Genomic DNA, 61,114 nt, shown 5'->3' on the forward strand with positions numbered 1-61,114 from the left:
GGACAGTTTGACATGGACGCCACCACGCAGGCCAGTGCCCAGGTTGGAGGGGCAGGTCAGGATGTACCCGAGATGCTCATTCCACATGAAGCCACGGTCGTGCTTCTTGAAGATCTCCTCAATCTGGCAGGTTTGAAAGAAGAAGAGTCGTGGAAACATCCTGAACAATTGTTTTCATTTCATCCTGGCTTTCCGAGGCCTGTTATATCTGCATACCTTCTGCAGGCCAACGCAGAAACGCCTGAACACTTCCCTCATGTTGCCACCCTTCTGCATGGAGATGACACGAAGGTGATCCTCCTCATTCACCCAGACCAAGAAGGTCTTGTTTTCGTTGTGCCTGAGCAGATATAGTTTCACATTTAGGGGAACACACATATAATGCAGACAAAAGATTTCTAAGGAAAATGTTTCACATTCAGCCTGTTAACACTTAATGACAGTGCTCACCAGATGCCTCTGCCATCAGGCCAGTCACGGGCCATACCAGCGCAGGTCAGCAGGGGAGACACGGGCTTGTCAAACAGGAAGTGATCAGCGATCAGCTGCTCCTGCTCAGCATCAGTCATGGTCTTCAGGGGGTAGTACTTTCCCTTGAACTCACCATCCAGGCTGTTCAGAGCTGCAGTTAGGAGCAAAGCAGGGATAATATTGTCCATGCTGACACTGGATGCTTAAATTCAAAGACGCAGTCCTTTTCCTTTGAATACTTACCCTCAATGGACAGCCTCTCAATAATTCTGCGCTCTCCACGGCTGTTGTGGGGGGGCAGGGTGAATCCCTTGATGCTGCGACCAGTACGAACACGGCTAGACAGAACGTAGTTTGGGTCCAAGTCGTCACCACCCTAAAGACAAATAAACTTTGAGTCCCAGGTGAAAAAAGATAAATAAATAACAGAGTTCCTGGAGCAATGCACAGATGTGCTAAACCATTAAATCAGTTCAACATCTGAAGACTTGTGCAGTAAGTCTTTTGTTAAAGTACTTCTCCTCCATGAAATCTGCGGTACCTTCAGGTTCTCATGGTTGAGGTCAGTCTTGTGCTTGTCAGTGGGCTTGTATCCACCATGACGGTCGGAGATGACAGGGTCAAGCAGATCCTTGAAGACCTCATAGGACTCCTCATCACCAGCAACACAGCCAACAGTCATGATGAAGGGGTGACCTGAAGAATGTAAGTAAGAAGCGTGTGTTCGGAGGGGGAACAGAAATGAAAGAATTAGTTTTTATGGCTAATGTTAATCAGGAATGAAACAGATTTCTTTATCTGATATGAAACATATCTCACCAGGGTTGTCTACACCAGTCTGGATGACATCATCCAGAGTGTAGCCACTGGGTGTCTGTTTGTCCCTCAGCTTGCCATATATCTCCTTGGTCAGAACCTTGGCCATATGGTTGTTGTGCTTGGACAGATCTGGGAACTCCTCCTCAACTTTGTAGTTGAGCTTGAAGTTGTTGTGGGTGTTTCCGAAAGGCATGATTGCTTTCTAACACTGCAAAATGAGGGAAAAGCCTTTGACTAAATCTTGGAACGATAATAAACTGTTTCATCTGGAGATTGTGGAGGTGATCGAAATAGTCACAAAATTTCTGCAGTATTTGGAGATACGGGATATTCAGTGTGACAGCTGCAAGTTTTAAGCGGTGTCGGCAGAGGAATCTTGGTAACAAGTGTCACTCAATTTCCAGCAGCTCAGATGTCACTTTGAAACAGAGTACAGGGAGGAGTGCCTGTTGGCTGGGTATTTTTAGCACAAGTACATCTGAATGTGTACCCTTTATGTCCTCAGTATCTACAAGCAAAGCTTTATACGTACAATCACAACTGTCCTGATTGCACATTGACACATAAATGCACATAAATGAAAACTTGACTGGTCAGTTCCAGCACAGGCGTGTTTTCACTGAAAGCACTACAAGGTCTTTGTGTCACTGTACAGGATTACTGCAACAGCATAATTGTCACAATGCTGAAAGAAGCCTGATTAGCAGCACACTTGTCCAGCTACTGCGATCCAACAATATATATGGACATACTCTTCTTACTCTCATTATCTGATAAGCTGTTCAACATGAGTACGTACATGATGCATGCAATGACGCACTCGTTACATCACATGAAATATGATCTGCACCTCAGTCCCAAACTGATTTACAAAATTAGCCGTTCTTTAAATCAGTAATCCCTTTCAATGTGACAATTTTCTGATTAGTTTACAGCCAAAAAGCTCCAAAAGTGTAACTTTGAAACAGCAAAAGTCGCAGATGACACATGGGGGACTTCAGTCTGTCTCTCCTACATGTATCAAACTGCGAAGCACCTGTCCACATAAATCACTGTCCAAAAGAAAATCATATGCAGAGGGCAAGAATAAAGAGTGGAGTGGCACAAGTTATCACTGGAACCACAGCCTGTCTGTTAAAGCATGATCTTTAAGCTTAATCTTAACGGAGAACAATTCAATGAAATTAGCTCTTTTTTTAATGCATCATATGGATGCAAATGTACCAGATTTGTTGCACAATTATCCTTTGATTTCATCATGGACTTCATTAAAAGAAAAAGTAGCCAGAACTAATTGTTTGTGCTATTTTAAATGCTTGGCTTGTTCTCCCAATCCATATCTCCACGTCTGCTCTTCTTTAACCCCACAAAACTAATCATTTCTTTACCTGCACACCAGACAAGTACAGAGGTAACAGTCCTTGGGATCAGATCCTGTTCACCACAGCCAAAATAGGGGTCACCCAACTCTGGAGGTCTCTGGCCCCTCTTTATATACCACACAGACACTAGCCATTGGCTTGGCCATTTTAGTGCCTACTGCAGCCTCATTGGCCAGAGCCTCTGCACTGATACTGCACAGTTTATGAAAGAGACACATTTACAGCTCAGTCATTCAAGACGGGTGCTGCAGCTGTAACCTCACCCCCGTCAGCCTCCGCACAGCCCCCCACCAACCCTTGGCCCATACATAGCTGTAGTTGGAGTGTGGGAGCATGTGAAAGGGGAGGAGGAGGTCACATGAGTGAGGCTGGGGTGGTAATGGGGAAAGGCCACTGAAATAAGCTGAGTTTCACTTTTGTCAAGCACACTTTGGAGGTCAGGGTTCCTTACTGTAGGTGTGAAGGTTAGAAAGAGTTGGTATTTTCTTCACTTATTAAATGGCTGTTATCTAGAAATGCTCCTCGCATCTTAATGGTGAGCATTGTCCCACCACCCACCGAAGCTGGTTTACGCTATGGAAGGCATAAACACACTGAATCAAACAGAGTGATTGGTCAGGTTTCGATCATTGCACTTCTTTGATCTACACCAGGGGTGTCAAACATAATGCCTGGGGGCCAGAACAGGCCCCCCAAAGACTGTAATTGGCCCGCAGTGTGGCTTTGGAAAATGTGAAGGAGAACACAATTGATAAACTTTTCACTGTATTTTAACAACTCCTGTATCTTTTCCTGCCAATGAAGATCCTCCTCCATGGCCATTCATACTAACCAAAGTAATTAAGTAATAGATTAAAAAAAATTAAATTACAGAATGTTCCCATTTTTTCCCTTTTCAATAACTACTGTAGAAATGTATGATTTCTACGGTGGGTTCGCAGTATAGGACTGTGTGCACAATGAGCCAACAGAACATTTTCTGTAATTCTACACTTTTATTTCGTGGAGTTTATGTGCAACACAGTATTTCTTCATCATGTAGAAAAAAATACAAAACTTTTCCCTGATTTGTGGATGGCATGATGAACTGTGTTCCAATGTATGGAACTGTTCCTGAGCCCATGCATTGATGTCCATGACAGAGTAACACCTGCTTTTATTGCAGTGTCGTGTTGGGCTGCAAAGATCACAACCATCTAATATTGATTTCCAGCTTTTACCCTTATGTACAGATATTTCTGTAGACAAATAATTTCAAATATTCATGTCAATACATTTTGCAGGTCTTTGTATCCTATTATAGATGTTTTCCACAAGTCTAATTTTCTCTTCTTGTCTTGGAGCCAGTGGTTTGCAGAGTCTGACAGTGATGCGCCTATCTCTTCCTAATGACTATTTTCTTAAGTCATCAGGTTGTTGATTGTTGATTTGGTCACTTCTAAACTTTTTTACTATCTTTATGATCTTGTTTTTGTTTTGCTCTTCAGCAAAACAATACAAATGCAAACTTAACACTTGGAATTAACTCTATATTCTTTATCGGCTTATTATTTCATGGAATAACAAGGGTACAGGTCTCACCTGGCCATGAAATGATGATGAAAATTTGCACTTCAGTCATATTTCAGGTAAAATGGTGTACAGAGGAAAACCTACAGCAACTGTGTCACTGTCTAAAAACTTAAAGACCCAAGAGTCCAAAAAATGAGGGTAGTTCAAATATGCTGTGCATGTATTTAAGGGAGTGTGTTAATATTTTCTGTGACAGCCCAAGCTTCATGATTTCTCTGAAGACCGAAGGGAGAAAGAGTCTCACGTATGTTTTGAGATGTTGATGGTACCAGTGCTGCCCCACACCACAGACATCTGAAACCCTTGACTCAAAACTGATATGATAATTATGAGATGCTGAATCTTTGATGGGAATACTGAGCGATGGAATGTTGAGGAAGAAAGTCGATGCCACCTGTGACTTGGAGAATCCATCATAGCTATAACACCGGCATCGTTCCAAGAGACAGGGGCATCCCAGAATGCAGCTCTTTCTGTGGGATGGCCCACCCATCTTTGACTGGCAACTGACAGTTCACAGCTGCTCTTTCAACGTCACCATGTCTGTGAACCACAGCACAGAAAGGACATATCCAGCTATCCAATTCAACCATCCCAGACTCCTTAGGCTTGCATGCATGCTTTCCTAGGTCCCCTCTCATTTTTGCACTCTAACTCGCCTGCTGTTGTATTGTAGAGGAGGGTCACCGTGCCCTTGCCCTGAATTGAAACCACTTCTCATGTTTCTCAGCTGTCCCCTGCCTGTCCTTCAACAAGTCAGATGTTACCAAATTAGTGCAGGTTTCTTCTATCTCTCCACATACCAATCTGTCCCTGTTAACTAGAGCAGCTACTTTTGTCTGTGCAGAATATTTAGGTACTTTGTAAGTGGCTGGGGTTGTTTTGTTGTTTGTTTTTTCTCTCAAGTAAACAAAATATATTTTTGGCATATATATAATATATATATGTGTGTGGGGGTGTGTGTGTGTGTTAGTAAAACTTAGAACAGGTTTTAGCATTTAATTTTCAGGAGGAAGCAGTATGAGCAGACCCTAGCTGCTTCTACACACAGCTACTGGATAATACTGGTCTACAGCAGTTATGCAACAGGGCGGTTACATCACATAAGCTGCCTTCTACAAACGGTGCTCATGGAGTTCCTCCAGCGTCACAACAAGTTGGAATCACCATCATATTACAGAAATAGTCACCTATCGTGTTTGGGCACATGCTAACCGAAGGGAAGTATGTTTCTAGTCCAAAATTATAGTTATGAGAATTTCAAGATGTTTTATGATTTGGGCTCACCGGTTATGGCTGCTTACATTTCTCTGGAATTTTGGTGTTTTGTTCTTTCAATACGTCCAAACAAGTGAGCATTAATCTGCAGGCTCGCACACACTTTTGAAACAGCGTGAGCCTTTGAAAGGAATCTGTGCTGGCTGCACTGACCCATGTCAGAACAGCACAGTGTCAAGCTGCAGCTGCGTGTAATGCTACACTCTCAGTATTGGTGAGGCAAATTGTGTCACTTGGTCTAGGAATGGGAAATGGGTCATTTTAATTCCAGTGTCGACGCTTATCGGCAGTTCATTCATAATAAAACAGCTTCAAGAAATCATGATTGGAAAAGTAACTTCTGATGCTTTGCAACCAAATACAATGATGGAGCAAGCAGCTAAAAATAGCACCTTTATGGCAGGCTATATTTAAAGCTTCTTTCACACATTAACCTCAGCACCTGTCTGGACAGAACCAGCAGGCTCATGCCCACAGTATGAGCTGCATGTAATATGTAATGTGTTTGTTCTTAATTACTTAAATTTCCAGATATCTACATTGTTACGAATGTGTTTTATACTATACTTTCCTGACTTCACAAAAGAAAACCCAAATTGCACCGTTTTTAAAAAATAATTATTTTGATTTGATATGCAAATTATCAACTGGAAAAATTAGATTTTATGGAAGCCAGGTTTGAGGTATCGCAGTTGTTGCAGCGCTTGGTTTCTGGTTGGCCTTTCTTCATTTAAATTCTAACCACTTGCGTCACGTGCACATAGCGTGGCATGGGTGAGGCTATAATTATACCAGATTTGCTGGGTCCATCCTGGTAGAGCAGCATGTGTACACCCAGAACCCTGATTCAATTTCATTGAGTCAGTTGTCTGTCCATCACAGACAGGACTCGAGGTCCCTTTGCTTTGGCTAAACACCCCAAACACTGACTGCAATAAGCAGTATGAATAAGTGTACCAAACGTCCATAGAAGTGGGCGAAGTGAGAGAGTTATTCCATTTGCTCACCAAAGCATTTACAACTGAGTCTTGCAGGTTCTGTTCTAAACAAATGAGCCTGTCAGTAGGATCCCAGAACCTTCCAGTACAATTTGTGACCATGGACCTTTGCATGTTTAATGATCCCAAATGAAAGAGTGTGCTGTCCAACATGAATCCACACCTAGTCCAGGACCATCGCTGAAGAGAAAATATTTATTTTTAGGTTATATGTCATGTCATCTTGAATTTTTGCTTCTCAAGTTTTCTTTTGTCTCTTCTTCCTCCACTGAAAGTCAGAAATCTTCCATAAATGTTAGTGTAAGATTATCTGCTGTATCCCATAAATTAAAAAAACAAACACAGGTTTGGTCAGTTCCACAAATCTGAGCCATCCAACAATCTGAGCTTATGTGGAGGAGGTATGTCCTTTCTACCTTTTGTTTTCACAAAAGAGAGGTAAGTAGGGAAGCCATGTGCTTTATTTCAAAGATGGGTCATAGGTTAGGTCTAGAGAATAAAACCTTAAATCTGCATTTGCTCTACTGACCACTAAGGTACTCGTGCCAAAAGAAGTCCACCTGTACTAAAATTCTTAAATGCAGTCATTAGTTTCAAGCCTTACTAAATACAGTGGCACAAAGGTGGTTCACTTCCTACCAGGGTATACACTCATGACGTGATGTATGTCATATGTATGGTATCTTACTTAATGACCTTGTAGTACCATATCACCCTATTAGAGCACTTCGCTCTCGCTCTGCAGGCCTACTTGTTGTTCCTAAAGTATTTAAAAGTAGAATGGGAGGCAGAGCCTTCAGTTTTCAGGCCCCTCTTCTGTGGAACCAGCTTCCAGTTTGGATTCAGGAGACAGACACTATCTCTACTTTTAAGGTTAGGCTTAAAACTAAAGCATATAGTTAGGGCTGGACCAGGTGACCCTGAATCCTCCCTTAGTTATGCTGCAATAGACGTAGGCTGCCGGGGATTCCCATGATGCATTGAGTTTTTCCTTTCCAGTCACCTTTGTCACTCACTATGTGTTAACAGACCTCTCTGCATTGAATCATATCTGTTATTAACCTCTGTGTCTCTTCCACAGCATGTCTTTTATCCTGTCTTCCTTCTCTCAGCCCAACCAATCACAGCAGATGGCCCCGCCCCTCCCTGAGCCTGGTTCTGCCGGAGGTTTCTTCTTGTTAAAAGGGAGTTTTTCCTTCCCACTGTCACCAAAGTGCTGCTCATAGGGGGTCATATGATTGTTGGGTTTTTCTCTGTATCTATGAAGCGCCTTGAGGCGACTTTTGTTGTGATTTGGCGCTATATAAATAAAATTGAATTGAATTGAATGTCCAGCTTAATGTCTCCTATTGTCATGTGTGGCTGCGTGCAGGCAGGCGTGGAGGACCCAAAGTGCAGACACACAGAGCAAAAAAGGTGAACTCAAATGCAACTTTAATGGTGGATGGCAAAGAAAAAACAGAAAACTGGCTGAACTGGGAATACAGAAACTTAAACTGGCAGGCAGATGGACAGAACCCACAGCGTGGGATGAGGGAGATCACAACACCGACAAAGGAAAACACAGCTTAAATACACAAAGGGAGCAATCAGGGAATGGGAAAGAGGAGGGAAACACGGCTGGGACAAATCAGACCTAACGAGACAAGGGAAGCAAAACCAGATACATTGACATGAGACGCGGACTTTCAAAGTAAAACAGAAAAAAATAACACAGATGTGGACATGCCAAGGGGATACAGCAGACAGGGGAGAAAGAGCAACTAAGGAACACAGAACAGAAACCAGAAGGCAGAACTCTGACAAACAAACGAAAAGACTAGAAATGATAAATAAAGGCAAAATCAAAGTACAATAGTAAAGAAAACTCAAAACTCTGGGTCAACGACCAAGGTCTCCTAACAACTATGCTGAACACATAACTTGGTCAGTAGCAGATTACTTGTGTATGATGAACTTTGTAGTATAGGGCCCTGTTGTCTGGTATTAAAATGCTAAGCTGGCAAATGCTGAGCTCCAGGTTTCACAAATGATACCTTCCAAATGTGGCAAAGTGGCATCCATCCTTATGCATCTTCCTCCCGTCTCATTGTATGGAATGTCGTCGCCTATCTTTTGTTTGCCAGGTGTTTCCACTCCCTCTGATTGCCCCTCTTGTTTCTGGATGTGATATATAAAACTTCAAATTTCTCTTTGACCTTTGTCACTGTGTCTGTGTTCCTTGCCTGTCTGATCTCCCTGTGTGCGTCAAGCCTTAGAGAGAGATTTGGCTTTTATTTTTGTTGGAATTTTTATTTTCTGTTTGTTTTTCCTTTGGGAGCCCCACCAAAGGCCCTTTTCCCTTACAGTGCTAGTAACAGATGCGACGGTGCGCAGCCAGAGATCCTATTGCCATGGTAACTTATGCTGCAAACCAGATTAGAGGTGAAAAGGTGAAATCACTTCTACTGACCAGCCAAGTCCCTGGAAAACAGTGTCACCATTCCTGGAAGATCTCTGAGACCTGGGCAGATAGGTGGGTCTAAAGTTGTTGTTGTTTTTTTAATAGTGTCTGTGTCAGGGTCTATGCTAGCAGACCATGTGGAGAGAGGAGAAGGACCCAAATGCAGACACTTGGAACAAAACTATAATTTAACAAAGGGCGAGGTTAATCAGGCCCAGTTGTGTCTCCGACCTGTGTGTGATTTCCCAGTGTCCCTCTGTGTATTTATAGTGTGTGTCTGCCTGTGTTCCTCGTTGCGTCGTCTGTGTTACTCCGTGTACTCTGCATTACTCTGTGTTCGTCTCCTAGAAACTGTCTGTGAACCTCTCCGTGAATCCACTGTGTGCTCTCCCTGCTGTCCTCCTTTCGTGTTCAGGTTTGCCGTTTTATAGTTTAGTTTCTCCCAGTTTAGTTTCTGTTTTGCCATCCCCTCTTTGTCATTTATAATAAACCACCATCGCATCTCAGTAAGTGCTGCATTCGAGTCCTCTTTCCCACACATCACACGACACAGAGGACAGAGACACAAAGGGAACTTAAATGGACGAGATTACACATGACAAACAGGGGAGACGACAGGATACAAAGACACTGAAACATACAAAGCGCGAGGGAGACTGATACACAGGGGACTTGACAGACTCACACACTGAAGACACACCATAACCAACATAGTGGGGAAGACACAGACACGGGACGAACCTAGACAGACGAGAACTAAATAGGGAAGCAGAACTCACTATCAACAGAACTGAAGTCTAAACTATACAAACAAGATCATAACACCAGCCCATGACAGTGTGAAGTTAGTGAAACTGACAATAATGTTGTTGTTCTATGAGCAATAATATATAAATTAGGATACTTATTTGCACTTGGTGCAAATGAGGTAATTTTCTGTCATTCCACTTTCTGTTTTTTCTACGGAAGTTTGACGGACTTTTCTGTAAATGATAATGATAAAACAGAAAATTCTGTAGATTCACAGTATATTTTCTGTATCATTAACTGATATTTTCCATTAATAGAAAAATGTAAATTTCTGTTTATATTACTATTTCCAAGCACTTCTTTTCTCTGTAACTCATTAAATAAAGTTCTTTATATCCTTAAACGTACATTTCTATGCAACTACAACGTAGTACACCCTGTGCTCAAAGAATTCATAAATTAAAACTTTTTAAATTAATCTGTGCTTAGTACACAACAACATACAATTAATGTTAAATATTCTTTTATTCTCCTCAACTCAAAAACTATTCTAAAATATAACGACAGCATCCATCTCGTCATAAACAACTAAACAGCTGATACATGAACAAAGTAACTCACAAGCTTTCAAATTTGAGCATTTTTATTTTTTACTTGAAATCTGTTTGCCCTCATGTAAATGTGTTTACATTCCAAGTGTTTTCTTCAGGCAGGACACCTGACAAACAAAAATGTCATATTTAACGATATGTTCACATTTAATAATATCCAGAGTTTGGTTTACATCCATGTCTGTCCACTTATGATACAGTATACACATGTAGTCAGTTATAGCCACTCACCTTTGATGACTGAATACATTCACCTCATTAATGAAGTGAATGTAATTCACATTTTTTTGAACGTTTGTCTGAGATGAACTCTTTGGGGTCTTTACCTTGCAATATAACATACTTTGAGTCAAAAAAGTTTGACTGTTTAAGTGGTGCTAAAACTGAACAGATCTAAAGAAGGTGTTCCTGAAATTTGGGTTTATTAGAACAGGACGGATGGATGACCACAGGACTTTTCCCCATATAATAACTAAAACACAAAATAGATTAGACAGATTACTGTTCCAAACTTAAAGATAAAAGTGCATTTACCGGACTTGTTTTGTCAGCTCTTGCTTTTCAAAGACAGTGAGGAGCAAAGTGCAATAGAAGTGCTTTTTCTGATGAAGAGTTAAACTGTAAACAGCAGCGTGGTGAATAAGGATCTGTGTCCACGAATCCTCAACAGCAGAGATGGGCAGTAACGCGTAATCTGATTACTTTTTCAGTAACGAGTAAAGTAAGGGATTACTATTGCAAAAACGGTAATTAGATTACCGTTACTTTCCCGTAGGAACGCTGCGTTACTGCGTTACTAAAACCGTGATTTTTTTGCAGAATGTCTCATGACAGTGACGTAAGCGAGTGCGCCGTTCGTGACAACAGCTGTGTGCAGATCAACAATGGATCATATATCGAGTGCAGGGAGAGAGTATGAGCGTGCAGCGTTTAAAGCGTGGAAGTACTGACCTTACTTTGAGTTTGATTCCATAAAAAGTGACAAAAACATTAGCGTCCGTTGTGCGTGGGAAGAAAACTTCTTTTTACAGCGAAAAAACCCCTAAACTTCCGAGCAAGCACCGAGTAGCTACAACGTAATGGGAAACTCACAGAGAAACTCGCGGATTCTTCCACTGACCGCGCGGCACACCTGCACCAGGGTAAACCTCCGCCTACCCACTCCTGCTTTACAGGTGAAAATAGAGCAACAGGACCGCTAGTCTTTGATGTTATTTATTTTCTGCTGTGTTTTACTTGCATCTATTTGAAAGATGAGTGTAAACACAAAAAAATATTATTTTATGTGCTGGAATGTGCAGAAAATAAGTTTAAATGTTAAACAAATTTCTTCCAGTCAGAGAATGTTGCATATAATTAAATTTTTGCTTGATGCATAAAGTTAAAAGATTAAAACTAATAAAACAAGTTTTAAAAAGAGACTTTTCCATTTGATTACATTTTGTATGATGGATTATGCAGAAAAAGTAGAATTGGGCTGAAAGATCTATCGCTTTATCACCTTTCAGGTTGTAAATCGTGTTTTTAAAAAGTAACTAAGTAATTAATTACTTTTGAAAATAAGTAATCAGTAAAGTAATGGGATTACTTTTTGGGGGAGTAATCAGTAATTAGTTACTGATTACTTTTTTCAAGTAACTTGACCAACACTGCTCAACAGTGACAACACTTAAACATCATAGTTTCAAAATCCTTAATGCACACCTTTTTCTCCACTGTGTTCAAATGCTCTTACTGTTTAAGTAGAGGAAAAAGTCTGACATATTTCATGACCATTAAAGTTAGACAAGGCTCTGAAAACGAGGTCTGGTTACAACAAAAACCTCTGCTTGTGCGCACAGACCCTAACATCAACAAATAAGACAATATAAGACAAATACTACAAAGTGACACCAGAGGCTGGAGAAGAGCAAGCATAAAGTGACAGTTGTGTGTGCACAATTTCTCTTGTTACCACTCTTCATATACCAGTGTGACAAAGTCCTGAATGCAGCCTGCATGTGTCCATCAAGTTCCATCTGAGCTTTAAATAAAATACACTCAGCTTTTCCTTGGATTTTCAGAGTTGCTCAGTTCATACAGGAACTGCAGCAGTCGGGGTTAACGTGTCGCTGTGTTGCTCCTCCATCTCAGCCATTGAGACTAGTCGCAATTTATTCTGAGGAAAAAAAGAGAAACAACAAGATATTTTTAAAAAGTTTGTATTTTTATTAATTTTTTTTACCTTGAACATAAACAAACAAAACAAAAAAAGGATTAGGGCTGTGCGATATGACGATATATATCAGATGACGATATAAAAATGTGTATTGTTTCATATTATACACTATCGTTTGTTGGTTTCAAAATAAACTGTTTTAACTGAAATGATATACATTATTCTCAAACTTCAAATTTCAGAATATGCATCAAACAAATGACCTCAAATTAAAACATGAAGTAACTATAAATTGGCGCTTATAGTCACCATGCGCATGAAGGCACAGAGAATACCAGCATGGCCAGCGAGGATGAGGCAGAACGGGGTAGCTCCAAACAGAAGGACCAGTCAAAACAAGTCGAGTTATTGCTAAACGAGGGGCTACCTCTGTAGCATGGACATGGTTTGGTTATGAAAAGTCTGACACGCCCCAGAAAAGTGTACTATGCAAATTATAGCACAAAACGGTCCCCACCACCACTCAAACATGACAAACCTCTTTAACCACCTACACAAGAATCACATGAAAGAGTATTGTTTAAACTCTTGTCCTAGTTCAGTTGACTTAGGTTTTTTAGTTAATTCAAATACTGTAGTAGTTCTTTTAATTTAGGGATCTATTTTAGCTTAACTAATATAATCTGTTAGCTAAGTTGATAGAAGTTTATTAATTAACTGAGCTCCTTAAGGTAGCTGTGTGAACTCCTAAATCAGTTTCATTTTAATTATCAGAGTTGATTGACTGGATGTAAAGAAAAATGTGTATTGAACATCTTAAGTTTTTTTTTTTTAGCTTTCCATCATCCATTTCAGCAAAACTACCTGTTAGGTTTACCTTAGATCTCAGGTTTAAATATCTACATTCCTTTAAATTAATTTTTTGTTGTTTACAGAAAGAAATAAAAACCCAAAGATTCCATTAAAGTGTATCTGATCATTTCAGGCAGAAAGTTTGTTTTAAGAACATGACAAGACAATTACTCACGAGCACCCCACATTCAGCATTTATTGTGCCATCTTAGGCTACGTTCACACTGCAGGTCTTAATGCTCAGTTCAGATTTTTTGATCAAATCCGATTTTTTTGTCTGCTTGTTCACACTACAAATAAAATGTGACAACAAATGCGCTCTAGTGTGAACGCTCAAAGCGTCCGCATGTGCGCGCTCTGTTTAGACCCAGACCAAACAGTATCGTTTGACTGATGGCCCTTAATATAAAGACTTGTTTCGACTTTACGTTTCCCAATTTTGCTTTAAGTTATAAAGTTATTTTGTTATTTACATATGGCCTAATAATGATCCTTATTGCTGTTTAGAGAGGAGCGGTGCTTCAAAGGATAGTTGCAGATTTCTGTCAGAATCTGCAGATTATACAGTACAAATAAAATGTTCACGTTTCTCCAACGTTGTCTTCCAACAGTTTCACTAACATCTACACTGGATGGCCAGGAAGCATTCGCAGTGGCTTCTCCAGCACTGATAATTGGCGTCTGTCTTGTGTCAGTGACGTAAAAGATGGATTTAATGCGAAATAGAAAGCAGCAAACCAAACAGCGTGAAGACCAGGCTTACATTAAGAAGCCCCCAAATGCCTTCATGCTGTACCTTAAAGAGCAGAGGCCAAAGGTGAAAGCAGAACTAAGTATCAGTGACAGTGCAGCTGTGAATGCAGCTGTGGGAGAGAGAGTAAGTGTAACTCTGAATATATTTATGCATCTGTTAATGCTCTATGCTCTTGTTTGTGCATGTGCACCAGCTGTCCCGTAGTTATGTGTAGTAGCAGTGTGGCTGTGTATTTATACGAGCTGACAGTGTGTTCTTGTGATCTTCTATTCACAGTGGAGGTCGCTCTCAAAGAAGGAGCAGAAAAAATATTTTGACGAGGCGGAAACACAAAGATGTCATCACGCCACAGAACATCCGAATTGGTCAACCAAAGAGAACTATGTATGTCCAAAGTGCCAACATACAGTTCATCCATGTGCCTTTCACTGCACTGAATGATGAAACAGTCACTGCAGAGAGTTTGTATCAGCTCAGGAAAATTCTGATGTGTTTGTTTTTAGGGCAAAAAGAGGAAGAGGGTCAGAGATCGTAACTGCACCAAAGGTGAGAGAATATTCCGGGGAATCGTTTTCATGTCAAATGTGATGAAAAAAGTAAAAAATCTATTAGAAAAAAAACCCATTGTGTTTTTGTTTGTGTCTTCTGAACCTGAAGAGGACGCTCAGCAGGCCGAAACACGTTGTGTGAGGCCAGGTCAAGCAGAGCCGTCTTCTTCAGCTATAACGGAACCACATCAGCTGGATAGAGTCTGGGTGTGCCAGCCACAGACACGTGTTAACACCCTAACCATTCAGGACACAGCACTGGTGCAAATGCTAAACACACTGAACCCAGTCAGTGTGCCTGTGTGCAATGTGCCATGTGCCACAACTTTATTAGTCCCTCCTGTAATAAAGTGAATTATTATTTGCAAGATGATTTGTTCCACAATGGATTGTGTTGCTGCACAGACATTTTAGAGTGGAACACAAGTAAGTCAGGGTTGGGCCAGATCGTTAGGCTGTATGTTATTGTTGTACGTGGCAGAAAATGTTGTTAGGAAGACACTGATTTAACTCCACAGTAATTGGAAAGGCTTAAGTTTGCAGTGCTGTTGAACTGTTGAAGTAAGATGTTTTCCTCAAGGCACTTACACCAGTCACCCAATAACAATGAAACCATGGACGGGTGACATTTCTAAAATTGATAAACTTGTTCAAATACAATGTTAAACCCTTATTTCACTCAGTGACATGGGGATCAGTTTATAACTTTAATGTTTGGACCCTGTCTCAATGCTATGAGCTCAGTTGTTATGTTCCAGCATTTTGATCCCCTACAACCCAACAAGAATTCTGGCTGCCACAGATGTGTTTTGTGCCCATGTGGCACATAGACTGCAATCGATCAATCATAAAGCACTGATTTTATCCACAGAATCAGTTTCTTCCATTCTAACCTTTCCACCATCATGGGCAAGACCAAAGAGCTGTAAAAACATGTCATGGACGTGATTGTAAACCTGCACAAGGCTGGAATGGGCTACAAGATCATCAGGAAGAAGCTCGGTGAGAAGGTTGTGTGATTATTCAGAAATGGAAGAAATATAAAATGACCATCAATCGGCCTTGTTCCAGAGCATCATGCAAGATCTTGACTCAAGGGGTTAAAATGATCATGAGAAAGGTGGAGGAATTTTACAAAATTACACAGGAGGAGCTTGTTAATGATCTGAAGGCACCTGAGACCACAGTCACCAGAAACACCACTGGTAACACACTACGCTGTATTGAAATCTTACAACACTTGTTTAAGTGCTTTCACAGTCAAGCTGAAAAGGGTAAACACTAACTAGCCCACTGGCTGGGCTGAATGTGCTTTACAGGTCTGCTGCTCTGCTGGTCTGCCCAGGTCTAGTGTATATGACAGTTAAATCTCCCACGAGGCCTTTTTTGTACCTGTGAGGTGAATCTATTAAGTCACTGTGACTTTCACCTGCTTGCCATCACCAGTGTGTGAATGTGTGTGTGAATGGGTGGATGACTGGATGTGTAAAGCGCTTTGGGGTCCTTAGGGACTAGTAAAGCACTATACAAATACAGGCCAGTTACCGATTACCATTCACCTACACTAGTGATGGGATTTCCGGCTCTTTTTAGAGAACCGGCTCTTTCGGTTCGGCTCACTAAAAAGAGCTGGCTCTTTCGGCTCTGAACCGGCTCTTCAGGTTGTTTTGTTGCTTTAATTAATTTATTATTAACAATAATATAAAATTATGCACTAAAGGAATTACTAATGTAAAAAAAAAAAAGTGGTTTTATTTATTTATTTGTGTATTTATACACAAGCATTCATATATAGTCAAATAATAAAAATGTAAAAATAACAATAAAAAATGTTCATTTACCTGTTATTACCACACACCAAATCCGGTCGTTGGTACTTGGTGGCTTGTGTAGCCACTAGGTAGATTTTGGAGTTTTTACATGTTTCGGAGTTTGTACGTGCTTCAGAGTTCGTATGTGATTTGAAGTTTGTATGTGCTTTGTCTGTAGGGGCCACCGTAAATATACTTTTATTTATTCACTCCACATAAAATGTAATAAATAAATCATATAATACAAAAACCAACTATTCACATTTCAACTTTTAACTATTTAAATTTTCAGCTTTTTCCTTTTACAAATTTAAACTGAAACAACACAAAACACTGCAAACCACAACACAATTAAATATAAATTATAATATGAAAACAAAAAGAACATGCACATTCTCTGTCATATGGACCTGCATGAATTAACTTTCTGAATCCTTTATCATCCGCAACTGAAAATAGTTGTGGATGATTACTATATGTTGTTGTCCCTGGCTCTCTTTCTCTCCCTCACGCTCTGTTCCTGTGATACTGAGTGTAACTACCGCCCCTCCCCCCTCTGCCCAGCATAAAGCACAAGGCTCACGTGCAGAGTGAAGCGGAAGAAAAGTGCGAGAGAGAGGCTGAGAGAAAGAAAAAGGCTGTATCCCAATTCAGGGTCTGCAGCCTTAAAGTACGCAGCCTTAATGATCCACAAGGGCCGTGTAATCAAAGACAGCTAAGGCCGGAAGTGCGAGGCTTGTGAAATGGGACGTCTATCCTCCGTCGCGCTGCCCAGGTTGCCTAGCAACCATGATACTAACAACTGGAAACTTTTCAGCATTGTTTGACAGAAATGAAGGAGAAACTCTTTTGTTCATTTGTTTGTTTGTTTCTACATGAGCTTTGATCATTCTCTGTCAGATTAAGCTCAGCTATTGAACGCCGTATATTTTAAAGTAAAGGCTTTTAAACCAAGTTAGTACAAACGTCACTAATGTCACATAACTTTGCCGGCATGTGGCCAACAGTAATGTTTTAATGTTCTTCATTATTAAACATTTGCACATAAATAAGTGACATAATATTCAGCACTTACTTAAAGTTTACTCTTCGGGCGCCCCTCATCTGCCGTTTTTTTCTGCAAATTTATCTACACCCACCGCTGCGCTATGCATTCTGGGATATGTTGGGCCACGAAGTCTACACCGCCACATCCTTAAAATTCAGGGAAATGAAGGACGCATTTGAGGGCCGCATTTCGAGCAGCCTTCGAATTGGGACAGCCTTCGTCGCGTCGCTGTGATGTAATTGCCCTTAAAATGCGGCCTTTAAGGCTGCAGATCCTGAATTGGGATACAGCCAAAGAAAAACCCACGGCTGGCGATAAGGAGCCGGCTCGCGTCGTTCACGTCAAAGAGCCGGCTCTAAGAGCCATTTCGTTCGCGACCGACCCATCACTAACCTACACCATACCTACAGTTTGTTAGTATGGTCACAACAAGTGAGAACAAAGACTACAAAGAAAACAAACTGGAAGTGTGGGTTGGGTCTTGTATCAACAATTATTGCATTAAAAGTAATCAAGAATAGTATTCCAAAGTAAGGGCAACTTTGGAGTTCATCATTCTTTTATACCCTATTAATGTGTAGATTTGTGCATCATTACAGCTCATACTACCCTCTTCTCCCTTTGAGAGGTTGCTATTCTCATCACCTGACCAAAAAAACCTCTGAGTCATTCCTCCTTCCTCTGACAAGCTGGATTACCAGCCCTGATTACTTTCATACTTACTCAGTTACTACTTTAAAAACACCTTTGTGCTGATTCAAAAATTCTTTCCTGTCACATTCCTGTCCACATTTCCTCCTGAAATTATTATTTGGAGAATTAACACTGGTGTTATTCACTCTCAGTCTGACTCAATCTGCTGCTTCTTATGGATGAATGAGCCTCAAATGAGACAGGTTATTCTTTCCACGCTTTCTGTGTGTGTGTATGAGAGAGAGAGAGAGAGAGAGAGAGAGGCAGAAAGCAATTATTTCAGCTCATGTAGCCACAGCTTAATGGAATAACTTGCCAAATCAAAGCAGATTACGCTTGCGAATCCATGTGAATCGTGAATTCAATTTGAGGTGTGTTACAGTGTGTGATAATTTGCATTTTCTCATTTCTTTTAAATTGCATTTGATTGTGATTTCATAAACAGCAAGAGGGACTAGGACTGTTTGCTGCAGGAAGAAACATATATCATTTATGTAGATCTGGGATGTCCAAACAGGAAATTAAAACTTAAGACACAAGAGCTTCTGACAAATTTTACACCTGTTAGAAAGAGGAAAACATAAAACGAATCACCAAACTTACATTTACAGGAAGTGCTCGATCAAAGTGTAGAACAAGTGATTGTAGCTTTACAGAGGAATATGGTTTCTTGGCCTGGAGCTCTCACTAAATTAACAGCAAGAATTACTTATAGATGGCATAGAAAAGATGGACATCCCCGCCACGATGTCATCCGTTGGTTTGCATTGAATATACTTAGCCTTGCACCCCAGATTCTCATTTATCAGTTAACTCTAGCATGTTGGGTTATAATGCCATTATGTTAACACACACCTGAATGGTTCAGACCAACAAACTGCCAAAATGTCTATCTTTATAGAGGTCTCACACATTTGCTGACAATCAAATAATCATGTGCATTTGATTAGCCGTTACTTATGATTTGAGAAATGGTGGCAGATGAAGAAGTAGCTTGAAATGGGTAACAATTGGCCAGTCACAGTTGGAGGCTGTGTCGATGCTTTGTTGGATTTCTAGAATGGCACAGGGAAGTAGAAACACAATTACTGCAGTATTAACACATCTCCAGGACAAATTAGGAGACAAGATCAACCACCACACACTTCTTATTAAGAAACTATGAAAAACCTTTTTCATATGGCTATCTGAGGGCTCTGCTCATATACTGAAGGTTGAATTAATTCTTTATTTGCTCTTACATAATTAAAAACCATCAGGTTGGCAGCTGAAAGAAAAAACAAACAAACACTGTCTTGTGAAATTTGGAAATTTGTGCAATCTGACTGATGGACAAGTGGAAAAAACTAATCTTCAGGAAGTTGATGTCTTCATTCTGTAACTGGTGTTTGGGTTTTTATCACTTGACATATCTTAAATGCTTAATGTGCAGCCATAGAAACAACAAAACTGTCCTGAACATTTGAACGTAAGTGAATCCAGATAATGAAAAGATACCCTGGATATGGTGAAACTGCCTAATAGTACAAGACGCAGGCCTCTGCCACATCTAAGCTGTTTTAACAACACAAGGCATCCCTACAATACAAAGCAAGCCACGGTGCTGTTGCGGCTGATCTGTGCACACTGCTTCTCCTCACAGTTCTGTATGCTATGAGTAACTATGTGTGTCAGAGCCATATTACAGCACAGCATGTTGCCCTGCAGCTCAAGCTGCCAACCCAGCATCTGCTGCAACCTGTGTGTCTGTGGCTTTCCGCCAGCCACACACACCCTGTCGACTCAGGGTCTTCCTTATGTCATTAGCATGTAGCCTGTAAATTAACCTAAATGACATTACATTTTATAAGTTTTAGGCTATAAATATACTGATTTCAACTGGTTCCCAACATCTATTTGTGTTATACTATGAAGCACTTAGATAATACTATAAATGAACAAACAATGATCAGGCTGGGTAATTTTTTAGGCACATATTTGCAATTTCTACATGAATTTAAGGTGGAAATGTCTTTATTTACATAAAGAAATGCAAAACTGAGGTAGCAGGATAAAAAACATGGAATATAAATCCCTTTAGACTCTCACACATTAATTACATTAATGATAAATGTCAGACTTTCTTATTTAATTTTAGGCATGATTTAAAAATGTGCGAGGCCCTGTTGTTTGATAATTCCCTGAGGAGTGTTTCTGGTTGCTGACTTTGCTTTCAGTGAGTTGCGCATGCTTTGAAAAAGCTTTAGTGCAGCACAGTTGTGGATGAAATTAGGTGTCCTCACTAAATACATACAAATGTCTCCACCTTGTGGATTTTTAACACTGCAGTCAACATTAAACTCTTACTGCACTTAACTGCATTTAACACTTCCAATAGAAAAATGATGCAAAATGCATTTAGCGCTTAAGATGCAGACTGAGCCTTTTGATTTCTGTAACTAAACAAGCTTAACTTTAACTCGGCCAAGATACAGACTTCTAAGCATTGCAAAAATCAATGTGCAAGAGTGCAGTTATCATGCAATATCCTAAAAGTGCAAAGTGCTCCTTGCATCAGAATCATCAGACACTGCTTACTGACGAAACTTTCTGGGAAAGGTGTTTTTTTTATTGCAGAAATGTTTAAACCGTACTGCAAATAAAACAATTCCATATTTTTTCAATCGAGCTAAATAGACAACTTTACAAATAGAATGTTTTTTAATTAATAAGTGATTTATTTTGTGGTATTTTCAAAGTGCTTACTTTGACTTATAATACATTTTTGAAAAAAATACATTCGAATAAGTAATAATATTAGAATAATATTAGAAGATTAATACAAGACTGGCAGACTGCTGTTAAGATTAAGCATTTTTATATTTCCCTGAGATTTAAATACATGAATAAATAAGTACAAGCTACTGAACCTAACAAAAGATTTAATATATTTATCAAAGAATTATGCACACAGAAAAAACTAGAGGCTACTGGAGGATACAGCGAAATGATATTATTATATTCACCTTATAGTTCATTTTAAACACACTTTCAGTAGTGAGGTTTCTGTAGCTTGTTTAGATAAAGGATTATACGTTAAACGAGATTCATCGAAACTTCATATGAATAAATAATATATAATATGAGGGCTTATATTATATATTAATGTATATTTAATATAAATGAGGTGATAGTAAGCTGATTTTGTTATTGTCTTAATGTGTTTTTCTAAGTTTGGGTCTGCATCCATCACTACACCCAAATTTCTCGCCTGGTTTGTGGTTTTTAGGTGTATAGATTGAAGTTCTCTGGTGACCTGTAATCGTTTTTCTTTGGCACCAAAGACTATTACTTCAGTTTTGTTTTTGTTTAGCTGGAGAAAATTGTGGCACAACCAGTCATTAATTTCCTCAATGCATTTACCAAGAGCCTGTACAGGGCCTTGGTCTCCTGGTGACATTGTGATATTTGTGTGTCATCTGCATAGCTGTGATAGTTTATTTTGTTGTTCTTTATAATCTGTGCCAGTGGGAGCATGTAAATGTTAAACAGAAGGGGTCCCAAGATGGAACCTTGGGGAACTCCACATGTGATACTTGTCTGCTCAGATGTGAAGTTACCTATTGATACAAAGTATTTCCTGTTTTCTAAATATGCTTTGAACCAGTTTAGTACAGTTCCTGAAAGACCTGCCCAGTTCTCCAGTCGTTTGAGTAATATGTTGTGGTCAACTGTATCAAATGCTGCACTGAGATCCAGCAAAACTAAAACTGACATTTTTCCACTGTCTGTATTCAGACATATGTCATCAATAAATCATGTGATGATGGAAATTCTTTTAAACTGCTGTGACTTTAAGAGGCCAGGGAGGAGCAGCATGTTGGCTTGCAACACCGGGGTGTGTCACAGGCAGACCTCCTTTAGTTAGTCACAGAAGATTTGCTACTGTTTACGTACACTGCCTCTATTGGTGGTTTGTGCTCGAGTGGGAGGAGGGGGCGTTCCAGATAAAACTACCGACTGGGAACTCGGAAACAGCTGTAGTGCCTTGTCACGCTATTTGCACCATGTCTGCTGCCGAGTGGAAGAAGAAGTGCGAGGAAGAGTGGAGCCTGCAGAGTGCACCGATGCCCGATGGCCTGGACTGGAAGTCCGTGTATGAAGCCAAGCCCTTCGGAAGAAATTTACTGATGAACCCTGCGCCATACGGTACCATATCACTGTTACACACGCTACGCTTGTTGTTTTGCTGTCTCTCCCTTATCCACAGAAAGTTTGGATTACAGACAGATGACATGTGTTGCACACATTTATGCTGGTGTGAATTCATCCCTCCAGTATTAGCGGGATTAAGTTAATAATTAATTCATTGTCTTTGGTCATTTACGGAAAAATGGATCCTGAATGCACAGACCCCTCCCCTAACTTGTTTTTGAGTACCTGTGTGCAATCTGACTAATGCAGAAGTGGAGAAGGGGGGAAAAAAAACCTGATCTTCAGGAAGTTGATGTCTTCATACTTTAACTGGTGCTGTTTGGGTGTTTAGCATTCAGCATATATACTGTTGGTTATGTAGCGATATGTTTACAAACAAATAGATGCTTTGGGTATAGACATCGGAGACACTGACTTTAAGTCCGCTAAGCCAGTATTCTGCTGCACACAACAACTAAACTAGTTTGTGAAATGCATTGCTAACAAGTAAATGAAAACACAAACCCATCAAAGCATACAAAGTTTATGAAACGATGCCAATAGACACAAGTGCACATCCAACGGTCAGAAATGGAAGCTTGTGTTATAAGATAAGATAACCTTTATTAGTCCCACACGTGGGAAATTTGTTATCTCCTCGAAACTGCGGCCACATTCAGCTTCATATACAGACGGAACAAAAGTTCCTGACGCTTCAGCAGCTGTACTTTTGATAGTTATGTGAGACATAACTTTACTGAAAACATTAAGCATTGAGTTAAACCTCCTCGTCATTTAAACAGTGCAGTATGCTGTTTTTAAGAAAGGAAGAAAACAGATCAACTAAAACGGCTGCTGTTTTTTTGTTTTGTTTTTTGCCTTGTTGTATAGAGCGCTTTGAGTACTCCGGGAGCGTAGAAAAGCGCTATATAAGAATCTGTCCATTTACCATAAAGATTAGATGTGAAAAAGCTTTTATGACCCTAAGACAACTGGAAACTGAGGTGTGACTCAGAATGCTGACTTGGTGTGTTTTTACAAAGAGGCACGCCCAGTGCTTGTCAGAAAGATAACTCTTTGTCTGTGAGCTGTGTATACTGGGATTACAGTGGCCAACATTGTCTCTTATTCCCTACACAGGGTTGAGTAAAGACATCCCACCACCTGAACCCGAACTGCCTGCCGTGCCTGACCGCGGACCTCCACGATTTCAGCCTGATGGTGAGGGACAGGAGTGACGTTAGCCAAAAAATGAATCAAATCAATGTGGTTTCATGACTAATCTCTGAATCCCCAGGCAACTTCACTGGTTGGACCACGAATTCGGAGGTCCTGCCCTATGATACAAGCGGCATACCTGAAGGTGTTGTGGTGTGTGCATTGCCTCGTTACAGGTAGTTGTTACTTGGGTCAGACATTACCACGATGCTGGGTATAACCGGGATTATCTGCAAACATACTTGTAAAAATGACATTTAAAGAGTGGGTTGCTATATAACCTCTAGTTGTATAATTACAGTGGTAGTAAGTATAACTCTTGTTTGTGGTGGTGTTCCCAGCTGGTTCACCATGGAGCAGGTTGTGGACCTGAAAGCAGAAGGACTGTGGGACGAGCTGCTGGATGAGTTTCAGCCTGAAATTGCCATCCAAGACTGGTGGGTAAATAAACATAAATACAAACAAAAAATGTAAATAAATTAGTTATAGTTGTGACTGCATCATTTTGGTTTAGTTCAAAGTGAAACGATAGAACCTTTGCACCGAGTGAGTAAAGTGTAAAAGGGCCTAATAATGCTAACAGAGTTTGCATTGTCAAACAAGTTAAACAGGAGCAGTGTACCAATACCAGAGCCAATCCATATGAGCCTTTACCTCTTCTCCAAAAAATGTCAGCAGTTCCTTCAGGGACACAGCAGAGGGCGCTTGCAGGCTAGTCCTCAGTGAATAAAAATGAATGAAACTGAACAGCTAAACTAAGGATGCACAACTGCTTCTAGACAAAAAGGTCACACATTATGTTACTTTTAGCAAAAACTGTAATAAAAGGACACTTAATGTACACACACTGGCTACTTATTGATCTGTTAAGGAGTTGCGACATCACGCTCCTCAATTAATAGCATTCATTTCCAAATGGTTATTGGTCAACAGAGACCTGTGTGTTTGTGTGTGTGTTTCAACAATCTGCTGCTAGAAATTCCCTACTGCTGCTTGTTTCATGCATGAAGTCAACACTGTAGATGCTTTTTTTACTACAGTCAAAAGTAGAAAAGCAAAACGAAACTGAACTATATGCATTCTTCTGTTAGCAATGTGATTAAAAACTGACAGGAAGAAAAGCTCATCCCATGACATGTATATTTTGGTCTCTCTTGAACACCCCCTATTAAACTGGAAGTCTCAGTCACAAAGGTTATTGGACAATACCAAGTGCTAGTCCTAGCTAAAACCATCAACATGGTCATTGTGCATCTTTCGGATCAACCTACCCTCACCAGCCACTTTAAGTGCACTGGCCAAACTTCACATTAACGCAAATACGTAATCAAGCCAGTCACACGGCAGTAAATCAGTGCATTGGGATGGGGGGAGGGGAGGATTCAAGTAATTTTGAGCATGGAATGGTTTATGGTCCTCGGCATACTGTTTTAAGAATTTCACAAACCGCTGATGCCCTGGGTTTCCCACACAACCAGCGGTAGGTTTTACAAAGAATAACGAAATATCCAGCAAGCAGCAAGTCTCTGGGTTGATGTCAAAGGTGAGGAGATGGACATAATGCTTCGAGCTGTTAGGAACTACAGTAAGTCGATTTACCAGTTTTTAAAACCAAGGTATGCAGAAGAGCATCTCTGAACGTACAATGTGCTACAGTTCTCTTAAGACTCTTCAGGGTCATAGTCTTAGGATCAGAATTTGGCATTAACAAAATAAAAGCATTGATTCATCCTGTCTTATATCAACAGTTGAGATGGACAGTGGTGTAATGGTGTAGGGAATATTTTCTTGCCACACTTTGGAGCCCTTTTTCCCCAACACTAAACATAATTAAAATTCTACAACCTACCCAAGTATTGTCACTGACCATGTCTAACATTTGTATGTGTATTGTACCCATCTTCTGACAGCCGCTTTCATCCCTCAATCTGGTTTCTTGAACATGACAATGAGTTATCTGTAATCAAATGGCCTCCACAGTTACCAGAGTTCAAATACAGTTAAGGAATGTTGTAAAACAGATGTTTTGCATCGTATATGTAGAGCCAACAAATCTGCAGCCACTGCGTAATGCTGTCATGTCAGTGTGGACTAAAACCTCTGAGGAATGTTTTCCCAGAATCTTGTTGAATTACCACACAGACTTAAGTTGGTTCTGGAAGCAAAAGGGGTTCTTATGCAGTACTAGCAATGTGTATGCAATGATTGTTGTACAAGTTGAGACAATAAAGAGATGAACTCCAAGTTTAAAATGCTTGAATTGACACATGCGTGGCTTCTGTTTGCATGCCAAAAAGGAAGAACAAACAGACTCTCCCAACTTCACATATATAGATGTGTTTCCACTTAAGTGACTGAGCTAGATTAAGGCCCCCTTTGTCCCCTTACACTACAGACATCCTGGTGCCAGCATAATAGCACTCATTCCCCCGAAGGTCCCAGATATTTATACTATTTGTGAATATAAAGACATTCCACAAGCCTGAAATGTGTATATGAGTGTATAGTAATCTGCTCTGAACAATTTAATCACATCACATACAGAAAATGTCTTTGAAGTTTTTAGGAAAATCTAAGTGTGTCATGTTATCAGGTATGAGGAGAGTCAGCTGCATGACTCAATCTACCAGCTGCATGTGAAGTTACTGGGTGCGGATAAAAACACAGTGATCTCAGAGCACACAGTCAACCCCACCGAGCAGCGACTGGTTTACTCTCACGAATGGAAAGAGGTGAGACTCTCATTTCTTTGCCACTACAGTGCACAGTGCTGTATTCCAGCATTTCAATGTACACATCTGTCTTGGCCTGCAGGTGTCACATGTGTTCTCCGGTTATGGACCCGGCGTGAGATATGTCCACTTCTTGCACCGACTGAAGAACAGCTTCCTAAATGGTTTCCACAATACACAGTTCACTGGCAGTGCAGTGATTGTACGACCAAGCAAAAGCAGCCCGTAGGCTAAATCTTACAGTGCAGCCATATCTGATAATGCACTCAGTGTAATCAGTTTCAGCAATATGTAACTGCATTTACAAAGGTTGTCATGATAATAATATAATGATGGACACAATCATCAATATTTGATTACTGGTTTTATGGGAGGCATGGAGGTGGGCCAGGAGGTGTAATTCACAGTTTTTTCTGAAGATTCTGATATGATGCAATAATAAAACATACAGTTTTCTGGTTTGAGAGTTGATCATTTCTTTTAAGTATTTACATATTTGGGTATTTAAAATATTAGATATGTTTGTGCTGTGTGTAAAACACTAACCATGCACTCACTATTTTTACTATGTCAGGAGGTTTTATGAAATTCTTCTTGATGAAGAGCTTATATTTATGATTTATAAATATGATTTATGATCATATTTGAATGTAAAACGTGTTCATTGCAGGTTCTGGTAAGAATTATTTTTCCCAAATCTTTCTTGAAATTACAATGTTTTAATAATGTCATCCATCAGGTTTTTTTTTTAACCACTTATCTCCTTACAGCTCGGGGCAGGTCTTCAAGGATAAGGACAAACATAGTCCAACATTTTCTAAAAATCTGTTATTCATTCATTCATTCATGATAAAGGCAGTATATTTAAGATTCATTAGTTATTTTTATGCCACATCATAAATATCTGTTCCACATAACACCTATCACTGAAGATATAACATTACCTTTGTGATCAGACTGTCATATTAGAAGTAATGCAAAGGTTAAGTACAAATAAACTAATTTATATTTAAATCTTTACATTTGCTTTGTTTAATGGTTACATAACAACAAAGCATCCAGAATGGTGACCATACTGTACTCTTAGTAGCCTTTTGTTTTCTTTCCAGTGGTGCTTTCTGATTAGAAGTGATGACGGATATACTTGGATTTTTACTACGAAGAGCTCTGTGCATGTTATAATATGAAAAATATTAACAGTGGCCTTTTTAGAACAAACAAATATACATTAATAGCAATTAACTAGAACGCTTTTCAGACCAGAGTAAGACTTTATTCTGCCTGAAACTCCTAACAAGAGCTTACAATGTCATTAGTTCTTGCCACACAATTCTAATAAACTGTATTTCAGCACATGAGCAGATTCTACCCACAAATATAAATATTAGAAGGACAAAAAGTGGGGTTTTAAAAAATTCTGGGAAGGAAGCAAGCCTTCAGGAGAGCACGGTAGCATCAACGTCTCATTTGTGCATTTTAATCTGCTTAAGATGCGTTCAGGCGCTCTCAAAAATTATTACATAAACAACGACGTTAACCAGATTTATGTGGCGGGAACAAAGTCTCTTTGACGTTTGAGGTCGTGATTAATATATATTATTTCCAGTCTCAGAAACCTTTGCTCTTGATCCACTTTAAAAGCGTACAGTCCAAAACACGATCTCGGGAGGAGACCCTGAAGGCAGCACGTCACGAGCCGCGTGGGCTCGCAGCATCACCACCTCTGTTAGCCACAATGTGAGTTAACGACAAAGTTCACTTTGAGAGTTCAGCCTGCTGTCGACGCCGGGAAAGTTTAACCAGGACGCGTTTCTAGACTTTCTGAAGCAATGGCAGCCTGTGGTGGAGAAGTCCCATAAAGCATAAGGTAAGACACGAAGGGAAGGGATGGCCAGCGAACAGGTGCGGCGGACAAACCGCGGTTGTGGCGGGCTGCTAGAGGCTACGCCCTCGCGATCCATGTACAGTTTTGATAGCTAACATGAAATAGGGCCGGGGTCACTACGCTGTTACAAACCTAATGACTTTAGTGGTTAAGCTGTCAGTCACACCAGTGAATTATTTATCTATGTAATTATTTTCTATTATAGAAAAAAAGTGAGGTTAAAAGTTGACCGGGATTTTTAAAATTTAAAAGCAATCTAGCGTCAAAAAGGAATGGGTTCGGGAGGGAAATAGTAAGCGGTGTGTGGCCGGTAAAAACAGGAATATAAACATTATATAATGAAGACAAGTACCTCTAGTCCGTATTTATTAAGCCCATAATCTTTACCGTATATTTGCGTTATATAGTACAACTGGAAAAACATCTAGATGGATCATCACTGGTAGCTGCAAGTAAATGTTTGATGAGTGCTTGAAAACGAAATCTAATCTGCTACAGCTCCACCACATGTGTGCATTATAATTCATACAAGAACCTACTTACTCTCCTTTACTGTCCCATGAGTCCAGGATGCTCAGAGAATGTGTGTTTGTGTGTTCCCGATGGACATTCAGAGGTTTTATATGTTTTATTCAGAAAGATCGCCCAGCTTCGTCCCTGACATTTCATTCTGATAAGGGCTGGACTTCAGAGCTGACATTTAACTGACAGATAAACACTGTTCATTTAGCAGATTGGCTTCACACAGTATCCCCACTCACTCATCTCTTGTGTCCGCCACAGCCCTGGCTGGCCATCGGTGTGTTAAGAGTTGCTGATGTGTGAGACAGGAGGCGCTGACTGCAGATACATCCCTAGTGCTGGTTCATTATATTTGCTTAGAGAGATTATATCAGTTATATCACTTTTCAGACGAGGATCCAAAAAAGCACTATGATTATTCATTTTCTCTTTGTAGTTTTTTGGCATACACTTATCTCTTCTGTTGTAATATCTATAGAGCTTAAATCCACTCCAATCAACTTGCAAAAAAGGTTGATGTTACACTTTGGGTGTATTTGAAACAATTAAATATTATGATGCAATGTCACATTTAAAGAGTCTTTGTAATGAGGAATTCAATATTAGGGATGATTATTTATTTGAGGCATGCTGACATATAGATATTGAATATCAGTACCACGACATATATCAGTGCTAGTGGCTAATGTCAATCTGTTGTTGCTTTGTCTTTCTGTCTGAACATTCAAAAATAGTGTGACGATGAGCCGAGTGACCCTGTTATGAGAACAGACAACCAAAAATATCCTCATCAGCATCAACTATTGTCGAAATTTTTATTTTATATTAGCCTCATAGTTAGAGCGTTGACGACTACCCACCTCAGCACTCGGGGTCCCTGCTCTGTAACTTGTTGCTATGGTAAGAGTTGATTATGAATGTATATGAAGTAAGACATTTATTTAACAGACCTGTTGCAACTGTGGCACCCTGTTACAGTGCCATGTTCAAATTCAGTGAACTCTATAGACCTGTTCATTCACAAGTGTTTATTCAAGCAGATTGCACAATTAGGTGCTTGAGTCCATACACATGTGCGATGAGAAACACCTGGATTAAAAGTGGTATGGTCTCATGCTTTTTCATTCTTTGTCAGTTCTATATTTTTTAAACAATTGTTTTAGTTAAAGCCCAGTTTTCATGTTGTTTGCAGACAGACCGTTGCTGTCTTGCTTATGTGTGATATCTAAGCACAGGGAAGACAATATGTGTTGGGGGTTCAGGAGGTAAATCTAAGTAGTCTACCACTAAAGCTCACTGACACTTATCCTGAAATGCAAGCTCCTTCCCACAGACTCACATGTATGTGAGCGCTCAAGTAAACCAATGCGGCAGCATTAGGTGCAGTCACCCATATGTGCACCATTCGTGAGTGCCAAGGGACAATGGGCTATACTACACCTTACATTTCTCTCATATTTCACATGCGATTCCCCTGCATGTTAATCTCCAGGATTAAAGAAAACCAGGGTCAGGGTCTTATGGATGATACTTCTTTTTGAATTAGATTGGCTTACCTTGTTTGGATATCAGTTGTTGAATAGTGCAACAGTATTAATGAGCCCAGTAAACCTCTGCCACATAAATCACAAGTGAACAATTTCTGTTTATTTTGAACTTGTTAAGCTTGCTGTGATGTATAGTATTTATCAGTTTCTCTGTGAGTTCGTGTGATTGATGGGAAAAGGAGAGTCGGTGCGTATCAGGGTCTGTTTTGTTTTCATTGACTCGCTGGTCTATTGTGTTTGCCAGCCTGCTGGCTGCCTCTGCACATTTTGTTGATCTGAACCAGGTTGTTTTCCTGAATTAACATGTTGTGACTTTTATCCTTCACACAGTGAAGGATAAAAGTCACCTTTCAAACAAAAAAAATAAGTTTGTAGCTTGCTGTGTTTCCATTCCCATAATCTATGTTAGACTTCAGGCGACTGTGTGATGTCACCCAGTTAATGAACAGTACAAGTAACGTATTCACTTATACTGGGTAATAAGTAGAGATTCTCTCTTGAATGAGTTACAGCAAAGGGGGGGAAAGGAGTAGAGATGGCTTACAGGGGTAAGGTGCTGATCGTATGTATCTGAGCTATTATTTTGCACAGCCATCAGTATGTATTTGTATATTCAGTCCACTGTTTATGTTTATGACAGTTTCCTGAATATTGCATAACAGGTGTCCCTGTCTGGGTTCATACTGAAGCTGAGAGTGCTGTTCCTTCTAAGGTGACAGAGCCAGTGGCTGAGCAGGCTGTCTCAGGTAATGGAAACCTCAGGAGCCGCTGTCTGCTGGCTGTCAGCCGCTTGTCTCCCGACCTCTTTTCTGTCCGCCCTCACCTCCGGCCCCATGCTGACTTTCTCTGTCCACCTGCCTTATCTTTTTACAGTGAGGTACACGTGGAAGTCCCAGGAAAAGCAGCTGTGTACGTTTCTTTTTTTTTTTTTTAAACACAGGCACAATGAGTCTAGAGAGAGAAACAAGAGACGGAAATGGTTTAGAGATGTCGAATGAATTGTTTATCTCAGAGTCAAACTGATTAGAGAGGAAGAGAGACGTTAAACTCTGTAACCCTTCTTTAGTCTGACAGTATGCAACTAAAGCTGCTCTGGATGTGTACACACACATATATATATGTATATATGTATATACATATATGTATGTGTGTGTATGTGTGTGTGTGTATATATATATACATATATATATATTAGGGGTGCAACGATACACAAAATTCACGGTTCGGTTCGGTTCGATACTTTGGTGTCACGGTTTGATATTTTTTCGATGCAAAAAAATGTTCATCCCTTTTTAATTTGTCATTTATTAAAATTATAAATATATATTTTAACTCAAAAGAACAGTTTTTAAATTTAATGTTGCTGAAACAACAAAATAATAGTAAAAAATAAATCTATCTGATCGAGGAATCCCTCATCTTTGGAAAAGAGAGTTTATTACAGAGAAATGGCTCTTTCCAAAATAAAAGCTATACTATACGCTTCTTCTGGGCTATATTCTCAGCAGCATATTAAACATATCAGGTCCCCATAAGGAGAATCATGTGCTAACGGCTGTCTAAATGACTCGGGTAAAGTTTGTAGCATGCGTGCTTGTTGTTTTTGTCTGCTTCCACTTGTCTTTGCACTAGGATGATGTCGGAGTAAATGTGCAGTCATATTCGTTGTGTTCCCACTAGTGCTGTCAGCGTTAATCTGAAATCATGTTAACGCCACAACACAGCAAATCTCCGTTAACGAGTTACCGCGGATCGCCCCGTACGTGGGGCTGGACGCCGTCAACACGTTAACAAGCTAACCATTACGGCAAGGCTGGGATGGTCAGTTTGGTAAAGTAAAATCCGTTGGGTATCTTTCTTTGCCTTTAGACAACAATTCTGATGGCAAAAGAGCCAAACGGGACAGGCCAAAAAAAAAAAAAAAAAAAACAAGCTAACTGCGCTAACGCACTAGTTCCCACCAATTGAGCATTGCGTGGCACATCCGACATACTGTTTTACTTTTGTCCATGACGCGCTTACCATCAGGGTCATGCTTCACATGAAAACCAAGATAGTTCCAAACGCCAGATCTGAATGAGGGTGGGGGAGGTTCAATTTCGGGTAGCGTTGAGGCAGTTGCCATGTTGCAACGAGCTTAGCTTCTGTCTTGCTAGCTTGCGCTGGCTCAGTGGATCTGCACTCGACAGTGCAGATCCACTGAGCGCTCAACACAGACAGCATCGTCAGAAGAAAAGTTGATAAATAAATAAAAATTTGTATTGTTGATAATTATATATATATATATATAAATATATATATATATATATATATATATATATATATATATATATATATATATATATATATATATATATATATATATATTATTTTTTCTTGGTTTTTTTGTTCAGTTGAAATTGTGGCATGGTGTTTACACAGAGATTAGAATTAATAAAGATAGTGTAGCAGATCAGTTAATTTTAATTTGTCATAATAATACTGTCTGGGTACTAAAATTCCAAACTTTATTTGCAATCATCATGTTGAAGTAATATAGGACATTCAGTAATGTCTGTGAACTGTTTTTTTTCTGCAGCTGAATAATAATAAATATAATGTGTAAGTGTAAAAGAACAAAAAAAAAACCCTTGGATTTGGTGCTTTTTTTAATGAAGGATGAAATTTATACACACTGATTTAAAATACACATATTCTCATTTAAGTTATTCATTCAGCTGCAGGATTAAAGCTCGAAATGTCTTTCAGTTTGTCAAGACCACTTAATTTCGTCTGACTGCAAAAGATTGCTTCTTCTTGCCGACGCAAGGCATTTGTGACAGCATTTGTTGGACCGAGCAACACACAGTAAAAGTGGGCATCCCAAAGAGCTCAGTGCAGATCTGAGAAGATGACAGATTGACACAAACAGTACAAGTTATTAGAAAGTGTAGCCACATTGCCACGGTCTGAAAAAGATCCAAACTGTCGTCCTCAGCAGAGATTAAATTGGCCCAAACTGCGAGGAACCACAAAAGCCCGAGTCAGTGTCACTGTGTTGTGTAAGAACCAAGCTCCAACTCCAAAGCTAACACGTTCAAGCTTAACTAAAGTTGGAGATTGTGCAGGGGAAGCAACACAACTTCATATAAAATTATCCATTAACAGATTTAATTGATCTCTGCTATTTCTAAGTCAGATTTCAGATATAGTTAAAGCACTTGTTCAGAATGCACCTTGTCCCAAATAGGCAGTTTACAAGATATGCTACATGTATAATTTTCATGATCTTGATTTGAGACAACTCAAAACTAAACTTGTGCATCATCAAAGGCAGAGCTGGTTTTGATATCGGTTCATGTTGTGCTTGAAAGTTGTCTCAAAAATTCACAAAACACAGTTTTAACCCAGTCTGTGTATCTGGCTTTCACTGCTTTCTTTCTATCATAAACACACACACACACACACACACACATATATATATATACACACACACACACACACACACACACACACACACACCATGGCAACTTCAAGTCTGTGTTAGAAGAAGCAAAATTATTTGACTAATAATAAATTAGAGTTACAGAGTTGAGTACATTTTAATTTGTGTTAAAGCCGCCAGTAGAAGTACATCTTTACTGACTTATCTTTCAGAAAATGCCCACAGCCCAAAATATTCTAGTGGTTCCATAAAATTTCTGTGAATGAATGCAAACCGTCTCACAGGCACTGATATATACAAAAAGATCATTAGCTCATCAAGTTACCAGTTGTAAGTTTCTTGTGTCTACAAGAAACTTTACCCTACAAAATATCTGAGTCTGGCTGACAGTTAGTGAAGCCTGGTATATAACTGAATAACAACCATGTAGTAATGATGGCAGTGTTACCTGCTCCAGAGTGTCAAATGTCCATTATATAACTGAACTGAAGTATTAGGGTTTTTTATGTTTAAGTATGTAGACATTTTTAAAAAGATGTTAAAAATATGTTTGCCCAATCAAGGACAGAGACCCTGTAAAACTGTAGAGCTAATTTCTTAAATCAGTCAGCGATCTCGTTCTGAAGTACAATAAAAAGTTACCTGATGTCAGTCTGGAATGCTATGTGGCCGTCTTCTTCGGGCTGCTCTCGTTAGGGGTCGGCACAGCGGATCATCTGCCTCCACCTCACCCTACCCCACCCCATGGTGAAATTTCAGTGACTAAATTTACAGGATTTAGTGAATGGGATGAAATAGAATCAGTTCCAAAATGACATTGAATGAGAAATTATTTGGATGTTATGCAGTCAGTTGTAATACAGTATGGGACTGTACATTATGGGTTAGACATGCAGTTGAGTCGTGGTTGAAAGTAGATCCCCACACTTGAGGAACTGAACAGCATGGCAGTGTGCCCGCCGTGTTGTAAACTAAACCATGTGCTCAGCCGAGCTTGCACTGCTGCCGTCCAGATTGATGATCATTTTGACCTGGTGGACTTCTGGGGAACAAAGACAGTAAAGCAGTTGGGTTATCTTTCTCCTGCTGTGTGCACATGGACTTCTCAGAAAACATTTAATTCCTCAGTGGTACTGATTGAGCTGGTGTACTTAATTTATACATGCATAATTAGAGCAAACATGGCAGATTTTTGTAAGACACACCTGATGGTATAAGTTTGTCTACATTACTCTCGTAGGCTTTCTGAAAGTTTTTATTTGGTTGTGTTCTCACTCATTTTCAGTCCTTTCGTGCAACGTTCCAAGTGGACAATAAAAGAAGAAACTGCCTTAAAAACATCTGCAGCAGGTGATTAATATTTGAAAGGCATGAGACACAAGAATACATCTCATCTTAAGTTTAGAAGTGTTCTCAGTTAATAGGTGGCTGTCAAAAAGGCAAATACATTTTTTAATAACAGTAAGTAGAACTTTTTGTCTAGTTTATTCTGATATGCTCACCTTTCTGCTACATTCTGCTTGCTCAGTCTGTTAAACTTGATGTGTTAAACTTATTTTCTTCAGTCCTTTACTTAGTGACTATAATAACTAAATGTGTTTGTGACATGTTTTAAACTGGCTTAAACATTTGCTGAGGGCGCTTTGGAAAATCTGATGCAGTGGAAACAAGTAGATGATTCTTTAACAAACCCCTGCCTGCTTTCCGCTGCCTCTGCCACGGTCTTTTTTAAATTTGTGATAAGATTCAAAAATTAATTGCGTAATAAAGTAAAAGGAGGTGTTTCTCTTTGATTAAATATGAAAAATGGCCTACCAAACTGACAGATTCTAGTCAACACCTGACACAACGCATGCATGTTAACACAGTCCAACACTGACTGGTAAAAAATGAGATGTTTACAGTGAAATCTCCACAATATAGCTGAATGCCATGTTAGTGGTTTGGCTCAACATATCTGTGTGATTATTATTATTATTATTATTATTGTTATTAGATATCTTACACTCTGGTTCATCAGCAGGCTCATAACAAAACCCCAAAGTCCTGTGTTACTCATTAAAGCAATGGTTCCCTTTTGGGGGATCTTGGGAATCATATTTAATGTCTCACTGGTACTTGAGGCAAATAATAAAACTCCAAGGTCTCTTAACACCGGTCTTGTTTTGGTCTGAATATCTACTTATCCCAGTTTGCGTGATAAACTTTAAAAATATTACAACTCCGGTGGTGTCAGTGTTTGCTTTGAAAAATCAGATGGGAATCAGATATTAAGTATGTTCAAAAATCATTTGTAACCACAGAGAACCAAAATAGATAATAATAATAATAATAATAATAATAATAATAAATAAAAAGATTTGGGAGTTCGCCTTGTAATCTGAAGGTTGCTGGTCTGAGCCCCGGTTTGGACAGTCTCGGTCGTTGTGTCCTTGGGCAAGACACTTCACCCATTGCCTACTACTGGTGGTGGTCAGAGGGCAGAGGTAAAGCGCTTTGGGGTCCTTAGGGACTAGTAAAGCACTATACAAATACAGGCCATTTACCATTTTACAGATAAAGTATATTTTGATGTATGTTTGTGGTATTAACTGGTTATTTGTTAGTGGTAAATTTTGCCTATTAACATTGAGAGTTATTATGATATTTTCTTGAACGGCAGGTGAGTGCGTCTGTGATTCACTGTAGATGTTGTTAGAATGCAGAGGAAACGCTTTACAGACGAGTGTAAGCTTGTGCTCTGTGTGCAATCGCAGGCCATGATTGGCTGGCTGTGAAACTGATACACGGTGTGTTATTGGTTTACCTGTGCATAGAGCTTACATCCTGGAAAATTGATCTGTGTCAATCTGCATATAGGTTAATGTTTGAGCTGTTGGGGCAACACAGTTTCTTCCTGCAGTGATGGATCGCTGATTAGAAGGTCTGTGTGTGCGTTTCAGGTCTCTGTTTTGGAGAATATGTCAAACGGGACCAAGACAGGAAGTGTCTTTGGTTTTCTTTTTAGTTTAGACAAGAGTGCTTAGTATTTGATATATATGTGTTATTTCTGTGATCACTGTAATCAAAGTACTTAACTTGACTGTAATAGATAATCCATTGGTGAATAAGTAACACGCCCATCTGCCTCACTGTCTCTGAGTCTGACTGGTTTAGAGTCACAGCAGAAAGCCATGTCATCCACTTGGTTGTTGGCGCTAACACAGATTAGCCAGTGGTCGGGAAGACTTTGGACACCTGTGAAATTACTCCTGTAAGTCCGATTGCATTTTCTTCGTATTATTGATGCTTTAATTATTCATCTTTAACTCACCTGTATGCCCGACTGCTCCACATGTCAGAAAGAGCATCCCTTTATCTGACAATACCCCACGGCCAGGATACAGGCGGGAAATATTAAACTGTTAAAGGTGCTAACTCTTTTTTCTGCTGGCTCTCCTATCAGTGTAAGATAACTCCAGGCAATCACTTATCGGTGGTGCTGACAGATAGTGGCCGTGTCGGAGGCCGTAAGGGGAGAGGAGCTGTCATCCAGCTCACTGTTCCTGTGCGTGAAGAGGACAGAGAGACCACAGAGTTGTCAACACCCTGGGACCCCTGTACTCCAGGCATTAGAGAGGCTTGTAAGAAGAGAGTGCCACATTTTTTTGCACTTTATGTTGTTCACTATCTTTGTTTTTTTTATAATCCTTAAAAGACAATAAAGTTCCCAGTGAACATCAGTCCTCCAGAAAAATCAGAGAGTTGACCTGAATCAGTGCCACTGCAGAGCTGCACAGCTCGAACGGAGGAGCAGTAGTCTGCCAATTTATCTGCCTATTTACCCAGTCTCTGAAGTGGAAAGACTATGAAGCACGCACTTAATGTCTGACTCATAAATCCACTTGGCTCTTCATATGAATGATCCTTAAAGAGTAGGTGATTGAAAGGAAGAGATATCCTCCTATATTTAGGTGAATGCATTGATCAATAATGCATCCAGCTTATCCTGTACCAGCTTCTTGATTAGCTAGCACTCATTATCCACTGAGGCTTTGTTGCATGCTACCAATCATCAAAATTCACCGTGTACTATTCTGAACAAATCTGAGTTTATGTTTTAAGCATGTCTCGTCACAATGTTAAAAAGGTCATATAAAATATTGAAGTCTTTGGTTCTCACTTTTACATTTAGTGGACTTCTTAAAGGGGCTGGCATTCAGATTATTATTTTTTTTATAATTTTTATGTGACAGTAAAATAAATAGATAAAGAGTGTTTGTAGTGTTATTGTCGTCATGTTCAAACTTGCGCCAAACAGTTTTGTTCTTTGTTCTATTGTCCAAATATGATTATTGGGGAGGTTATTTTTGGTGAGCCTGTTTCCCCCACAACAACCACTGGCGTAAGGTAGCCCTCTGTCTGAGGTCGAGGTAACCGTAGCAGGCCTTGGAAAGTGAAATGCGATGCTGCAGGCCCTCAGGGCTGTGTTTTTGAATCACAACTGCATAATGAGCTGGCAGAGCTCCGGCTGCATCAAAGATGCAGCACCCTAGTATCTGTTTCAAGTCACAGTGCACAATAGTGCAGTGTCACCTGTGCAAGAGCAGTGGAGGCGTTGGGCTCAAGAGGAGCACTGAAAAAAGGCTGAAATCTTTCTCCCACCCTGCTATGACACCCTCAGACTCACTGCTTACACTAAATCTCCCTGTTACACTTTGTCTGTGTGGTGCTTGATATTGTTAATCTTCCTTTCAATCAAAAACACGTGTTGGAAATGGCCAAAATACTTGTTTTCAACTTGAGAACTCTAGAACAGCGGTCTCCAATCCCTGAGCCACGGACCGGTATCGGTCTGTGAGTCATTTGGTACCGGGCCGCCAGAGTTGAGGCTCGGATGTGAAATTCATGGTTTTCAGGGGTTTTATCGTTAACTCTGTTTCCTTGGGTCTTTTCCCGTGTTGTAGTTGTGTATCTTATCTTATCATATTATATACATTTGTACTTATGTAAATATGTATATTTTTATAGTTTTTCAAGTCATTACAGTGCAATACTTTGCACGATTATGGATATACTTATAAGCACAAACACATGGCTGTTATACCTGTTACACTTTTTTATATATATTATACAGGATATTATACACTTTTACATTTTTATATATGATTCTTACTCCTGTTTTTTTTTTTCTCTTAGTTTAGGTAAAAGTTTTTCTAGTATGTTTCTCACAGTCGGGGGGAGTATTTTTAGTATTTTTTAGCCAGGAAAAACATTTCACTGTATGTTGTACTAGCTATAACTACATGTGACAAATAAATAAAGAATGAAGAATGAATGAATGTCTTATTTTGAAATAAATATTTGCGCGTTACCATAGCGACCAGAGAGCATTAAGGGGCAGAGAGGAGGATGTTACTCTCAATGTTGTTGGCGCATTTCAGGAGGACGCTGCTAATAAAGTTACACAATTACACAGTGAATTTGTGTTTATTATTATATTTACAAAATGCAACAGTTTTTGTCTTGGTCGTATCATTTTGTTTTGTTGTATTTATCCACGACACCTTAATGGCCGGTCTGTGAAAATATTGTCTGACATTAAACTGGTCCGTGGTGCAAAAAAGGTTGGGGACCGCTGCTCTAGAATACTTGACTGCAACATCATGACTCAGTGATGAATCAATAAGTGAAGGTAGCACATCTTTACAGTTAGTGACATTTTTGCCTGTGTTCCTCTTTCTGGTTTAAATCAGTGAAGTTACTGAAAACCAGCAATCTGACATTACTGGCTGCATAGAAATACATGGAAGGTAAGTGAAGAGCACATCTAATTGGTGGGATTATTGGAAAACAAACAAGCCCGGTATATGTTGTTGTCAAAAATTCAGTTTATCGTTAATGTGAATGCAGTTTAAGCATTACCTAGTGGATTAAGTGGAGAGCTACAGGGAGTGCAGAATTATTAGGCAAGTTGTATTTTTGAGGAATAATTTTATTATTGAACAACAACCATGTTCTCAATGAACCCAAAAAAACTCATTAATATCAAAGCTGAATGTTTTTGGAAGTAGTTTTTAGTTTGTTTTTAGTTTTAGCTATTTTAGGGGGATATCTGTGTGTGCAGGTGACTATTACTGTGCATAATTATTAGGCAACTTAACAAAAAACAAATATATACCCATTTCAATTATTTATTTTTACCAGTGAAACCAATATAACATCTCCACATTCACAAATATACATTTCTGACATTCAAAAACAAAACAAAAACAAATCAGCGACCAATATAGCCACCTTTCTTTGCAAGGACACTCAAAAGCCTGCCATCCATGGATTCTGTCAGTGTTTTGATCTGTTCACCATCAACATTGCGTGCAGCAGCAACCACAGCCTCCCAGACACTGTTCAGAGAGGTGTACTGTTTTCCCTCCTTGTAAATCTCACATTTGATGATGGACCACAGGTTCTCAATGGGGTTCAGATCAGGTGAACAAGGAGGCCATGTCATTAGTTTTTCTTCTTTTATACCCTTTCTTGCCAGCCACGCTGTGGAGTACTTGGACGCGTGTGATGGAGCATTGTCCTGCATGAAAATCATGTTTTTCTTGAAGGATGCAGACTTCTTCCTGTACCACTGCTTGAAGAAGGTGTCTTCCAGAAACTGGCAGTAGGACTGGGAGTTGAGCTTGACTCCATCCTCAACCCGAAAAGGCCCCACAAGCTCATCTTTGATGATACCAGCCCAAACCAGTACTCCACCTCCACCTTGCTGGCGTCTGAGTCGGACTGGAGCTCTCTGCCCTTTACCAATCCAGCCACGGGCCCATCCATCTGGCCCATCAAGACTCATCTCATTTCATCAGTCCATAAAACCTTAGAAAAACCAGTCTTGAGATATTTCTTGGCCCAGTCTTGACGTTTCAGCTTGTGTGTCTTGTTCAGTGGTGGTCGTCTTTCAGCCTTTCTTACCTTGGCCATGTCTCTGAGTATTGCACACCTTGTGCTTTTGGGCACTCCAGTGATGTTGCAGCTCTGAAATATGGCCAAACTGGTGGCAAGTGGCATCTTGGCAGCTGCACGCTTGACTTTTCTCAGTTCATGGGCAGTTATTTTGCGCCTTGGTTTTTCCACACGCTTCTTGCGACCCTGTTGACTATTTTGAATGAAACGCTTGATTGTTCGATGATCACGCTTCAGAAGCTTTGCAATTTTGAGACTGCTGCATCCCTCTGCAAGATATCTCACTATTTTTGACTTTTCTGAGCCTGTCAAGTCCTTCTTTTGACCCATTTTGCCAAAGGAAAGGAAGTTGCCTAATAATTATGCACACCTGATATAGGGTGTTGATGTCATTAGACCACACCCCTTCTCATTACAGAGTTGCGCATCACCTAAAATGCTTAATTGGTAGTAGGCTTTCGAGCCTATACAGCTTGGAGTACGACAACATGCATGAAGAGGATGATGTGGACAAAATACTCATTTGCCTAAAAATTATGCACTCCGTGTAGAAATAGTTTGACTTGTCCTCAACACAGAACTCAGGTTCTTGACCTTGTTTCCTGAAAAGGAGCTGGACTCTGGTCCATTCTGAAGTTGTATGTTGGGGTTTTCCTTGGTGGACTAAAGGGTTTCTTTCCTTCACCTTCAGCTTGGGGATGACATGTTAACTCTTCTTTGCATGACGCTGCAGAGGACACAGCTTTACGGGACTCCTTTCTTTGGTGGATTCTTGCCAGAGATTTCTTCCTGTTAAAAGCAAGTCTTTTTGAGTCATTAGAACTGTGGTACTATCTCTCGGGCACTAAGGTGAAGAGAGGACTGGAGTCTTAATGAGTTTGTGGAACTCCCGAAGCAGCTGATGGGAACCATTAGGCCAAGTGGAGTGTGGCTCAGGCAGTGGCTGAAGTAAAAACTCAAGTCTGAGAGGAATTTGGTGAGGTTGTGGATCAAGACTTTAGGTGAACATGATTACGGCAATGAGGCAACTCAGGAAGGGTTAACAGCACTCCCTCCTTAAGCGCTTATCAGCAATGTCAATAGCATTGTTTAGCCAAATCCAATATTCCATCAGTGCTTAGTATTGTTGTGGTTTGATGTTTTGGAAGTCAGCATGGGGGAGTTGGTGAATTCACTAAAGTGCTGTTTCAGGATGTCAGGAATCATCAGGAGTCTGGATGTGTTCAATTCAAATGTCCTTATCTAGTCTGATGGTGAAGACTAACATCTCTTGTGACTGCTGTTCTGTTGGTTTTATGTTTCACAATATACTGTTCTGTCATTTTTACTAATAAATGAATGGATCATTGCTGTGAACCCAGACAACTGGTCGCTCCTTAATCTCATGACCAGGGTTACCTGAATACAAATCCTCCCCACTTTTGGTGTCTGAACCACATTACATGTCCCTAATTCTAACTAAATGTTAACTAAAATATGGATATGCTTTAAACTAATGTTATGAAAGTCCAATTCTCAATCGCAATGTTGGACAAAACATCAGTGCTGAAAACTAGCCAGTTTCATTACTGATCAATTACAAATTATTTAGAGGATAGCAAGGAAACTGTTGCTAGTAGGTCAACATCGACCATATGACCTGCTATAAAGTGCTGGATTCAGATGGATAATCTTAGAAAAAGTCCAGAGTTGGATACATGCACATATCTTCAATTTTTATCCATGTAGTAAACGTCTATATTCAAAGAGCCTCTCCGCCATCATTCTGACATCTATACCTTTTACAGAATACTTCAGTATTTTATGGGGAATAGCAAATATTGCCCAAATCTATTATAGTATGGTTATAAGTGAAAATTTATATTTCTGACCATTTTATCACTGCAATCTCAAAAGGTCGTATATGTCCTGTTGGAAATTTGCCTTAAAATTACTGTGATGTAGTATTCACACAGAGATGCTGTGCTGAACACTGACTGATGTTAGTTAGTCTTGCCACCAGGTCTCAGTGACTGGTGCTAGAGGTCATTTTGATATGTTGTTACACTGATTCAGTCAGCTCAGTTTACAATTAACTGCTTATAACAAGCCTTTGTGATGGCGGCTATGCTTAAAAAAACTAAATGAAATGGGGGAGCCTGCATTCTGACAGAGTGTGCTTGAAGACATCGCTGAAGCAGTATGAATGATGTTTTACTCTGACGGTCATCATACCGTCATCTGCTGGATATTACATAGGTTAAACATGCGGGAAGGGGAGGAGCTTTGACAGTTGATACTAAAACACGTCTAATATTTAAAATGCTCACAAAGATCATAATAATACCAGAAATGAAGCAGCGTGTCTAGAATTTTGTGTGAAGACTGCAGAACTGTTCTTACAGCCACATCCATGTTTCTATGTTGTTTTTATGGTAATGTGATGTAGAGCATATTTAAAATGTACTTATTTGCATGCCATTGCTGTTATAGTTTACATTAGAATTGCTTTAAATGCTGATGTTCACATTCTTGGATAGTGCATCCAGACCACGACACTCGAGGACGAAAAGACAAACTACTTGCTCCTGATGAATGTAGTGTGTGTGTGTGTGTGTGTGTGTGTGTGTGTGTGTGTGTGTGTGTGTGTGAGAGAGAGAATGTTGGCTAGAAAGCACTTAGGCATGTCTGTATGAAGGTGTATTAGTGGGTGTACGAGGCTTGTTGTCATATAAAGCGCTTCGAGTGCTCGAGCAGAATAGAAAAGCAGGGTATAAGAACCAGCCTATCATGTACCATTTAAGACATGGTGAGATATGTAAACTATCGTATACGATAAAGATTTTCTCTTTCTCAAAAAATGTGTGCTCCTCTGCTTCACTAGGAGTTTCTTTTGACCCAGCGGTTCCCCCAGTGAAGCCCACCCCCAGGCCCTTCCTGACACAGGGATACCATGGGACCCCCTCCGGTTTACTTTTCCAGCCTCCTCTTCCTCTCGTTCCTCCTCCTGTGCCACGCCGGGACCTCCTTCAAGCCCCAGGTTGTGGAGCGAGCATCTGGCCCTGAGCTGCCGCAATCCTCTGGTAACACCTCAGGCTCTGGAAAACGGACGTGTTCTGACACTGTGGTTTGTAAACCCGGCATCCTGCTGCCGGTGTGGCTACCACTCAACCCTCCACTGGGGGAGCAGGCAGGGAGGGCAATCATCTATTTCCTCTGTCTCATGTACATGTTCCTGGGTGTGTCCATCATTGCAGACCGCTTCATGGCATCTATAGAAGTCATTACCTCGCAGGTATTATTGAACTTAAAATTGGGAATTAAAAAATGCAACCATTAATTTTTTTACTATCAGGGTTTTGTGTTTGCTCATAGTTGAAGAGTGTTTTGGCTCCTTTTTATCAGGAAAAGGCAAATTTTGTTTGCACTTTGAGCTTGCATTTTTTTAAATATCAAAGTAAAGTGCCAGTATATGTCGCCTTAGATGAATTAACAGATATGAGAATCAGGTAATAAAGAGAAACAGTTTTAAAATATTTACTATAAATTTTCAATTTTCAATCTTCAATTTAAAAAAATTATTTTATCACATTAACTCGTTGCCAAAACAAAAGTAGTTCTAGTATCAGGCCCACTGTGTTTGAAGCATCGACTGTAAGTATAAGATGGACAAAGCCACTGTCACCTCACCCATTGCTGCTGGATTCCACTTTTGAATCACAGTCTTAACTGCCGATGAGTAGTTTGTTTGTTTTTCTGGGAGCTAAAAATGGACGCTAAAGGTAGTAATCCTGGTTAGCAAGCTGTAGACATGCTCATCAGTGCTAAATAACAGGCTAGTTTAAATTTCAGTACCAAAACCAAAGCACAAATCTCTTGGCTGTTCTACAACTAGATAATTATTTTACAGATAATTCTATTAAATAAGTGGTGGCATACCTGTCGATCAAAGCAGCCAGACCCCTAAATTTATGCCTTACACAAATTAAATTACCACCCTCTTCCAAAAATGTTGGATCACCATGTAAATGTAAAAGCAGAATGCCTGATTTTGCAAATCCTATAAATTCACATTTTGTTCACAGCAGAATACAGTTTCATGCATAACCAGTAGAAACGTTTTAAACTTATTAGATGACCTAGCAACAGGTCAGTAACATGATTGGGTGTAGAAAAACTATTTTAGAGAAGCAGAGTTTAAATAAAGGTTTGCCAATCTGTTAAAAAAATAGAATATTGTTCAACATAAAATTGTGAAGGCTTTGAATATCCATCATCTTTAGTACCTAATATCATAAAAAGATTGATACATGTACACAAGGGATGGGGCCAAAAATCAGTACTGGATTCTTGTCTGTGGCAAAGCTTGTTTAAAATGGACCGTAGTAGACTCAAAAACTGTGATTAGAGTTTACATTTTACACAATGTAACAGCATTTTGAAATTAGAGAAGCAGTCCTCAGTGCAGTTATTATGAAGAGTAAAACTGTCAACAGTCAAATGAGCTGTTTTTTGTACCAGACCGTAAACAAGATTTCCAACCTGATGTATTTGGGCATTTCAAATATGTCTTAACTGAAATTAAGCATTTTGGGCATTTTCCCAAACTTCTGTGACTGCAGGAGAAAGTGGTGACCGTCACCAAACCCAACGGTGAAACCACAGTCGCAACGGTACGGATCTGGAATGAGACTGTATCCAACCTCACGCTCATGGCACTGGGCTCCTCCGCACCTGAGATCCTGCTTTCTGTTATTGAGGTGCACAATTTGCAGCAACATATGCGTAACCTATACAACAAATGCTGGAGCTGTATGTGCACTCGGAGTCTGTTTTGAATTCTAGTTGTTACGTGGCTCTTATTCGGTTCTAGTTAGCTTAACAAATGAGCTTTGATTGACTCTTTTTTTTCTCACTTTAACAGGTGTGTGGGCACAACTTCCATGCTGGGGAGATCGGCCCGGGCACCATAGTGGGCAGCGCTGCCTTCAATATGTTTGTGATAATTGGTCTGTGTGTGTGGGTGGTACCTGACGGAGAGTCTCGTAAGATCAAACACCTCCGGGTGTTTTTCATAACTGCTTTCTGGAGTATCTTTGCCTACATTTGGCTCTACCTCATACTGGCTGTCATCTCACCTGGGATTGTAGAGGTATGTTCTGATGGTTGCATACATTGTAACTGAAAAACATATGTACTTCTGGCCACAGTGCTATTGTTGATTTTTGGAAATGCAGCCTCTGCACTAAACACACTTTAAAAATGAGTATTTCTTTAAAGTTTGTGGTTTTATGAGATTATTTTCTTGAAAAAATGTGTTGTACTCATAAATATACAGTGACTAGTGTATTATTATTTCTTTCAACAAATTGAAAACTCACTGAAAATGCCATGTTGGCCCTTCACGTGGAATACGCAGGACCAGATGAATATGGCTAGAGACTGCCCGTACACCATAGGCCAGGCTTGGCCAACTCCAGGCCTCGAGGGCCGGTGTCCTGCAGGTTATAGAGCCTACCCTGGGTCAACACACCTGAATCAAATGATTAGTTCATTACCAGGCCTCTGGAGAACTTCAAAACATGTTGAGGAGGTAATTTAGCCATTTAAATCAGCTGTGTTGGATCAAGGACACATCTAAAACCTGCAGAACACCGGCCTTCGAGGCCTGGGTTTGGACACCACTGCCATAGGCGGAGGAGAAGAGGACTCGTAGGGGTTTGCATTCTGTGGAGGCAAACTTGTAGTTTGTGCCGCCACTTGCGGACAGGATCATACCCATATTTTTTCATCTAAGAAGGGGTCCCCTTTATGAAAAAACATAAATGCGAGTGGAATCTCCTGAAATGAATTCAAGTCTCCAACACATTTATTCCGGATATTATCACAGTTACCTTTTGTCAGCAGATTAGACATGCGACGCTTCTGACTCCGTACAGCTGACAACGGTCCAGCTAAACAACAATAACAGCTGGTTATAAGCCAGTATTACCCCAGCTAATGATAGACTAGATTATTACAAAAAGCACACGGGTTGGTTACATTCTCATATAATACAAGAGAATTCCCTAAATGTCCAAGTCAGCAACGGTAGATCCACTTCAAAGAAACTTCCACTCCCACTGGCTAAAAGCAGCTAGCAGTGGCAAAAACAGCAGTACTTATGGACGGAAGAGTTGAGGATATCTTCAACAACTCACTGCAGTATCCCTGTCGTCGGTCAGAAGTAAGCGTCATTGACTCATACGCTCACACTGGACTCTTTTTACACAGTTTTACAGCCTCCTCCAGAGGCGAGGTAAGGAGAGGTAAGAAAACAGGATTCAATTGACTTCAATCTGCAATCTGCTGAGATCTAGTGGTGAGAATTCACACCCCGCAGCTTTAAATATTAATGCATTGTTACTTTTATTTGTATGACATTAGTGCCATTTGTTTTCAAATGTTTGTTCAAATTTACTTTCTGCTAAATTTACTTTCTTTCATCAGAAAGTAATAATCATACCAATTCTACCAAATGTGGCAATCCTAACAATCTTATGCTCCTCTAAGCAGCAGATCTGAAAATATCTTTTTATAGCTTCCCTATGCCCATGTGCTTCGTTGGCATCAATTAGTTTGAAAGAACCTGAAATGTTAGTAAGAGGAAACTGTGGAAGACCTGAAAGATCAATAATACTGATAAAAACTACATCTCTGCATGGCAGAAGGGCAAAGCAAAGCATCACATGACTGAGCTGCAGACACAGAAGTGGTGGCTCACTGTTGCACTTTGCAGTGTTCATGTACGGACGACAGATTAGCAAGAAAACAAATATTTAAATCAACACCTGAATTCTGCTGTGGAGAACAAAGGGAAACGGTGGAAAATGTAAGTGGCAAGAATCTTCAAACAGATGCGGGGATCTTAAATACTGAATCTTACATGACATTCAAAATATTACGAGCTGTATTACAAGGTTTGGTAAATCCTCACTTGGTAACCCTTTGCACACCCACAGTCTGTATTTTTAGATGTTGTGTTTCTAAAACTCACCCAAACATCTAATTAGCTAAAAGGTATACACATACCTTTTATTCTATTTTTAATATATCAAATGAGTAACTGGTTATTTTTCATGTTGCCTGCATAATCAGGTGTGGGAGGCCATAGTGACGCTGCTGTATTTTCCGGTGTGTGTGATCTTGGCTTGGATCGCTGACCGCCGCCTACTCTTCTACAAATACATGCACAAGCGTTACCGTGCTGACAAGAGGCACGGCATCGTGGTGGAAATGGAAGGGGACCTTGCTCCCAAAGGCATTGACATGATCGTGGACGGAAAGCTGTCAGACAGCAGTCCATGCCCTGGAAACTCCTCCACTGTTACGGTCTCTGTGCAGACAGGCAATGAACTAGACCCGAACAAAGATGAGGTAAGACTCAGGCAAACGTGTTATTGAGCCACTCAGCCTGAAGGCTTTAAAAGAGCGTTTTTTTCTCCATTAATTTCAGGTTTAACATCTGTTTTGTTTTAGCTAATTAGAACTCTGCTCCCTGTAGGGGTCGGCGCAGCTGATCATCATCCTCTTTTCTCACCCTGTTTCTAGCACCAACCCTCAGCATGCCCCCCTTCACTACATCCATGAATCTCCTCTGTGGTCTTCTTTTTTTCCTCCTGCCTGGCAGCTACATCTTCAAAATCCTTTGTCCAATATATCCTTCTTTGCCTCTTCGGCACCTGTCCGAACCATCTCGACCTTGCCTCTAACTTTGTCTTCTAACCGCTTAGCCTGATCTGCCCCTCTGATATACATTTAGTTATGGCCAAATATCTCGTCAATGACATGAATGTCATGATAAGTTTATTTTTCTAGTGATTTCTTTGATCGGTTCTTTATCCAGACTGGAATAATTATACAGCATATATCTTGAATGACTGAAAAACAAGCATTGGGTTGCACAAGTTTGATTTTGTTTTACTTTAATCCACTCAGGGTCAAAACTTTGCTTGTATCCACACTAATGGTTAAATGTTCCTCAACAAGTTCCACCTCAACCAGGTACTTTTGGTAGCCATCAGCAAGCAACTGCCGTAATTCTGACTGGATATTTGACCAGTTTCAAGCAAAGTCAACAAATTTTGATTAGGATTGAGGCCGGAATTTTGGGGAGGCCGTTCCAGTAACCTGATGTTACCTTTGCTTACTTTACCCATTACAAAACCAGTTTTGATGTGTGCTTGGAATCATTATTCTATTCAAACACCCAACTGAGACCAGGTTTCAACTGTTTAGCTGTTGAATTAAGGTGAAGCTGAAGAATTTGGAGGCAGTCCTCAGTCTTCATTATTCCATCCACTTCATGCTTTGCTGCATGAACTGAATGTGATGCTGCCACAACAATTCTTGACCGCTAATACGATCTTCAGAAAGCCTTACCAATATATGTCTTGTCATTGTGACCAAATATCTCAATCTTTGTTTCATCTGACCATAAATTTTTGCCCAGAAAGCATTTGGCTTGTCCATGTGGGCAGCTGCACATTTTAGAGAAGGAGCATGGACTTCTTTCTTGGTCTGCAGCCTCTCAGTCTGTGGTGATGTCATGATGTCTTCTTCTAAATCGTGGCAAAGTGGTCCCACATCTAAATAATCTGCAGTTATGTACATTGTTTAAACTGGTTATCTTTGAGTACCAATGCTCCTCCCCTTAACCATGTTGAAAATTGCTCCAAAGCCAGATCTGTGCCGAGAAACCAACTAATTTAAGTGAACACTACAAATTCTTCCAAGAAGTGTGGCCAAAACTATGCTAACAGCTCGTTGATGGCAAACCCACTAAAATGTAGCCAAATATTAGTGGGGGTGTATGTATGTATTTTCATGTTCATGCTCATGATGAATGCATGTAAAGTTCTTACTGCTACTGCACACATTTCCAATCAGTTCATTTTTATTTAGAGCTCAGTGAGTTTATAAACAGTCATATTTAATGGTTACACTAGACATTAGTTTTTAGTTTAGTTTCACTTTATTAAAGATACGCATGGGTCCATAGCAAATAAAATAAATACAAAGTACATGTAATATTAAATAGTGGCAGTTCATTATCACGTTTCCTGAAGCAAATAAGATTTTATCTCAGTTGGAGTCTCAATAAGGGAATTGCAGAAGAGCAGACAGGTCGTCAAAGAAACAACGACATGTTGTGTCATCGCAAACTAAGATATTTATTTTCGTTCTGGTGTGAGCATCCCTCTTCACATCCTCACTGCAAACCCTGTCTGGATAGTTACAATAAAATCTCTTCTTGTAAGACACTGTTGAGCAAATAGTTTTTAAAGGGCGTTTTTACATAACATTAACACATATCTGTGTAAACACAAGACCTAGTCTGACTACTAGTTCTCCTGCTCTGATAGGTTGTCCGCATCTTGAAAGATCTTAAGGAGAAACACCCAGACAAAGATTTGGACCAGCTGATCGAGATGGCCAACTACTCTGCCCTGGTTCACCAGAAGAAGAGCCGTGCCTTCTACCGTGTCCAGGCGACTCGCATGATGATCGGTGCTGGTAACATATTAAAGAAACATGCTGTTGAGCATGCGCGACGTTCAGGCCACGAGACTGATAAGGCCACGTGCTCGCACATTTGTTTTGAAAGCTCCCAGTATCAGTGCACGGAGAACTGTGGCTCTCTGACTCTGGGGGTGATCCTCGATGGGGGAACTGGTCAGAATACATTCTATGTGGACTACTGTACAGAAAATGGTTCTGCCAATGCTGGAGCAGACTATGAATTTACTGAGGGAACCCTGGTGTTCAAACCAGGGGAGACCCACAAAGAAATCAAGGTAAGAAAGGAAAAAAAGCTAATGTTAGTGTCAGTGTTTAACGTTTATCGTCACTGTCAAGTGTCAAACACAAAAATTGTCCTGGAGAGGTGACCAGGAACCTAGATTTCTCCCCTATAGTTGTGGTGTCTGTCATCAGTGGGATCAAAGAATCTGTCATTCTGAGAATTTAATTGTAGTGAATGTTCAATAAAATGGTTAACAACCACGTGCATCTGGAAGGAATGTAACTTAAAATACTTTGCTCTCTCCAGGTGAGGATCCTGGATGATGACATCTTTGAAGAGGATGAGCATTTCTTTGTGCGCCTTCAGAACCTGAGGTTAGAGGAGGGTGGAAATGAAGGGATGGGGATTCCACCCAAAGGGAGACTAGTGGAGCCGCTGGTTGCTACGGTCACCATCTTGGACGACGATCATGCTGGCATCTTCACCTTTGAGCAGCACGTGCTGCGGGTGAGTGAGAGCACAGGCATCCTGACGCTGACTGTGTTGAGGAACTCGGGGTCCAGGGGCACAGTTGCTGTGCCGTACCATACGGAAGATGGCAGCGCCAAGGCAGGAGTGGACTACGAGGAGACCAGAGGGGAGCTGGAATTCACCAATGAACAGACCAGGTAAGGTATAGTAACATAGAGGCAATGACTGGGAGATAGGGGCACACTGTTAATCTAGCTATAAGCTGTCATTCCCGACATCTCTGCTTTGGCTCCTGTGCTAAAACTCAAGCCTATATTTATTTTTCACTTTAAGTCACACAAAGTGACAAATAAAAAAAGGTCTGCTTGAAATTTTTGCAATTTAATGAAAGTATTCACAGTCTTTGCTATGAGCCTATTCATTCACTATTGAGCTCAGGTGTGTCAAGTGGTAAATTCAGTTCATTGGACATTACCTATGCATGTTACATATATATAGGTGCAGATGTTTAAGAAGCAGAGACTATGTTGTATTTCTGAGTTTTTCTTCCTGTGTAAAATCACAGAACTGTTCTGTGTAGAAATAAGTGCGTGTGTGTGTGTGTGTTTGTCTGTGTGTGTGCTTGTGTCTTCAGTCAGACATTGCGAGTGTGCATTATAAACGTGGAGGAGTATGAGAAGCAGGAAAACTTCTTCATTGTGCTTGACGACCCCAAATGGCTAAAGCGAGGACTCTCTTGTGAGTGTGTAATTATTTCAGATTTCATTTTTAATGTTAAAGTGACTTCTCATGACTCTGTCACTTAAAAAAATTAGTATAAGATAACAGTTGTAGTCTGTTTTTCCTTTCTCATCTACACTAATAGAAAGCATTAGATCGCATCAATGTGCAAGATCAAGTATCAAAACAGTAACAACAACACACGCAGCTGAATGCTGCAAGTAACCAAACACGCAGGCGTTCACTACTGTCTCTGTTTCACTGCAGCACAGACGCTACAGCTAGTTATGAGTTACTGGTGTAATTATTTGTTCGTGTAACCTCATTGTGTCAAAAAGATGCAGAAATTGGATATTTGCATGCCAGTGGAGGGGAAAGAAGTAGTCGTGTATAAAATAATTTTTGTGGAAGTTCAGAAGGGAAATGAGTGTAAGGCTGTTTTATCACAGCATGAAAATATTGCTTGTACTCATTATCTGTCTTTGTTCACAGCACTGCTGCTAAACCAGGGTAAGATTGTTTGGGTGTGGTTTTGCATGTGATCTGTGCAGCATTTTAAAATAGCTGGCTATTATTTTGAAATTCCAAATCCTTGGCCCTAAATGTGACAGTGTGAAGTGGTCGTTTTACACTATCAGCAGAAATTTGCATTTCTTGGTTTGAGCTCAGTGAACGCCCAAGCTCTTGCTTCTTTTTACACTCACTTTAATACCTTACTGTCAATTTGTGAGTTTGTCTCAATGGGCATGAAGACGTCTGTAAAACGTCTTTAATATTTATTCCACGGGTTTGTGTTTTTATTAAAAAAATAGTGGCAGGGCCAGAGGATGAAACACTAAACGTGCTTGTGAAGAGGGCCAAACACTCGGGAAGTACAAGTAGAAAGACTGGAAAACCTGGCTAGCTTATGTGAGCACATTTCATTCAAGCAAGCAGAAACCATCTTTGGGCCAGGAAAAGCTTCAACTCTGTTGGGAATGCTTTCCACAAGGTTTAGGAGTGTGTTGATGGGTTTATGGGAATTTTTGACGATTCTTCCAGAAGCATATTTGTGAGGTCAGACATTGATATTAGACAAGTAGGCAGTTGACCTCAGGTTGAGGTCAGGACTTCCACACCAAACACTTCATCCATGTCTTTATGGACCTGGCTTTGTGCATTGGTGTGCAGTCATGTTGGAACAGGGAGAGGTCATCTCCAAACTATTCCCACAAAGCTGGGAGCATGGAATTGTCCAGAATGCCTTGTTATGCCGAAGCATGTTGTGGAAATTTTAAATAACCTGCAAACACCCCCAGTGAGCATTTTGAAGTGGTTTAATAACATATTGCAATATGGATATGTCACATTCCACAACTCTTACATGTTGGCCCATCTCACGGGTGGGGGGGGGCGGAGCTTTACCTTCAGCCCTATCCTTAAAACCTTCTCCCTCACAGAGAGAATTATGACCTTGTTTTCTGTTTGGCCGTCACCTCCCTTGAGCAGGATGTCCGTCTACAATGGATCCACTGTGAAGGCGTAATAAAAGTTGGGGTCCACTTGTGATAACATTCTACATGCATGCATACAACTGGTGACAGGACTGATCTTGCTATACTAAAGTGACAAAGCGATATTACTATTACTAATGTGATATGATTAAAACATATGATTAATACAAAAGAAATCTGCCACCAACCCCACGCCATAATCACCCCTCCACCAAACTTTACAGTTAGCACAAAGCATCAGACAAGTAATGTTCTCCTGGCAACCACCAAACCCAGACTTGCTAGATAGAGAAGCATGATTTGTCTCTCCAGAGAACATGTCTCCACTGCTCCAGAGTCCAGTGGCGGTGTGCTTTACACCACTGCGTCTGACGCTTTGCATTGCTCTGGGTGATGTACGGCTCTAATGCGGCTGCTCGGTCATGGAAACCCATTCCATGAAGCTCTCTACACACTGTTGTTGAGCTAATCTGAAGGCCACATGAAGTTTGGAGATCTGTAGCGATTGAATCTGCAGAGAGTTGATGACCTCTGTGCACTATGCACCTCAGCGATCTAAGTGTCCAAGTTTCTTTCTTAGCCAAGTTATAGATTCTTTTGAAATGCTGCTCACACACCTTTGAAATACGCCATACTTTGAAAGCATGTGCTAGTGTGCTATTTTTCTTCACCTTAGCCTCAACTGAGGTTAAGAGCACGTGTGTAAGATATCATTAAGGCTTGAATAGTGATCTCCTGTCTGCTCTCTCTCACAGTGAATCCCACCCCTGAGGAGGAACAGGCCAGGAGGATCTCTGAGATGGGAAAACCTATTCTTGGAGAGCACAGCAGGCTAGAGGTCATCATAGAGGAGTCCTGTGAGTTTAAGGTGTGTGTGGAGTGAGTGAGGGGTGTTTGTTTCTTATATTATGATGCTCATACAAGTGTTACACTGCAAGTAAAGTGGCAGTTACTGACATGAAGTTATGTTAAACACATGCAGCCTGAAGATTGACAAATTAAACCAGAACTTTACTTGCAAATTTGGACAAATTCCTTTAAAAACTTTAAATAAATGTGTAAGATTGTACAAGTATGTGGTTTTCTTCACTAACCTCCTGCTGCCTTGTTGTGCGTCAGAGTCCCAATGGAGTACTAGACCAGGTACAGTTTCTACTCACGCGCTGTTTGATACTCATCTGCTTCCAAACTATTTTATTTCATTCCATGTACCTTTATTTCCCATACATAGAAGGAATGTATGTGTACATTGTGTATTGTGTAAACACTGCTTGACTAAGTCCATCTCATTTGGTACTGTGTTTATACCCATCAGCCACTATATTAGGTATACCTGTATAATACCAGGTTCAAACCCCTTTTGCCTTCAAAAATACATTTATTCTTCATGGCAGAGATTTAGCACGATGCTGGACGCATTACTCAGTTTGGTCCATGTTAACATGACAGCATGACTCAGTTGCTGCAGATTTCTCAGTTTCAAATCTCTTGAAAGGTACTCTGCTGACTGTGGAGACCGTTTGAGTACATTGAACTCATCGTTATGTTTAGCAATCAAGTTTGAGATGATTAGAGCTGTGTGACAAGGCGCACTATCCTAACACTTGGGATTATAAAGGGATGAAAGTGTGCCAAGAAAAAATGGCTCATAATATTATATCATTACTGCAGAACTAAACTGTTAATACAGGGTAGGATGGATCCACCCTGCCAGATTCTGACCATCCAAATGTGGCAACAGAACTAATTAGACTGATTAGACCGGGCAACAATGTGAGTTGCTGCTGCTTTCCTATCCGCTTGAAACAGTCTAGCTTTTCTGCTCTGACTTCACCAGGGCAGTTTCACCCAGAGAACTGGCACTCATTGACCAGTCTTTCTCTGACCGTTCTCCTTAAACTCTAGTGTGAAGGAAAATCTCAGTGGATCAGCAGTTTCTCAAACAACCACACCACATTCAGAGTCACTTAAATCACTTTTCTTCCACATTCTGATGCTCTGTTTGAACTTCAGCAGGTTGTGTTGACTCTGCGTACATGCCTAAATGCTTTAAGCTGCTGTGTGATTGGCTGATTAGATATTTATGTTAAAGAGCAGTTGAACAGGTATACCTAATTAAGTGGCCAATATGTGTTCTTATTCTGAATTAGAGCAATGAATAGATCATTTAAATAGTATTTATTCTTTTTGGTGTCGGGGTGTGTGTTAAATAACAAAACAAGTTAAAATGAAAAGACATTTGAGACGTGGTTTGAAAAAAGTCTTGAAACTGTGTAATGTGAACCCATCTGTTGTGTATGCATCCATGTAAGCAATGATTGTTTCTGCTTGATTACCAACATATTTAATTTGTTGCAACAGAACACTGTGGACAAACTGCTCAAGGATACAAATCTGGCCGTGGTGATTGGTACGCGCTCATGGAAAGAGCAGTTCATCGGGGCGGTCACAGTCAGTGCAGGTCAGTGGCATCTTTGTATTTATTTATTGTTTTGCGTTTTTGTCATTTTTTTGGAACTTCACTTGTAAATTTCTGAAATTCAAGTTTGCCTGTGAATCCTTATGCATGAAATTTATTGCACTGCATGTAATTTTATTACAAGACTTTGTGAACGTTATAATTAAAAAATGAAGACTTGTACTTTTGAAACCAGGTATGGACACAATGTGGACTGGGAAGTGTGGTAATGTCTCTGTGTTGTAAATGGTAAATGGCCTGTATTTGTATAGCGCTTTACTGGTCCCTAAGGACCCCAAAGCGCTTTACACAACCAGTCACCCACTGGTGATGGGAGCTACATTGTAGCCACAGCCATCCTGGGGCGCACTGACAGAGGCGAGGCTGCCGGACACTGGCGCCACCGGGCCCTCTGACCACCACCAGTAGGCAACGGGTGAAGTGTCTTGCCCAAGGACACAACGACCGAGACTGTCGAACCGGCAACCTTCCGATTACAAGACGAACTCCCAACTCTTGGGCCACGATCGCCCCCAAACAGAACTCTAACTTCAACAATAAACTTTTGGTGGTTAAAACTGACTAGTGTACAGTAAACGTCACCTTGGCTCATGGATGTGAAAGATTTAAGATGCTTTAAATACTGATAATATTTTTTGATGTGTTGGGTCTTACAGGGTTAAAGCTTCATCTGATACTATGAAGCGGTCTGTGATTGGCCCAAAGTGTGATTGCACCATTTGTAGGTATTGACGTCTTCTCTTTTTTTTCGCCGTGTTTGATTTACTTTCTCTGTGTCTTTGTAAACAGGTGATGAGGATGAGGGAGAGGAGCAGCGAGTGCCCAACTGCTTCGACTATTTCATGCACATATTTTGTATCTTCTGGAAGATCCTGTTTGCTTGCGTCCCACCCACAGGGTACTGGAATGGCTGGGCGTGCTTCATAGTGTCAATCACTGTCATTGGTATTTTAACAGCCATTATCGGAGACCTAGCCTCCCATTTCGGGTGCACCGTCGGCCTGAGAGACACTGTCACTGCAGTGGTCTTTGTAGCACTGGGGACTTCTCTTCCTGGTTAGTGAGGTGTTCTTGTTGTCATAGTTGTTGTTGTAAACACTCTTGAATTGCAGAAGTTTGAATTAGGAAAGTGAATGTAAGAATGTACAGCTGATTAGCCTCATTCTCTAACTTGACTGTTTTTTTTTCCAGACACCTTTGCTAGTAAAGTTGCTGCTACGCAGGATCAGTACGCAGATGCGTCTGTGGGAAACGTGACAGGAAGTAACGCAGTTAATGTGTTTCTGGGCATAGGTGTGGCCTGGTCTGTGTCTGCCATATACTGGGAAGTCAAAGGGAAGGTTTTCCGTGTGGACCCAGGATCACTGGCCTTCTCTGTCACGCTTTTCACCATTTTTGCCTTCTTGTGTATGGGAGTGTTAATGCTTCGCCGAAGGCCGTCCATAGGTGGTGAACTAGGAGGCCCACGCGTCCCCAAAGTCCTTACCTCACTGCTGTTCTTTGGACTCTGGTTCCTCTACGTCCTCTTCTCTAGCCTGGAGGCCTATTGCCATATACAAGGCTTCTAAAAGAGCACAGCTGTGGAGAGTCATGCCTGCACAATAACACACACACACAAAACTCCCACTGATAAACAGTTGCCGTCATCATTTGACATCTGCTGCCACGGTTTAGAAACATACGTATACACACCACAGATTCAACTACGGAACATCCGCTGCCGGACTGTGAAATTATTGTGACAGCACTCCTTCATTTTCACCTCATGAAGTGCAGCGACTGTTTTTTAAGAAAGCAGAATAGATGTGAAGTCGCTGGATTTTGCTTGATACCTGGAGACTCGCATCCTGGATGCCCAGGATTTGGTCGTATGTCTCCCCACACCTGTAGAGTCTGGGTCAGAGCTTATTTTACAAGATGACTATTTCAGGCGTTTATATACAGTAAGCTGCTCAGATACATAACAGTTGGAAGAACACTACTTTGCTTCATATGTTTCTCTCGCAAAAAGAGAAACTTTGTTTGTTAGTTCATTGTTGTCAGTATTCATGAATCCAGGTGATTTGAAGGAAGACTGCAGGCCACTCAGTAGCAAGTGAGCTTTTTTGGCAGTCCACAGGAGAAGCAATAAGCTGCTGTTATGAAATATCTCCCACTGCTCAGTTGTGTGTCTGTGTTGCGTTAGGTGACATGAGGCACTGTTTGATGTTTAGCGCTCTGCACCTGCTTAGTTTGATCTCATTGTAGGCATTGATAATAGCAACACTACATGGAGCCAGTATTGAAATGTGAAACTGATAAAAAGTTACACGATGAATTTCTCATAAGCACCTTGTGTCTGCCATTTAGTTTGACTCCTTGAAAACAACGATTCATTCACCCCTGAAGTCTTATCTGTTTATTTATCAATGGTGTAATGTTATTGTATTTCTAATTTTATGAATTTGACTGTTATTGACAAAAGCACGTTGTAATTTATTGTAAGTTGTCATAATTACATTTAAATTTTAACTGCATGTGTCTCGATGAGGTTTGTCTTCAAGTCCACGTAAGTAAGCATGATGGTATGTCTTATTGGGGTTATATACTTACCTGTTCTGTGTTTAACAGATGCATTTTAAGTTTGTGCACCCAAAAAACATGGAAAGTGAGGTTAAAAAATATTTTTCTCTTAAAAGAAAGAAAAATCAGTACATAATATATAATTTAATATAATATAATAACATGCCGTGCAGGTCGGACCTCAATTAAAGCCTAAAAAATTCACTATCTGAGATTTTAAGCAGAGCAAGATGAGTTGCTGTTGCTGGGGAGCAACTGATAATACCTCTTATTGTAGAGAAAAGTCACTGATAGCATTAAATGGTATGTGAAGAGGAATGTCAGCGTATTTTGTTTCCTTTTTTCTTTGTTGATTGATTAGAGGGAAGGTTTGTTTTACACTATTGTTCTTTTTTTATTAAACATAGAAAAGAATGGATGATCCACTCACTGAAGAACGCCAATGTCCTTATTTATTGAACCTGTGAAACATGGGGGGGGTTAAATCACCTGCGATAGGTCACATGACCATGACACTAATATCCAGTGTAAACCACGTCTTATACAAGACAAAGAGTTGACAAATAATCGTCAAGTAATACATACAACCTTTATCTGACTCATTTTCCTCACTGCATCATTCACAAGTTACAACCTGTGATTCAAGACGGTGCAGAACACGTGAGTCAGTGCGAGTCACTTCTGACTGATGACTGCGATACTGGCGTGAGTTGTTAAGGATATCCTGAACTTTCCTGTTGGTAAGTGCTGCTTTTTTTGCTGCTGTTAGCCAGCAACGGTGAAACTTCCTTTGAAGTGGATCAAACGTGGGAAAGAATAACTCCCCAGGAAGAAGCATCTGGCAGGACTAGGCTCAGGGAGGGGACTCCATCTGCAGCGAGGGGTTTGGGGCGAGAAAAGACAGGAGAGATAAACACGTGAAAATGTGATCAAGCTGTTCAGAGGGAAAGTTTGATTTTTAGGACACTTGAGTACAACACTAGCCCAGTGGCTTAATGGTAGCTTATAACCAGCTGTTGTTGTTTAGCTGACTTGTTGTCAGCTGTCTTCAACTGCTGATAATAAGTGATAATTGTGATGTCGAGAATAAAACCATAGCCATATTTGTTGACGTTTTCATGTCTTAGAGCCCTGACTCCAGGAAGAGGTGATGTTTTATCCAGATCACGCTCTGTCTTTCCTTCACGTTTTCACTTCTTTGGTGAAGGGACTCTTTTTTTCAGATAATAAAGATATGGTCCTTCATATCTTAAATGTTAAAATTTTCTTCCACAGCATGCAAACGTGTGCAATTTCTTACTGGCCATATGTTCAGTATTTAGCCACATACAAAAAATATGATCAAAGTATTCAAAATGGGAGAGCAACATGGCCACAAATCAGCACCTGCTCCTATGTATTTATAATGAATGAACATATGTCTATATGAAAATGTTTCGAAACATATAGCCATGACTGATCGGCACCATCTACTAAGTTGGACAGCACATGCAACTCCACTTGTATGCACAGCAACCTTGTGTAGCGCAACATTCAGTCTGGTTGGTGTCTTGTATTGTCAAGCTCTTGAATTGTTCAGATCCGCTATAACACACATGCACTCAAGGAAAACTGCCCAAGGATACTTCAAAATGCAAACTGGAATACCCAAAGATTGATGCACCGACCTTCCAATTAGCAGACAACCTGCTGAACTGACCGTATACATGCATGAGGCTGTTTTGAGATGACTTCCAAGCTGCTATTAGCAATACTTAAATTAATCAGCACCCTGAGGAAACTGTTGTTGGGATTTGATAGTGGATTGCATGATATGTGTTTACTTTATTTATTTGAATATTTTACACTAAAGGAAATGTGTTTATCTTGTTACTGTATATCTTTATTTTTCTGTCTTGTAACTGTCCTAAACACTGGACTCCTGTTGAGAGTTACATTATTGCTGCAACAAAATCTTACTTGCGATGATCCATGGCAAGGGTTCTCATTGTGTAGCCTGCAGGCAAGGAACCACAGTAATGTTTTGTGCAGTCTGTGAGTGCCACGAGAACAGTGTGCAAAATTGTACATTTGATCCATAGCTCAACAACAGCCTCAAATATTTAATGCACATCCATTTGATGTGAGAAGTTTTAATTAATAGGTGAAACGTGCACATTTAAGCTGATTTGTTTCTCACATCTGTAACCAGATAAACATAAAAAAGACAGAAGAATAAATCATATTTTCTTGTGTGTCTGTGTGAGTGATATTATGAAATGACAAAAGTGGAAATAATATTTTCAAAGCAAATACAGAATGCCTGAGATTTTCATAGAATTATTTTCCAGGTCAGTAATAAGGACAAATCTACCATAAGCTGGTAGGTATTGGTACATAGAAAATTGCCAGAAATGAGCAAATAAGTGTTTAATCCTCAAAATTCCCCAGTGGAAACTGTACTTGGTGTTTCACACCCTGTTTGAATTCTACTAAAATCATGTGGTATTCAGCAGGCCCTAAAATTCTAATAAAACCTCAGACATAACAAGACATAATATATATCACTCATTATTCATTTGTCAAGAACTAAAGCAGAACAAAGAAGCATTTGGAAGTGCATCCTTGCTACTTTTATAAGAAGAAGAGAGTAAATAACACCTAAGTGCTGTTAATCAGATACACTTGATTAATCTTCATCAATAATCTTAGTTGCTGTTGCTGCCCATCAGTTTGGCAAGGGTTACATGGACAATTCGAAGTCCATCATTATTATTAAGATTATTCACAAGTGAAAATTATTTAAGAGAGTTGCCAATCTTCCCAGGACTGGACGTCTCATCAAATTCACCGCAGGGCCGTCCCATGGAGTCCTCAGTTACTATAATAACCCCCCAGTTAGCATTCTTTTATGTTAGCTTAAAACCTGTCTGACTTGCCTGGAATTATTTCAGAGCTTAGAGGCAAAATCCACATCCGTGTGTGTGTGTGTGTGTGTGTGTGTGTGTGTGTGTGT

The 61,114-nt window shown here is 40.2% G+C and overlaps 3 protein-coding genes across 4 annotated transcripts in view; 2 read left to right on the top strand and 1 right to left on the bottom strand.

Moving 5' to 3' along the window:
- The window catches only part of ckma (creatine kinase, muscle a), a 3,385-nt gene extending 491 nt beyond the window's left edge, over positions 1–2,894 (bottom strand). Inside the window, exons 1-7 of the mRNA XM_005935993.2 lie at positions 2,679–2,894; positions 1,291–1,498; positions 1,013–1,167; positions 715–847; positions 451–622; positions 217–340; positions 1–123 (exon numbers count right to left, since the gene is read on the bottom strand). The exon at positions 1–123 is cut by the window's left edge and continues 67 nt beyond it. Coding sequence (XP_005936055.1) covers positions 1–123; positions 217–340; positions 451–622; positions 715–847; positions 1,013–1,167; positions 1,291–1,483 — 900 coding nt within the window. The 5' untranslated portion in view covers positions 1,484–1,498; positions 2,679–2,894. The remainder of the gene's footprint in view (positions 124–216; positions 341–450; positions 623–714; positions 848–1,012; positions 1,168–1,290; positions 1,499–2,678) is intronic.
- Positions 2,895–22,156: 19,262 nt separating this feature from the next.
- Positions 22,157–26,773, top strand: nccrp1 (P1, F-box associated domain containing). Its single transcript, XM_005935990.3, has 6 exons — positions 22,157–22,376; positions 23,502–23,582; positions 23,659–23,755; positions 23,921–24,016; positions 26,173–26,311; positions 26,394–26,773. Exons 1-6 carry the CDS (start codon positions 22,235–22,237, stop codon positions 26,538–26,540), a joined length of 702 nt encoding a protein of 233 aa, XP_005936052.1. The 5' UTR covers positions 22,157–22,234; the 3' UTR covers positions 26,541–26,773.
- A 121-nt stretch (positions 26,774–26,894) lies between these two features.
- slc8a2a (solute carrier family 8 member 2a) lies at positions 26,895–59,265 on the top strand. Of its 2 annotated transcripts, XM_005935988.3 has the most exons (13): positions 26,895–28,178; positions 43,495–43,905; positions 45,233–45,370; positions 45,535–45,762; positions 47,748–48,026; positions 50,015–50,446; positions 50,701–51,062; positions 51,500–51,603; positions 53,834–53,946; positions 54,198–54,221; positions 55,440–55,539; positions 56,347–56,613; positions 56,749–59,265. In XM_005935988.3, exons 2-13 carry the CDS (start codon positions 43,564–43,566, stop codon positions 57,123–57,125), a joined length of 2,766 nt encoding a protein of 921 aa, XP_005936050.1. In that variant the 5' UTR covers positions 26,895–28,178; positions 43,495–43,563; the 3' UTR covers positions 57,126–59,265. The 2 variants fall into 2 exon arrangements, with proteins under 2 accessions (XP_005936050.1, XP_005936051.1); XM_005935989.3 differs by lacking the exon at positions 54,198–54,221.
- The last annotated feature ends 1,849 nt before the right edge of the window (positions 59,266–61,114 follow it).

The sequence above is a fragment of the Haplochromis burtoni genome, unplaced genomic scaffold, assembly GCF_018398535.1.
Source record: "Haplochromis burtoni strain Fernald_Lab_line unplaced genomic scaffold, NCSU_Asbu1 Contig_24, whole genome shotgun sequence".
Taxonomy (NCBI): Eukaryota; Metazoa; Chordata; class Actinopteri; order Cichliformes; family Cichlidae; genus Haplochromis; species Haplochromis burtoni.

Excerpts from the sequence above, each read along its gene's own strand:
- slc8a2a (XM_005935988.3), top strand. The coding sequence starts at position 43,564 with ATGGGACCCCCTCCGGTTTACTTTTCCAGCCTCCTCTTCCTCTCGTTC. Across the intron at positions 48,027-50,014 it reads TAGACCCGAACAAAGATGAG|GTTGTCCGCATCTTGAAAGA; the intron begins GTAAGACTCAGG and ends CTGCTCTGATAG. Across the intron at positions 50,447-50,700 it reads AGACCCACAAAGAAATCAAG|GTGAGGATCCTGGATGATGA; the intron begins GTAAGAAAGGAA and ends TGCTCTCTCCAG.
- nccrp1 (XM_005935990.3), top strand. The coding sequence starts at position 22,235 with ATGTCTGCTGCCGAGTGGAAGAAGAAGTGCGAGGAAGAGTGGAGCCTG. Across the intron at positions 23,583-23,658 it reads TCCACGATTTCAGCCTGATG|GCAACTTCACTGGTTGGACC; the intron begins GTGAGGGACAGG and ends CTGAATCCCCAG. Across the intron at positions 24,017-26,172 it reads GAAATTGCCATCCAAGACTG|GTATGAGGAGAGTCAGCTGC; the intron begins GTGGGTAAATAA and ends TCATGTTATCAG.